We start from the raw sequence: 68,224 nt of genomic DNA on the forward strand, positions 1-68,224 counted from the left end.
ACTCTGATTTCTCTCTCAAGCCCATGCCTTTAAACAAACCATGCACAAACTGAAACACATTTGTGTAAGAATATGCTATGTGAGGGATTAAACATTTTCTTTAGATCATGTTTTGATTATATTTTCATATTTTAATTTCAGTCTTGCAGTCTTGCAAACACTTTATCTCAGACTGACACATTGATTTAAATGTGACCAAAATGAATGTGCCAAAGCATTGACATCAGGGTAAAATTATATTTGACAAAATGATTGACTATCAACAATAATGTCTTTACAATGTTGCCTTAAAGTGATGCTACAGAGGTTTGTATAATTTCAGCCAGTAGATTTGAAAGTAGAGGTCATGAGCCAAAGCGGGTCCCCGAGAATTGTGCAAAATTGGTGTACAACCAGGACTCTAAAGTCAGCCATTTTGGTCGCAGATGCTCCTCAAAATCCGTTCATCATTTGAGAAAATCTAAATGCATATTCCCATCTGATTGAGATAAAATGGCTGGCATGCAGTTGCAGCTTGGACGTTTCATCTGTAAAATGTGAAGAATTATCATTCACTATAGACAGTGATGGGCTAATATGGTTATTATACACAGCTATAATGCTGATACAAATCTCTGTCATTGAAAGTCATTTGTGGAATATTTGGTTTCCACATTGTGTAAAAAGCACTAGGCCCAAATATAGGCTATATCTCAATTATCTCAAAATATTTTCTGGTATTCCTTAAATTTGTGTTTTGCTACTATCTTTTAGAAGTTAGGAGCACCAGTGCTACCAATAAAAACTGTACATTTTGTGTACAACTTCATCCATTTCGTATGATATGTTCCCACTAAGCACTTGTTTTGGTGCAGTCCCGACCGACTTTGATTCCAAAGTCCAGGGTCGTTGATTTTTGATCCGGTCCAGACCTGCTTTTATTTGGCCAAAACATAGACATCCATGTTTCACAAGTTTGGACAGCATAGCACAATAGAATACATTAGAGCACAGCAGAGTACCTACAGTACATTACAGTACACAGTACATTAAATAAAAGTATAGTATTGTACAGTAGAGTACAATACAGTAGAGCACACTAGAGTACAGTAAAGTGTGGTGTACTGTGTTGTACCCTACTCTACTTTATTCTAATGTAGGCTACTCTACTGAACTGTACTGTACTGCACTGAATTAAACTATACTTTACTGTAATGACTGAATTAAACTATACTTTACTGTAATGTACTCTACTGAACTGTACTGTACTGCACTGAATTAAACTATACTTTACTGTAATGTACTCTACTGAACTAAACTGTACTGTTTGGGACCGTACTGTACTGTACTCTACTGAACTAAACTGTACTGTTTGGGACCGTGTACTGTACTGAACTAAACTGTACTGTTTGGGACCGTACTGTACTGTACTCTACTAAAAACTGTACTGTTTGGGACCGTACTGTACTGTACTCTACTGAACTAAACTGTACTGTTTGGGACCGTACTGTACTGTACTCTACTGAACTAAACTGTACTGTTTGGGACCGTACTGTACTGTACTCTACTGAACTCCAAACTGTACTGTTTGGGAAACTGTACTGTTTGGGACCGTACTGTACTGTAAACTCTACTGAACTAAACTGTACTGTTTGGGACCGTACTGTACTGTACTCTACTGAACTAAACTGTACTGTTTGGGACCGTACTGTACTGTACTCTACTGAACTAAACTGTACTGTTTGGGACCGTACTGTACTGTACTGTAAACTGTACTGTTTGGGACTACTGAACTAAACTGTACTGTTTGGGACCGTACTCTACTGAACTAAACTGTACTCTACTGAACTAAAACTGTACTGTTTGGGACCGTACTGTACTGTACTCTACTGAACTAAACTGTACTGTTTGGGACCGTGTACTGTACTGTAAACTGTACTGTTTGGGACTACTGAACTAAACTGTACTGTTTGGGACCGTACTGTACTGTACTCTACTGAACTAAACTGTACTAAACTGTACTGTAAACTGTACTGTTTGGGACCGTACTGTACTGTACTCTACTGAACTAAACTGTACTGTTTGGGACCGTACTGTACTGTACTCTACTGAACTAAACTGTACTGTTTGGGACCGTACTGTACCTGTACTGTACTGTTTGGGACCGTACTGTACTGTACTACTGTACTGTTTGGGACTGTACTGTACTGAACTAAACTGTACTGTTTGGGACCGTACTGTACTGTACTCTACTGAACTAAACTGTACTGTTTGGGACCGTACTGTACTGTACTCTACTGAACTAAACTGTACTGTTTGGGACTACTGAGCTAAACTGTGTACTCTACTGTTTGGGACCGACTGTACTGTACTCTACTGAACTAAACTGTACTGTTTGGGACCGTCTACTGTACTCTACTGAACTAAACTGTACTGTTTGGGACCGTACTGTACTGTACTCTACTGAACTAAACTGTACTGTTTGGGACCGTACTGTACTGTACTCTACTGAACTAAACTGTACTGTTTGGGACCGTACTGTACTGTACTCTACTGAACTAAACTGTACTGTTTGGGACCGTACTGTACTGTACTCTACTGAACTAAACTGTACTGTTTGGGACCGTACTGTACTGTACTCTACTGAACTAAACTGTACTGTTTGGGACCGTACTGTACTGTACTCTACTGAACTAAACTGTACTGTTTGGGACTACTGACTGTACTAAACTAAACTGTACTGTTTGGGACCGTACTGTACTGTACTCTACTGAACTAAACTGTACTGTTTGGGACCGTACTGTACTGTACTCTACTGAACTAAACTGTACTGTTTGGGACCGTACTGTACTGTACTCTACTGAACTAAACTGTACTGTTTGTACTGTACTCTACTGAACTAAACTGGACCGTACTGTACTGTACTCTACTGAACTAAACTGTACTGTTTGGGACCGTACTGTACTGTACTCTACTGAACTAAACTGGGACCGTACTGTTTGGGACCGTACTGTACTGTACTCTACTGAACTAAACTGTACTGTTTGGGACCGTACTGTACTGTACTCTACTGAACTAAACTGTACTGTTTGGGACCGTAAACTGTACTGTACTCTACTGAAATAAACTGTACTGTTTGGGACCGTACTGTACTGTACTCTACTGAACTAAACTGTACTGTTTGGGACCTGAACTAAACTGTACTGTTTGGGACCGTACTGTACTCTACTGAACTAAACTGTACTGTTTGGGACCGTACTGTACTGTACTCTACTGAACTAAACTGTACTGTTTGGGACCGTACTGTACTGTACTCTACTGAAATAAACTGTACTGTTTGGGACCGTACTGTACTGTACTCTACTGAACTAAACTGTACTGTTTGGGACCGTACTGTACTGTACTCTACTGAACTAAACTGTACTGTTTGGGACCGTACTGTACTGTACTCTACTGAACTAAACTGTACTGTTTGGGACCGTACTGTACTGTACTCTACTGAACTAAACTGTACTGTTTGGGACCGTACTGTACTGTACTCTACTGAACTAAACTGTACTGTTTGGGACCGTACTGTACTGTACTCTACTGAGCTAAACTGTACTGTTTGGGACTGTACTGTACTGTACTCTACTGAACTAAACTGTACTGTTTGGGACCGTACTGTACTGTACTCTACTGAACTAAACTGTACTGTTTGGGACCGTACTGTACTGTACTCTACTGAACTAAACTGTACTGTTTGGGACCGTACTGTACTGTACTCTACTGAACTAAACTGTACTGTTTGAGACCGTACTGTACTCTACTCTCTACTCTACTCTGCTGTATTAACTATGCCATGCTGTACTGTACTGTTCAAACTTGTGAAATATTGCCTCGACGTCTATGATTTGTTCAGATTTGGATCTGGTCAGCACCAACCAAATGTGTACTGTACTACTGAAATAAACTGTACTTGTTTGGGGTACTGTACTGTACTCTACTGAACTAAACTGTCCTGTTTGGGACCGTACTGTACTGTACTCTACTGAACTAAACTGTACTGTTTGGGACCGTACTGTACTGTACTCTACTGTGGAGCTCATTAGAATAATACCAAGCATTCTTTGCAACTGTTTGTTTTTCCATTTCAATTTTGGTCATTCAGCAGACGCTATTATCCTGAGCGAGGTACAGTCAGTGCATTGAACTAAACAATAAGTGGTCTGTTGGTTAATTCTGAAGGTTGGACTGTCAGTTGGAAAGATTCTGGTAAATTGGAGTAATACTAATTATTCTGTTGCGTTCTTCAGCTGGCTCCTCTTCCTATATAAAATAATTATTATTGTGATATAATACTTACTTCGTCTGGAAAAGACGTCTAAAATCATCTTGCTTACTGGGTTGTGTCCTGCAAATAAATAAATGCAATTTGTATCATGTGTTAGGAATTCCAATTCGTACAATATGTTACAAATTCGTAAGTGCTTAAGAACCCCTTCAATCCCTTTAAAGAGAAGACTATTCTAATTGCTATCAGAAACTGTACGTTATTGTGTTTTAACTGTACGTTATATCAGCTTTTCACTCTCAGCTTGACTCCCTTGCCCTCTCTGGGGAGGCTGTGACCGAAGTGCAGCAATTGAAGCTCCGTGGATTAAAACCTGTTTTCCCCAAGAACTGTCTCTGTCATCTTTTATTGTTTCCCTCTCTTCTGTAGGATGCATGCTATCAAAGGAACCACAGACCAAATCAGAGGCCGTCGGCACTCAGGGACAACCCTGTCTCTCATTTCAAACTCAGATTAAAGCCCCCTCCCCACTCCACGAGGATCAGGGGCCTCAGTAGCACCCTCCGCTCCGGGACCCATTGGTTTCAACTGTGTGGGAGCCGGACCGAGTCACACACCAAACGGCAACCAACCGCAACCACAACCGTCGCTATCCGCTGCACAGTCATTGGAAAAGCCTGCCTCGCCCGGGCCCCGTCCTCGTTAGCTAGCTCAAGGTTGAGTATGTTTTGTGTTTGGCCCCTTTGAAATGATAATACAAGATAGGGCCTTTGAACAGGAGTTATTATGTGTTTTGGAGAAAGGCCTGTATTTCTGGGATGGAATTTGGATGTTTCGCAGAGCGCTCGGAGATGCTTTAGTTTAGTCATAGTGTCAGCGTCGTGTGTATAGGTGGCAGGGAAGTCAGGCGCAGGAGAGTCAAAATGGAGTGTAAATGGAGTCTTTTAATACATGTCAACAGAACATGCTCCCTAACACTAAAAGTACAGACATGAAAAAACATGGGAACGAGGACACGTCGCGCACCAACACAACAAAATAACAACACTGACAATAAAACAATCTCTGACAAAGACATGAGGGGAAACAGAGGGTTAAATACATAACAGGTAATGAATGGGATTGAAACCTGGTGTGTGGGAAGACAAGACAAAACCAATGGAAAATGAAAAATGGATCAATGATGGCTAGAAGACCGGTGACGTCGAACGCCGAGCACCACCCGAACTAGGAGAGGCAACGACTTCGGCAGAAGTCGTGACACATAGCTCACAGTAAACGTCTCATAAGGCTCTGCTGTTTAGGGACGGTTTGGCACATTATTCCTGTGAAGAGGTGTGATGGGTCAGCCACTAGTTTATCTGGTGCAGTGTAGGCCTACAGTAGGCCTATGTGTGGTTGTGGCAACGCAACCTTCAGAATTTCTCCAGAATAATGGTCCACCGTTTCTCAAAAGTCAAATATGAATACCCCTGTCGAACCAAGTACGACATGTCAAACCATAGCTCATGGTTTACTAGATGTTAACAGGCTCTCACATTGCCTCTGGTGGACAAGTACTTGCCATGTTAATACATCAACTTGCCACCAAGTAACTTCAGCATTGTAAAAAGGCATGGACAGAGTGTAATCTACTGAATCTTGGGCTGGGTTGTGGATCTGTGCAAACAGCGGAGCCACAGAGCTCCAAGTTGATTCTGTGTCAATGTGGCGTGGCACCATTCATCCTACTTGTCTGTCTTCTCCTCTCGTCTCTGTAGATCTCAGTTAAGCTCCCTCAACTTTCGGATGAAATGGTATCATCATGAGCCACATGACTTGAATGTGGACCAGAGTGACATTTGACGTATGCGGTAAGAACGAGTGCATCGCCCCTCTGTGTCTTATTCATGTGGTCGAGGCAGGATTATGACTTGATCCAATGAGTTGAACTGGAGAAGTGAGGCTGGGGTCAAATCTGCCTTGAATTAAACCAGTGTTGTAGCAGAAATAATTCCATCACCTCCCCCAAGCCCAGTAATACAATTGGAGGAAAGTGTGTGCTTGTGTTGGCCTGCCGGAGCCCCTGATCAAGCCAGAGGTCGGTGTCCATTACAGAGAGCAGGGTCTCTGCTGATGGTTCAAACACAGCCCACGGCTCCAGCTTCAAAAGGCTCTGCTCACCGCACCCACTTATAGCCAACGGCGCATGTCAGTTAGTGTGGTCCACACTATTCATCAGTTATGGCCAGCTCTGGGGCCATCCAGCACCCACAGCCCATAGTGAGTCGTCATTAGTCCGGAGTCAGGCCCCTCCCCTCCGGTAAATTCTCAAGCATTGGCTTTTGTAGGAGGTGTGGTGTAAAACCACAAACCCTTAAGAACTGTCACACCAACAACAACCCAGCCCTCCCAGCCCTTTATCCCAAGTTCTAAAACGTTCACCGCAACACAGATAACTCTTTTTAAAACTCTTTCCAAATCTGTTGGGAAATTTGGCCTGGACGTCTTTTTAAGATGGCTCAGTTTTGCCTCCTGCTCCTCCTTCTTATGTAATTGCCTCTTGTCCATCCACACCCCTCTTCCCTCCTGTGGTAGCGCTCTCACACACATAAAACATCTCACAGTAGGACCAAGTACTGTACACTCCTCCTGACAGAGATGCAGACCATCTCTCTCTCTCTCTCTCTCTCTCTCTCTCAAGGGGCTTTATTGGGAAGCATGTTTACATTGCCGAAGCACGTGAAATAGATAATAAACTAAAGTGATAATAAACAAAAACTCTCCCCAGCTCCATCTCTCTCCACATCTGGCTCGGGTCCAAGGCAGGCCAGCGATGTGTGAGGGGATGAAAGGTGACTCTCATATTGGCTGGCTGCACCAGTCCACTTCCACCCAGTCATGCTTCTCCCATCCTAAACATCAGCCCAGCTGTTGGTGCGTGCATGTGTGTGTGTCCTACTGGATCGTGCTAGCTCCCCCTAACCTCGGCAGATGTGCGTGATTGTAGGCCTTGTAGGTCTCTTCTTTGTCCTGACACTTACATTGATTTGCGTGAAAGCATGCACTAATTGTACTCCTCTAAGGAAATTAGTGCTGTCCTTGCTTTCAATTGTGCATTATAATACATGTTGTTAGTAACTACAGAATATGTATTGCATGCTTTACCAATCATAGCAATGTCAAATGGTCTGGATAACTGAATTAAAGTTCTATGTTGACTGTTCTATGTGGTTATTGACAGAGGTAGTCTTACCCCTTCAAAGGTAAAACATGTCAAAAGCCATAATAGTAAATCATGTGTTTGGCATGACATATCACCTCATGAAGCAATAAACTGACACTACCATTCAACGTCAACTACTTTAATATTGCCAGCCAGCTATAAACATCTTCAAACCCTTCAATGTGCAGTTACAATGGACACATCTTCCTTGCATTATTATTTGCTAACTTGGCCGAAGCTTCCATCTTGGCTTTATGAGTTGTCCCATCAACCCACACACGGACAGGGCAAATGTTAGCTCCTCACAGTGCTCCATAAACAATTGCAGACACACACACGCTCACGCTACAGGGAGGAACATGAAAACAGCACTAATAGGAAAAAGATGAGTGGACTTAGAGTCTGTGCCGTGGAGAACACTTGGTGAGGAGAGAGGAGAGCAGGCAGGCAGGCCGCTGGACCTAACTTTTTAGGCCTTGCTCTGTTGGAAGGGGAACAGCATGGGCCGTGATATAATTATTACAGTATGCCTCGCAATATGCAAAGCAAAATAATATATGACGCAACGTAACTATCAACCTTGAATTTCCAAGTTGGCATATCACTTGCTACCCACCCAGAAGGCGAGCCACCATCAAAAGGCCTTTCTAATATCCAGACACACCATATCACCACATTATTAGCCCATATTTTTAATAACAATTTCTGTCTACCTTTCTCAAAACGTATTTTTGTTCATTCTGGTTGGCACGTGTAGTATTTGTTATTTCCTCTGTGATTACCTCCAGGGATAAAACAGTCTCTTTTTATATGGTCCAGATTCATTCAGCCAATGTCTTTGTAGCCTGCTGTATTTTTATTCAGATGTTCTTCTCAACAAACCACAAAGAGACCATACAGTATTTGATGTGTATTAGAGGGTATGCTGTGGTTGTAATCAGTCCTGTCCGGTTGATATTTTGAGCAGTTTACGGTGAGTGCTGTGTAAGCTAGCAAAGGGAGAGGCCTTGTCTGCGGTGGAGGAAAAAGTGTGTCATCCTGTTTATTTTCCTTTGGTTTGCGTGATGATAACAAAAAAATATTGCGGTGTCCACGAATCACAGCGAGCTGCCCCCACTTCAATGAGGGACCACAAGGTCTTTAGAACAACATTTTTGCTCTGAGGGAAAGGTTCAGAAGTTACAGCCGTTGTGTTAATGATGGGTCACTAGTGATTCCATGAGCTGTTTGTTCAGATTTTTCTTTGGTTATGCATACAGGCACAAATCAACTCTGCATCCTTTGCTGTCCTGATGGGGCTTCAGCGTCTGAGGACCAACCCTGGGCCACAACTGTCTACACAGACGAGATACAGCCTCCCTCTGATTTAGGCCTAACGGCATGGTTGCCTCAACTCACATTGTCTGCGTATGGAAATCCATCTCCCTACTTTCCACCCCTCTCTCATCCCTTCTTATTCTTTCTTCGTATCTCCCTCTATCATTACTCACTGTCCTCTCACTGATGCTTATCCAATAAGACAGGACAATATTTGGACAGGTGTTCCTTTTTATATGCATTATCTTTAAGGGGTCTACTGGACGAGTGCACCACGTCATTTCATTGCAGTTTCATAAGGAATGAACTGGCATCATACCCTGGTTCACTGTAGACCGCCATACTGTAGTCCGCACTGTACTGTATGCGTAATTCTTAACAATAAAAAACTGTTTAGCACCAATTTTCCTTTACTTTTAAACTTTCTTTTTTTCCCTGTTTCAGACAACTGTGGAGGCCACATCTGGAAGACAGATGTAATCCCTGAGCATGTTCTCTCTCTCTTTCTCGCTCTCTTTCTCTCGCTTGTGCACACATATTCACGCTCTCCTCTTTCTCGCTCTCTCCCCACTCTCTCTTTCTCGTTCCTTTCCTCCCTCTCTTCTCGGGAAACATGAGAGCTGGACTAATTCCCTCCCTCCCCCGGCGGACCACCCACATTCGGAAACGCCTAGCTGTTCCACAGGCAGGGTCTCTGTCAGCTTAGAGAGAGAGAGAGAACCTTAAAGAGAGAGATGTAAAGATGGGTTTGACTGATGGTTTTAACAGAGTATCAATTACATCAATGTCAAACCCGTAACCTGCCCTTGCATAAAGAGAAAAGAGGAAGCTTTGAGAGCAGTGCTTCAGTGTTTTCCAAAGTCAGAGGCACTTTCACTTAGGACTCCACACCACTATTATTAACGCCCTCTATACGCTCCAGCAATTGTCCTCAGCTAACACACACTGCTGCAGATGGCCCGTCTATAGCGGAGGTCTCCGTTATCTATCATGCATCATGTGAAAGTCTTATTTTCGAGATGTAGCCTGTACTCAACTCCTAAATATAGTGCTTGAACGTTTTGGCCAATAAATGGCTAAATTCAGTCTGAGGGAAATGTGTAATTGTATGCTTTAAAAGTATCAACTGTGTGACATATACAGGACACAACAAATTGCCTTAGAGATAATTGTATTTTTATTTCCTTAAGTTAGCAGTAAGGTATTCATTTTCAGTTGAGCTCAAATATTTGTGTAACATCAATGTTTTGGTCAACGTCGCCACCAAGTGGATCATGTATGTAACTTGCCCTTTACTTGTAGTCTTTAGTAGACCCTACCATACCTTCTATAATAATTGGTTTTGAAAATATGACCAGTCAAAATAGGCATGCCAGCAGTGAAACAACAAATATTAGAACAAGTATCGTGATGACTGTACATTAGTCAAATACATGCCAATTGTGTTAATGCTCAATAAAACAAGTGCAGTGAAATGAAAGGGAAACTAAAATTGTTCTACTTTATATTCACCATTTCCAGCACCACCCCAACATCAACATGTGAAAATGGTGCCTTCCTATGTTTTGTAGTAAAAAATAAAGAGGAAGATGATTATGACTAATTGTGAGTAGGCATTATTAAAAATAGCAAATGGTTGATGTCATCATTGGAAAATACTTATCTTTCTCAATATTTTTTACTACAAAACATAGAAATGCATCATTTTCACATATGTTGATGTTGAGGTGGTGCTGGAGATGATGAATATGAAGTTGAAGAATTGTGAAATGTCCCTTCAATGTTAATAACTGGAGATATGTATCCCATTGACATTATTTATTTTTCTCTGTCTTCGGTGTCTTCCTTCTCCCCACTTCAGTGGCTACTGAGCCCACAGTGGCCCCCAGCATCCGCCCAACAGGCCCACCTACAAACAGGCCAACGAAAGCCCCCAGCAGAGACTCCATCCTCAGCATCTTGGGCAGCCTCCTCAGCCACCCTGTCAACCCCTGCCACAAGGACGAGAGAAATGATGGAGAGGAGGAGGCAGGAGAAAGAGAGGTAATACCCTCGGTGTCTATGTTCAGGTTGTGCACACTCCTCTCTGCCTCCTCCCTAACTCTTGCCATCTCTACATCATCTAACTCTTGCTCTGGAGGGGAGGCTGAGGAGGGCACCTCTTCATTTAGCACCTCTCCCCCTCTTCTCTGCCACACTAACTCTGCCTGCTTCTCTCTCACCCTGGCCTCAGCCTCCTGGTAGAGGGGGCAGCTGTAGAACTCCACCCCGCTCTCTTTTACAGTCTGTTCAACCTTCTCCAGCAGCTCTTCCACACTCTTCCTCTCATCCTTCTCTCCTCTACTCCTCCTCTCCAGAGAGTGATAGCGGTCTCCACACATCACCACCAGCTCCATTAGGTCTTTGCGTCTGGTGGCGATGTACTCGTCCAGCTGTTGTCCCAGAACCATCTGGTCTGTGTGGGTGAAGAGGACCAGGGTGTGTCCACTGACTGCAGTGGGGCCAAAAACCTTCTCCAGGGCCTCCAGGGCCCGCAGCTCCATGTCAGCTGGCCGGTCCACAGGGACACACAGCAGGAAGGCATGAGGCCCCGGGGCCGACAGGGCCACACAAGAGGAGACATGGTGCCTCACCTCCTCCGGGGGGCGCTCTGAGCAGAACCAGTCTTGGGCGACTACCACTGATACCTGCAGGCAAAAACAGTGTGTAATGTTAGAACCTCTGGTTGACATTTAAGTCATTTGATCAGTGTGTAGGCTACTGTCCTTGTAAAGAATCAACAAAGTATCTTACCCATCTCCCTGCTATGGTTCCTCTGTGCTTCTCACATTCCTGAGTGACAGCTGGCTCACTGGCAGTCTGGGTAAGGAAAGCCTGGCGGCCCAGTATGGCGTTTCCAGCTGCACTCTGTCCTGCTCTTGTCCGGCCAAGCAGAACCAGCCTCAGCTCTGCATTGGGACAAGGCGAGGAGATGGAGTGTTCTTAGAAAGGGAGGATTCAGTAGCCGCACACATCACGAGCTTCGGTCATCTGATCTCTGCTTTCATTTTCCGTTTACATTAGTACTGTTCAATAAGAAAATACTTTGGTATCTCTGAAAGTTCTGCCAAAATATGTATTGTAACAATGAAGACATTGTACATATTTTTCCTGTGAGATAAAAAAAACTAAAATCACAAAACATCTCACAGAATATACCAGTGTTTCCCACACTCGGTCCTGCCCCAAACCCTGGGCGCACGTTGTTGTTTTTGTCCTAACACTACACAGCTGATTCAAATAACCAACTCATCAAGCTTTTATTATTTGAATCGTCTGTATAGTGTTAGTGAAAACCCACAAAACGTGTCCCAGGACCGAGTGTAGGAAACCCTGGGCTATGAAATGTAGAATACGATAAACACGTTTCATCGAATTTCAAAATACAGACATCAGCTCAATCGCAGTGCGGAGATAGCCTCCCTCACATTCTAAAAACTGACAGGCCGAGAAGTGCGTTTACAGTGCACAAGCGAGTATGAAGCAGTCATAAACGAACGCGAAGTCAACACTTCCTGAAACGTTCGTGAATAATTGGCAGGCTCCACGTACCTGTTTGTGGGGGACCTGATGCCATCTCTTGCTTGTGGGATATTGCCAGATATTCTTGCCGTATTTAGTATGCACTCTAGTCAACTTCCTCGTTCCTACGTCTTGACTCACTAGAAGAGGGATCGGTCTGTGCCGTGTGCTTCTGCAGTCTTCAGGGCGTAGCGGTAGTCATTGCTCTTCAAGAACAACCTGTTTTAGCATGCTACGTTTTTGTAGGGTATTTTGACGCAGTGACAAAAAAAAGTAATGTAGGCTGACTTCTTCAAATACAAATTATGCAACATCATTATAACCAATATGTTCATGGCATACTTGCTCAAACTTCCAAAAATGTAATCTGTGTAGGCCGATGATCTGCCAGAATTTAAAAGGATGTGCAATATATTATGTCAGGGGTATTCAACCGCGGTACTGCAGGGGTCCAAGAAAATATAAATATTTGTATTTCAATGTTTTTATGAATATTTCTAGCAACAACAGAATAAACTAATTTTAAATGGCACCTGCAGTAGAAAGGAGAACACTTTATTGATCAACTCCCAATATTTAGCAATAATATTTAGCCAATTAGATTAGATTAGTTTATTAATCACAATGACAGGGTCTCAGATGTCATTTCAGGGTACAGTGAAATTCTTAAGCTTCACGCTCCAACAGTGCAGGTCAAAAATATACAAAATTACACTGTCTTTGGTATTATTATGCAAAACACCCCAGCCATCCTACAATCTAAACTTGATAACCTCAATCTCACACAAATGATCAATGAACCTACCAGGCACCATCCCAAAGCTGTAAACACAGGCACCCTCAGTTATCATCAACCAACTTGCACTCTAAATACACCTCTGCTGTTTTCAACCAAGATCTCAGCGATCACTGTCTCATTGCCTGCATCCGTAATGGGTCAGGGTCAAACGACCTCCACTCATCACTGTCAAACGCTCCCTGAAACACTTCAGCGAGTAGGCCTTTCCAATTTACCTGGCGGGGTATCCTGGAAGGATATTGATCTCATCCCGTCAGTAGAGGACGCCTGGTTATTTTTTTAAATGCCTTCCTCACCATCTTAAATAAGCATGCCCCATTCAAGAAATTTAGAACCAGGAACAGATATAGCCCTTGGTTCTCTCCAGACTGGACTGCCCTTAACCAACACAAAAACATCCTATGGCGTTCTCCATTAGCATCGAACAGCCCCCGTGATATGCAACTTTTCAGGGAAGCTAGAAACCAATATACACAGGCAGTTAGAAAAACCAAGGGTAGCTTTTTCAAGCAGAAATTTGCTTCCTGCAACACAAACTCAAAAAAGTTCTGGGACACTGTAAAGTCCATGGAGAATAAGAACACCTCCTCCCAGCAGCCCACTGCACTGAGGATAGGAAACACTGTCACCACCGATAAATCCACTATAATTGAGAATTTCAATAAGCATTTTTCTACGGCTGGCCATGCTTTCCAACTGGCTACCCATACCCTGGTCAACAGCACTGCACCCCCCACAGCAACTCGCCCAAGCCTTCCCCATTTCTCCTTCTCCCAAATCCAGTCAGCTGATGTTCTGAAAGAGCTGCAAAATCTGGCCCCCTACAAATCAGCCGGGCTAGACAATCTGGACCCTTTCTTTCTAAAATTATCTGCCGAAATGTTTGCAACCCCTATTACTAGCCTGTTCAACCTCTCTTTCGAGTCGTCTGAGATTCCCAAAGATTGGAAAGCAGCTGCGGTCATCCCCCTCTTCAAAGGGGGGGACACTCTTGACCCAAACTGCTACAGACCTATATCTATCCTACCCTGACTTTCTAAGGTCTTCGAAAGCCAAGTCAACAAACAGATTACCGACCATTTCGAATCCCACCATACCTTCTCCACTATGCAATCTGGTTTCAGAGCTGGTCATGGGTGCACCTCAGCCACACTCAAAGTACTAAACGATATCTTAACCGCCATCGATAAGAAACAATACTGTGCAGCCGTATTCATTGACCTGGCCAAGCCTTTCGACTCTGTCAATCACCACATCCTCATCGGCAGACTCGATAGCCTTGGTTTCTCAAATGATTGCCTCGCCTGATTCATCAACTACTTCTCTGATAGAGTTCAGTGTGTCAAATCGGAGGGCCTGTTGTCCGGGCCTCTGGCAGTCTCTATGGGGGTGCCACAGGGTTAAATTCTTGGACCGACTCTCTTCTCTGTATACATCAATGATGTCGCTCTTGCTGCTGGTGAGTGTCTGATCCACCTCTACGCAGACGACACCATTCTGTATACTTCTGGCCCTTCTTTGGGCACTGTGTTAACAACCCTCCAGACAAACCTTCTTTCAACTCTCCTTCCATGGCCTCCAATTGCTCTTAAATACAAGTAAAACTAAATGCATGCTCTTCAACCGATCGCTGCCTGCACCTGCCCGCCCGTCCAACATCACTACTCTGGACGGTTCTGACTTAGAATATGTGGACAACTACAAATATCTAGGTTAGACTGCAAACTCTCTTTCCAGACTCACATCAAACATCTCCAATCCAAAGTTAAATCTAGAATTGGCTTCCTATTTCGCAACAAAGCATCCTTCACTCATGCTGCCAAACATACCCTTGTAAAACTGACCATCCTACCTATCCTCGACTTTGGCAATGTCATTTACAAAATAGCCTCTAATACCCTATTCAATAAATTGGATGCAGTCTATCACAGTGCCATCCGTTTTGTCACCAAAGCCCCATATACTACCCACCACTGCGACCTGTACGCTCTCGTTGGCTGGCCCTCGCTTCATACTCGTCGCCAAACCCACTGGCTCCAGGTCATCTACAAGACCCTGCTAGGTAAAGTCCCCCCTTAGCTCAGCTCGCTGGTCACCATAGCAGCACCCACCTGTAGCACGCGCACCAGCAGGTATATCTCTCTGGTCACCCCCAAAACCAATTCTTCCTTTGGCCGCCTCTCCTTCCAGTTCTCTGCTGCCAATGACTGGAACGAACTACAAAAATCTCCCCCACTAGCTTTAAGCACCAGCTGTCAGAGCAGCTCACAGATTACTGCACCTGTACATAGCCCATCGATAATTTAGCCCAAACAACTACCTCTCCCCCTACTGTATTTATTTATTTTGATCCTTTGCACCCCATTATTTCTATCTCTACTTTGCACATTCTTCCACTGCAAATCTACCATTCCAGTGTTTTACTTGCTATATTGTATTTACTTTGCCACCATGGTCTTTTTTTGCCTTTACCTCCCATATCTCACCTCATTTGCTCACATTGTATATATACTTATTTTTCTACTGTATTATTGACTGTATGTTTGTTTTACTCCATGTGTAGTTCTGTGTTGTTGTATCTGTCGAACTGCTTTGCTTTATCTTGGCCAGGTCGCAATTGTAAATGAGAACTTGTTCTCAACTTGCCTACCTGGTTAAATAAAGGTGAAATAAAAATACATAAAAAACACTCACTGGAGTGTCTGACATAGGCTTTGAAAAGCAGCTGCAAATAGGTTGTTGTTGTTTTGACATACATGTTTGACAACACATGACTAACCATTGTTTAACTAGTTAAACAGCTGCTCTTAGAGAAAATGTGTTACCTTTCTACATAATAGGCTATGCTAGAGTTTATGTGGGGAGGTCAAAATAATGAAAAACGAATGATCAAATCTATTAATTTTAAAATTATGATTACTTAATTCACCTAATGATAAGACAAAACGTGATATTTTTAGGGGGCTAATGTAGAATGGGAGTCCCTGGAAAATCGGTTTGACTGGGAGGGGGTCCCTGGGCAAGAACATGTTGAAGACCCTTGTGTTATGTCGATACTGATTATTTGTCGCCACTTTCGTATACACATACCGTGATTGGTCGCCACAAATGGTTTGTTTACATTTCTACGTTGTGGCTAGATGAAGTAGACCTACACCACCCTCTAGTGGTCGCGTCGGGGCAACAGTTGTTGACAACGTAGCGTTGTAACTGAGCCCTTTTCCGAACGCCTCGATCATACCAACAGTTGAAACGCAAAATGGTACGCGGCATCATATGGATGTGTGCAACAGTTCAACATTCACCTTCTGCTACCATTTCTGTCAAGTCGTCTATGCCTATAGTTCGATAAATCCAACGTATGCACCACACAGAATGCATTGCAACTGTCTCTGCAACGCAATGTTGCAAGTAAAACGCAGCGTTCCATCGGAAATGTACTTCTGATGTACCAAAATTGCTGCACTGTCAGTGTGATCGAGGCCTAACCTTGACCTCGTTCTTCTAAACTGCTTCATCATTTCACCCAACCTGCGACAAATCATCAGTATCACCAAACATTCTCTCAATTTCTAAAACGTATGAACACAAAATTAATTATGCAGTTGACCAAATTATGCTAGATTTTACTTCTTGGTTAACAGAGAATCCAAAGCACTTCATTAGGGAAGGTTTTGCATTCCTCCCTGGCTGGGGCATTGAGGCATGTGGAAGCACAGACAGACATAGAGTTCTAGTTCTATTCTGTAGAAAAGAGCACATCATCCTCAATCTGACAAGGATCCTGAGGATTCACGAGCAGCTGCTGCAGTTCATGTACAATTCCCTTTACTCACTTAAAAATAGCCATTTCAGTTGAAGGTATAACTGGCCTTAAAATGTCAATTATCTTGATACACTACAATGGTTTGTTACAATATATACAAGCCTTATTCATTCATTGGTTTGTGTTTAGGAGTCAGAACAACAGATGTAGTTGAAAGAAGGTGGTGGTGGTACATACCAGTCATATAAGTCTGCTATGCTCAGTCTGCATGTTGACACTGTCATTTTTATTGTCAACATTTCCATACTGTATACTCAGAGGAAGAAATGTATTAATGAAAATGTGGCTTACAGCTTTGTGCTTCAAAAGCTACAAATACCACAACAGTAGTTTGATTGCAGTTGCTTCAAAATGTTTCTACCGTATACAAATTTCATTCTACAATCAATATCTAAACCTTAATACTCAGTAAAATAGCTTATATACAAAAGAGCAAGTCATTATGCAATTAAGTGGTAAAACAAACATGAATAATTGTCAAAATATATTATTTTCATGGTACGTTGATGGAAGAGGAACAATGGTGGACTTGGGCCCTGGTTTGTACTTTTGGGTAAAAACTAGCCTCTGGAGATACTGTATACACACATAAAACACACACGCCCGCACACATTCCCACACCCACAAGAACATACAGTTAAATCTGAAGATGCTAACAGATATGCCAGAGGTAAAGAGAAGAGTGTTCATTAAAATAGGTTTCAGTAAAAAAGAAGAAGAAATGAACTAATTTTAAAATACATTTTAAAAACTTGTTGAAACTATTAATATCCACGTTTTCCAATGTCTTGCTGCATAAATAATAGTCTGCATCCCAAGCCACGCTTTTATAATGGGCACTCTCACTCCAAACGTTTTACTTCATGGCGAGGACACTCAGTAGACGGGAAAAGAATGTTTATGTTGGCTTCACAGCCCTGGCATGATGTAGGCAATGTTGTCCAATGTGTTGGACTGAAAGAGAGATAAAAGAAGGAGAGAAATGTTTCAGGCTGGCCTTATGCAACACACTTGCTATCACACAATGTGCTGTCACTACAGCCACATATTTTTACTTTACAGCCCAAGTGGGAGATGAAACCTTTCAGAACAACATTTCAAATAGATGGCAAGGTGTGAGTGATTTACCAAGACTTGGCGGGGACATCCGTTGAGCTGGGGGATCTGTGCTGTGAGGCAGGTCAGGGGTCCAAGGGCACACAAGATGGAGTCCAGCAGTACAGAGAGACTGCCTGACACCGCCACCATGCCCTGAGTGAGGTGAGAGCAGAGGCAGTTAGTCTAGTGGTCACACACACAAATCTTTGTTCAGTCTTTACTCATATGAACGTGATAATGAGACATTTCTGTTGTAGGTGAAGAGAGTACATTTGGACACAACAGCTAAGTTAAAAGATACAAGGAATAGGTGGTTGGTGTGTGTGTACCTCTGTCTCCTGTAATCGGTGGCCGATGAGGGACAGGGACTCTCCCAGTAGTTGCAGGTGGGCGGCCGCATCGATGGGGTCGACATCAGGGACCCGTGCTGGTGACAGGGACACACCCACAGACACCCGGTTGGGGGACACCAGCCCTGCTCCCAGCCCCATGCCCTTCATAGAGCCTGAGATGCATACAAATACAACACACGCCGTGACCAACTGACCATGAGTATCCTGTGGGCTACTGAGAGAGATAAAGCAGCATAGAGAAAGGACAGGACTACTGATTGACTTGGTATCCCTGTCTAAGCTGATAGAGCTGCAAGGCCAATGTGGCTGCAGATGGGCTCTTACTAGGGATGCACCGATATCACATTTTTGGCCGATACAGATATTGGATATTTCTCATACCCCCCAAAAAACAATAGCAATATTTAACATTTTAGCAGCCTTTTAAGCATTCTAGTACAGTTAAATAGTTAACGCACACACATGGATGCAGCGGTATAAGGCACTGCATCTCAGTGCAAGAGGCATCACTACAGTCCCTGGTTCGAATCCAGGCTGTATCACATCTGGCCGTGATTGGGAGTCCCATAGGGCAGCACACAATTGGCCCAGCGTCGTTACATTTCACGTAAACCCTGTTTGTCTGCATCAAAGTAGCAGTCCTTGTACCTAGCATTAAGCATGGTGGTGACACAGTAAAGAGGCTCAGAGAGAATGCCACTGAATCGCTTGTTCACAGCCTAAGTTATAACCCCACGGTCGGTGTGGGCAGTTTTGTTGAGCAGATGTTTCAATGCCATGACAGAGGGTATCTGCTGCAGACGCAGTTGATTAGCTTATTTATCCAGTCAGTTGTTTGAATGGCACTAGGTGTGTGTTCATGTTTTCAAGTTTCAAACATGTTCTCAAGTGCCATTGAAATGGCAGCAGCGGTATGAGAACGAGCACATTCTTGAGCATGCAATACCGCTTTCCTCAGTAGGAAATCCTCGTTGACACACTGTGCTGTCAGACTCAGCATGCTCATGGATGGGGCTGACATCGCTGGTCCAAATGTCAGTCGTGACACACATAGCAAGTAGCATAATGAATTCCATTATCTTGGCCTTAATGGATTTTGCCTTTGAGTTGTCTCGCTGAAATGTTATTACTCTTTCAAATGACTGCTCAACTTGAACTTGTTTAGTTGTTGGAAGTGCGCTTAGTAGTTTTCTGCTTTTGTTCTGTGTTGCGCTGTATTTTTGTGGTGTCATTAAGTCATCTACTTATATATGTATGCACGTCAGCTTTGACATCGGCATTAAACTAGACATCGGGCCAATGCCGATGTTGGCATTTTTAGCTAATATCGCTCGATTCCGATATGCTCACCGATTTATCGTGCATCCCGAGCTCTTACCTTTGCTTTTGACTCCATCTGTGGAGCTCTTGCGTTTGACTGTGGTGGCCTCAGCTTTGTTCTGCTTGTGCTGCAGGTACTGAGCTTTCTGCTTCCACACCTATGTGTATATAGAAGCAATTTAGGCCATGGACCATGACTCATAGCATAGTGCTGGCAGGCCATTCTTAAATTGATTTCAAATGTTTATCAGAATTATCAATCAAATCTCTTTTTAAATTGTTAATTTCAAGTGAAACTTACCAGTTTGTCTTTTTCTGGGAGCTGTTTCCACACCTCTGCCAACTTTTTGCTCAGCTCCCCAAACACTGCAAACAGTAAAGTATTTCTTTAGGTTTTGTATAGCATATGTACCACAATCATTAATAGTTACAATGTAATTCTAAAAAGGGATAACTCTGCCCACCTAGTCCCGGCTGCTCTGCATTGATGTTGACCCTGTACTCTTTACAGAACACCTGGTACGCTGTTGTGTTCTTCTTCTTGGGCTGAGAAAAAGGAGCAGCAGGAGATGAGCAGAGTATCTATATATAAAGCATTTCACTACACCCGCAATAACATCTGCTAAATCTGTGTATGTGACCAATCAGATTTGATATTTACTGTACATATATATACTGTACAAAATGTAGGAAACACTGTCTAAAAGCCTAAACTACCAATCTGTTTTGGTTATTACCTTATCTTTCTCCTTCTCGTGCTTTTCCCTTTCCCTCTCCTCCTTCTTTTTCTTCTTCTCCATCATTGCTACTTCATTACTTTGATGATGGTGAGTAAGGATGGGAGTAGGGATCGGGGCCCCCATGGCATACATTCCACCAGCTGCAGAGTGATTGGCCGAGCCATGGGTGTGGGTGTGGCCTCTCGATGGGTCCCCTGGAGAAAGCATACAAGGAGCACATTTTAGAATGCATAATAAAAGTAACTGTTGAAGTAACCAATGTTAAACGTCTTTCTGCAATACGACTAAGGCAGACTAGCAACAGCGTTCCAAAAGTTCACCTCCTGATCCTTTGCTGTGCTTCTTCTCTCTCCCGCCTTTGTCTTTCTCTCTGTCCTTCTCTTTCTCCTTTTTCTTCTTGCTTTTCTTGCTCTTCTTCTTTTTCTTTGACAGATGCTTGTACGAGTCATCTATCACCAGCTCTCCTGCCTCCAGTTCGCCCCCAGAGGAGGAGCTGTCTCCCCCCATACCACCACCGTAGTGCCCTGACACACAAGAGAGAGAGGACATAGGGTTCATGCAGGAATCAACACAAATACAGGAAAAGTGGTTAAGGGCACATACAAATGAGTTTCTAATAATGTCTCTCATAGCGATAAATCTAGCCAAAGGCCCTCTTACCCTCCACCTCCACTTCTTTCCCCACAACAGGCAGTGGATCCCGGCTCTGCTGCATCTTCTTGGGGACTTTAGAGAGCTGTTTCCGGTCTCTGTCCTTGTCCTTTTTTATCCCCCCTTTTGAGGATGAGGAGGAGTGGGGAGGGAAGGGAAAGCCCTCTCCTTCGGCCTTCTCCTTAGGCGAGACCATGAGCTTCATCCTCAGCCCATCCGGCTCACGTATGTTCAGGAGATCTCCTTTAGGGGTACCGGTACCACCATGGAACAGAGACGACGACTTGGAGGAGTGCTTTTTGGAAGAGGAGGATGAGGACATAGGGCGGGAATGAGAGGAGTGGCTGCCTTTGCTTCCTCCGGTGCTCCCATCACGTTTGCGGTCTTTGGAGGAGTGGGAAGAAGAGAAGGAGGGATAGGAGGGCTTCTTGTGCAGGTGTGGGCTCGGGTCTGAGCCGGTGGCCATAGGGGAGGTGATGGCCTGTAGGAGCCCCATGGCTGTGTCTGTGGGATGGGAGGAAGACGAGGAGGACAGGGAAGGGGAGTGGTCTGACGACTTTCGCTTCTTCTTGTGGGGAGGTGGGCCTGAGCCTTGCTGGTCTGGTAAAGAACATCGTGAAGGGAGAGTGAGAACATAATGAATCAGTTCAGCATAAAATTCATGCAAATAATTCAGTATTTTTTATTGACAGAGCAGAATTCCTTCCTCTCTTACCTCTGTAATAGTAGTCTTCACTGTGCTTTTTCTTCTTCTTGTGGGAGTCCCGTCCCAATAAGAAAAGTTCTGAGTCCTAAATGAAAAAGTCAGAATTTGACTAAATTTACAACCAACAGAAACTACAAGGCACTACATTGTGAAACCAGTGTTCTGCTGTTACCTTGGGCCGTTTCTTGGAGGACTTGCGGACCTGTGCAGCAATCTCCTCCTCCTCTCTAAGCAGGTCCTTGTATGATCTCCTCTTCTCTCTCTGACTGCGACCAGCCACAAGGCCCACTTCCCCTTCCATCCCTACCTCTGAGAAAGAGAGAGTTGTAATGCACACTGGGAACATCAGGCATTGCATGACAATTGGAATGATGATGACTTTTAATAACTCAATTATTGACAGATTTCTTCAAAATAACATAAGAGGCACAAGAGGAAAGAACTGGCACAAATTACCAACTACTCCTTTCTTCTTGATCTCCTCAAAAGCCATGATCTCTCTTTTTTCCTCAACAGGGTTGCCCGTCTCTCTGTGTCACTAACAAAAGCAAGATATTAGAACACAGTCATAGGGATATGGAGGAAACATCAGCCACTGACTCAGCCAATATAACACATACATGCAACTTGTGACTTGGAGCAGTTTTACTGCAAAATACAGGTTATTTACATTTCACTGTGAACTGAAGGATGTCAAAAATAAGAGACAGACAACAATAAAGACGTATTTTAACACCAAATTGATCAAACTGAGTAAACCCCTTCAAAAAGCAAGAACTGCCTTGTTACAACTCGCCACCACATATGGGTGATGAGAGAGGACATTCAATTGCTGTCTCTTCTTAAACTTTGGATAACCGTCTACACTGATAAATAGCATGCTTGAGCCTATAGTAATAATAGATACATTACAAAACTGAAGTGTGTTTAGGCAATTGAAGGATAAATTCCCGCCTACTTTCGAAAAAACACACAAACACACCCCCTTTCATTAGCTGAGAGTCCCTAACTCCTAACATTTGCAGCCTCTTCTAACTCGTATTGCTGATTATGTGCTGGGTTATCCGGAAGGTACTGCAATAGCAGTCCGTGGCTTCTGGTGGAGCTAGGCCTATGTCAGTCTAAACGGACAAATAAATAAATGTTCATGCATTTGGTTCATAAATTCTGTTTTAGCATGCTGAGGTGAGAATATGTGAATTTTACTGTCGCAAAGAGAGAAGAAATGTATAATTATATGTAATTTTACTACCTCTCCGGATTCACCAATTTACGCGGTTCCAGTCGCCATCTTTGATATCAGTCAACAACGATGCGTGTCGACAGGGGGAGGGACTTGATTGGAATGTAACGAATCACAACAATGAAATCGTGTACGTTATTGTAGTGCACAATGTCAATTGGCTGGAAATATACATTGCGTCTATTAATTTCAAGATATTGTAGCCAATATGTAACTATTACTTTTCATTTACTAATTATATGAATGGATAATGATAACTGCATTAACTGACAATGCATATAGATGTTACACAATATTTTTCTTATAAAGCAGAGGCAACAAATATTTCCAAATATTTTATTAATCCATTAACTCAGATTGTTACAACCATTTACAACAATGACCAAGATTCATTTTTACAGTAAACATTCATGTACAACACATGCAAAGCAACAGAAAAAAAGGCCCGTACACAAAGATGTTGAGAGGAAGACCAACACAACAATCAAGGGTAATGAGTTCATAAAGATTTTTATTATTTACGTTATCACAGTAGTATTAACATTACCCCGCCGTAAACAGAAGAATGTATCCGCAAAGAGAGCCCCCTCTACCTATCCCCCAAATTCTGCTTCTGTAGACTGAGTGATGTGAAGCTGGCCAGCAAGTCAGTTACCTCATCAACCTGAAATAGAAGAGAAGCCATAATTGTCACCTATGAAGGCTCATTCAGTCCTGTAACAAGTAATCAGAATGATACCAAAAAACATGTGTGTGTGAGAGAGAGTGAGTTAAACACAAATGTGTCTTACCTGTTCTTTGGTGCGTGTGTGCTGCAGCTGTGTTGAGATATGATCCAGTCTCTCTCTGGCCTCACTCTGTCCCATCACATTCAGGTACTCCCTCAGCATCTGAATGATCTACAGAGCCATGGAGAGAGAGCATTTCAGACTGCACAAATAAATGTTGGTATACTAATGTTTACATAGTGCTGTTGTAATAACCCCTTACTACCTGTGTGACCTCCCCTCTAAGAGTTTCTATACTCCTTGAGTCTCCTTCCTGCAGGATGTTGAGTTTGGAGCGTGCTAGGTGCAGGGGGGTCCTTCCTGCTCGGTCTAGGGCATCCACACGTGCTCCTGAACAGAAACACAACATTAACAAGTTATCATTAGCAGGTGTACAGTATATATGTCCATGTGTGTCCATACAGTATGGCTTCTCACCTCCTCTCAGCAATGTGGTGATTACAGGCACGTGGTTGGTACAGGCCGCTGCATAGACATAGACAGGTGCAGAAGTGGAAAGAATGTGGAAAATATAAATTTGTCAGATATTGAAAAGTTCAATCAAAATAAATTGTTCATCTTTTACTTTTCTGCCATTGAGACCTAAAGTAGCAATGTTGTACACCCATGAACTGAATGCCATACTTTCAGTACCATGTGTTGTTCTTACCCAGATGGAGAGGGGTGTTCCCAAGGCCATCCCGCTGGTTAGGGTCAGCGCCGTAGCTCAGAAGAAGTTGCACTGGAAGGAAGGGGACAAGTTAATCATTTGTTCACAGTAATGCTGCTGTGATTATTATCAGTTCATAACAATGTCATTACTGTTGAGTAATGAATCAGGAGCCCCTTGCTCTTCTCACTTTGACTTACCGATGCTCTCGTTGCCATTACAGGAGGAGAAGTGGAGGGCTGTTCTTCCTTTGTCATCCGCTGCACAAGGGTCTATGTCTTCTAGAAGAAGCCTGCGCACTGGATAAAAAAAGAGACAGAAACATTAAACACCTGAAAGGGATACCATATATTACTTGGTCTTGTTGAGTCTCACAATAGTTGATGTTCCAATAGTTCTCTTCAGTGCCTACCCGTATCAATGTCGTTGCCATTGGCAGCGTCTCGAAACCTCTTCACCGCTAGAGAGAATGAACAAACAAGCCAAAGGTTAGGTAAACATCCGGTAGAATGCTAAACTCGGTCCTTTGAGTGTTGACATGCCTATCACCATCTGATGTATTAGGCTAGTATAATGCATACTGATGATACTTTTGTCAAAGTTCAGGAGCCATAGGCAGATGCCTTGCATGACATCCCGTCCCTCCACAGCATTCATACAGCTTTACACTATTCATACAGCTTTACACTATTCATACAGCTTTACACCTCATGACTGGGTGTGGATTTCACGGCTCTCTCCATCAACATAATATTTTTATCCAATGCTGAGTGTGTGGAGTTTCTGTACCATAAATATCTTTTCCAATGGGCCCCACATTTCGCCGGGCTCTCCCTTGTCGCCTCGCTCTACACCCTGTCACCTTCCCGGATTTGCTGCTCGCCACACCCGCCCCTGACCCAACTCGACTGGGTTCCCATAGCAAGTGGAGGTATCGAAGTTCTTGTTCAGCGGTCTGTCCCGTACGACTTAATCTCACAGTGCCCTCTCCAAAGCCAGTTATCCCAAATCCTTCAGCAGCACCTCCATCCATCCTCTCATCTTTTATCTTTAGTTCACCCTCTTTCTCATCCGCTTCTTTTGGTCCAGTTCCCACCGTGCATTCACCCTCGGAGCTTGAACGTTCCTCGTCAGAAGCTGTTGCAACAATTGGACTCCACCCGTCCATGTGGAATATTTATTTTGGGGATTCTCTCTTCAAAATGATCCTCGTTCGCAAGCCAATACTAGGAGCTACGAAAATAGTCATTTATGTTGATGAACTGACTTGCGACTTTGAATACGTCGTTTATTTACTCCGTTGAAATCGCTGGCTCTAGAACATCAATACAGAATCTATTTTACGCATATTTACCATTGTGGCTCATATGTTCATGCTTTCAATTCCAGATGCGTCCCTGTTACAAGAACCAAAATGTCTCCTGTTTCATTATTTAAATTCTCACGAGAACAAGCAGTAAAAGGCGCTCCTATTGTAAGAGGAACGTTGACAAGGACTATTACCAATCAGAGCCTACGTTGTTCGTTCTCTCGAAACAAAGCACCCACCCCCGTGCAAAAGAAGCCAATGAGCAAGCGGGACACGCGGGATGTGTGATGCAGTATTCCATTTCGGGTTAGTTCTACGTGAACTCCTTGGGACCATAACCTTAACCAAACATGGAAACATCTGAGCTTTATGTTATCTCTCTTTAATGTCTTACATCTGTTGCAACAGAAAATAAAGTAAGCAGATAAATAACAGTAGTAGGCCTACACAAATAGTATAAAAAATAAATAATGCATAATTCACAGATCACCATGTAATGAAAACCCAACATCACCCATACTGTTTGTACACACATCCAAATCTAACGTTTCATAATATAAAACATTCCACAATTTAGTGTAATATATAAATATGATTTAAGGAATAAAATGGAATAAGCAGTCAACTCTGAGGAATCAGCATGGTTGTTCAACCAAAATATTTGGAATATACAGTCAAAGTTTGGACACACCTGCTCATTGAAGGGTTTTTCTTTATTTTACTATTTTCTACATTGTAGAATAATATTGTAGACATCAAAACTATGAAATAACACATATGGAGTCATGTAGTAACCAAAAAAGTGTTTCAAATATAAAAATAGATTTTAGATTCTTCAAAGTAGCCACCCTTTGCCTTGATGACAGCCTTGCACACTCTTGGCATTCTCTCAACCAGCTTCCCGAGGTAGCCACCTGGAATGCTTTTCCAACAGTCTTGAAGGAGTTCCCACATATGCTGAGCACTTGCTGGCTGCTTTTCCTTCACTCTGCGGTCTTACTCATCCCAAACCATCTCAATTGGATTGTGGAGGCCAAGTCATCTGATGCATTACTCCATCAGGCTCCTTCTTGGTCAAATAGCCCTTACACAGCCTGGAGGTGTGTTTTTGGTCATTGTCCTGTTGAAAAACAAATGATGGTCCCACTAAGCGCAAACCAGATGGGATGGCGTATCGCTGCAGAATGCTGTGGTAGCCATGCTAGTAAGTGAATTGAATTCTTGAATTCAAAATCAATCACAGACAGTGTCACCAGCAAAGCACCCCCACACCATCATACCTCCTCCTCCATGGTGGGAACCACACATGCAGAGATCACCCGTTCACCTACTCTGCGTCTCACTAAGACACAGCAGTTGGAACCAAAAATCTAAAATTTGGACTCATCAGACCAAAGGACAGATTTCCACTGGTCTAATGTCCATTGCTCATGTTTCTTGGTCCAAGCAAGTCTCTTATTCCTATTGGTGTCCTTTAGTAGTAGTTTCTTTGCATCAATTCAACAATGGCCTGATTCACGCAGTCTCCTCTGAACAGTTGACGTTGAGATGTGTCTGTTACTTGAACTCTGTGAAGCATTTATTTCGGCTGCAATCTGAGGTGCAGTTAATTGCGATTTCTGAGGATGGTAAACTCTAATTAACTTATCCTCTGCAAAGAAATTCCTCAAATTAACTTTTAACAAGGCACACCTGTTAATTGAAATGCATACCGGTGACTACCTCATGAAGCTGGTTGAGAGAATGCCAAGTGTGCAAAGCTGTCATCAAGGCAAAGGGTGGCTACTTTGAAGAATCTCAAATTTAGAATATATTTAGATTTGTTTAAAACTTTTTTGGTTATTACATGATTCCATGTGTTATTTCATAGTTTTGATGTCTTCACTATTATTCTACAATTTAGAAAATAGTAAAAATAAAGAAAAAATGAGTAGGTGTGTCCAAACTTTTGACTGGTACTGTATATACACCTGCTCTTTCCATGACACACTTATTGGTGTCACTTGTTAAACCCACTTTAATCAGTGTAGATGAAGGGGCGGAGGATTTTTAAGCATTGAGACAAGGATTGTGTATGTGTGCCATTCAGAGGGTGAATGGGCAAGACAAAAGATTTAAGTGCCTTTGAACAGGGTATGGTAGTAGGTGCCAGACACACTAGTTTGTGTCAATAACTGCAACACTGCTGGGTTTTTCACACTCAACAGTTTCCTGTGTGTTTCAAGAATGGTCCACCACCCAAAATATATCTAGCCAGCTTGACACAACTGCGGGAAGCATTGGAGTTAACATGGGCCCGCATCCCTGTGGAACACTTTCGACACCTTGTAGAGTCCATGCCCCCGAAAAATTGAGGCTGCCCTGGGGGCAAAAGAGGGAGGGGAGGGGGGTGCAACTCAATATTAGGAAGGTGTTCTTAATGTGTTGTAGACTCTGTATATACTGTATATATTCATGGACATTATAATGAGAGGTAGAGAATGTCTTGGGACATCAAAACTGTCATAGGCTTAGTTTTGGGATCCTTGGGTAAACAATCAGAAGTCGAGGTTTATTGCAGAGGACACTGAGGCTCCAGCTCGTGTAAGGTAATCAGGGAACGCTGGGTCTGTGTCTGTGGATGCAGAGTCCTGTCCTCCAAGCGTTAGCCCAGCTTCATGGGCATGCTGCCACAGCTGACGATTCCTAACAAGCCCATGCTTCCTCAGGTATCCCTGACGACAAAACAAGGGTGGCTTTCGATTGGTAAGGGAAAAGCGGAAACATGACTCTGTGGGGAAAAGAAACAAGTTCAGTTTTACACATGGTAAAACAGTAATCAAGTAATAAAATGTCTCAACTGAGTGGGCAGAACCGTAATAAAACAGTAATAACACAGATCCTTTATGAAAGTATGTTACAAGTGAACAAACAAATCGTGTGTGATATAAATAGATGAGTAGGAGGTACTGTATATGGAAATATAAAGGACATATCCTAAGGGCATATCTACCCTAGTATAATAAGTTGTTGTAATGAGGGATCAGGTAAGGACATGCTCTACCTGCATAGAAGGCCCTGAGGTCAGTGTGGAGACAGTGTTCCAGGAAGCGCCGCAGTGGCTGGCTGTGGGAGATGGGCCCATCCCACTCAGTCAAGAAGTCCTCGATCATGTGATGCACTGCCTTGGGCCGTGGCAGTGGCCAGCCAACAGGACGGTGTCTCATGTCCCTCTCTGTTTAGGATGGCAGACAAATGAAAGAATAACATGTATTTGTTTTTACATACATGCGTAGGTTTGAGTGCTGACGTCATACCACAAAGATGCCTTGTACTATACACAGATATACTCTTCATTTGAATGTCATTACTTAACTTAGTCTTCAACACAACCATAAGGTCAAACTGTTTTGTACTTTTCATAAAGATTCTAACATTCTCAGACTCACCAGTGGGAAGTTTGTCGTAGTAATATATAACAGGGTGGAGGAAGTTGGACCTCCAGGCACGGGTCCACTCTGACTCTGCCCTGCCAGGGCCCAGTGAGTCTGTGCGGTTCAGCCCGTACTGTAAAACCAGAACCAGCAGCCCATGCTTGGAGAGCTGGTGGCCAGACAGAGAAGAGAACTGGGGCAGGGCCTGGAGGGGAAACTCCTCCAGGTACTCACAGTGAGAGCTGACAGGAATGAAGAAGATTATTCAAAATTAAAATGGTTCACAAATGGATGAATTTAGGATGCGTTTACACAGGCATCCCAATTCGGACCTTTTTTTTACACTAATTGGTATTTTTACCAATCACATTAGATATTTTCACATCAGATTGTTTTCAGGGCTGCTCAGATTGGTCAAAATACAGATATAAAAATATCCAATTTGTCTGCCTGTGTAAACACAGCCTTAGTGATCATAAATTGGGATACCTATAGGCAATCAATCAATGAGAGATTCATTGGTAGAGAAAGATACATTTCCATGAGGGACAATAATCATGACAAAAAATGTGCACAGTGGTTCAGCACTACTTACCCTCTTAGTAAAATGATGTCTCCAAGTACGCCAAACATTTGGTATGGTCCGGATGCCTCATTGACCCTCCTCAACAGCCAGGACTGCAGCTGACTGATTGAAAGTTTGATTGATGGCCAGGAGTTTCTATGGTAACGCAGCTCAAGGACTCTATGTACAGCACGCACTATGGTGGAACACATAACAAAGTTACAACAACAAATAGTCAAAAAACACACATTTTGTCTATAAAAACATTACTTTATTGACAAATTTGTAATTTCAAAGTTATTCCCCCCTTTACAGGCAGTTACTAACTAAGTCAAATTGACTCTGTCTACGTTGTAATACCAGCAGTTTGAATGGTTACCTGTGTATCGGAAGCCATGGACGAACCCCCCCGCAGAAGAGCGATAGTCTCTTGAGTGGGCAGCCGTCCCCAGAACAAAAAGGTCTGGGGTTCCCCGCCCCTCGTACCAGGCTGTCACCCCTGGCAACCGCCCCCTGGCACCCTCACTGCTTGGTGGGCGGGCAGAGCTGGAGAGATTAACGGTATCATTAGGACAGGCTGACATTATCTGACTGAAATAGCATGGCTTTTCCAATGAAAATGATGAAACAGAAGATCCACCACTTCCATAGAAAACAATAACTTTAACAGAACTCTTTTTGCATTATGTAAAGAAATGCCACTGTCTAGTATTCATTTACATACCCATCAAAGATGCTGAAGTTGAACCGGAACCCCAGGCAGCGGATCACACGATCATATGGCTGGCGGAGAGAGAAGTTGTCATTGTGGTACACAGGCAGGTTTGTCGCTGTGACCTTTGAACTGTTCTTCCCATCCGAACTGTCCAGAAGCTCAGATAGAGTAAGGAACAGCTTGCCACGCTTTTCCTTCCCACTGGATCTGCACTTCTTCTTTCTGCCTGAGCGCTTCTTTTCATCCTCTCCATTTCTGACGATAGCAATGTCCTCAAGGCCTCCCTCCACCAGCCCATCAAGGGACTTTAGCTGGTACGTGTCTAGCAGCTCATTATTCACAGCTCTGTGGAAGAGAGGAAATAGGTCACTTTTATATGAACAGATTATGCTAAAGGGTATAGCAACATACTCTGATCTAAAACACTGCTGCAGGAGTACTAAATCAGTCAAACAAAAGAAAGAACAATTGGTAGGAGAGGACAATATGGGAGTCAAAACCTGATGATGCCTCTCAGTACCTGAGGTCTCCGACGTAGTGTGTCTGCCAGGCTAGGCGGACCGGGCTCGGGCTGTAGAGATGGATCCTGCTGGCCCGACCCAGGATGCTCTGAGCTGTTTCAAATGCTGAGTTCCCTTTACCCAGGATCAGCACGGCCTGGTCCTTATACTCCTCTGGGTCCACAGGGATGGACTCATAGCCCTCCACCAGGTCTGAGCCCTCAAACTGGACCTTCTGAGGATCCCACAGTCCTGTGGACACCAGGAGGACTCTGTGGGTCAGAGAGAAAGAGAGCGAATCATCTCTTTAATGGTATGCATAGAGGAGAATGTTTCCATATTTCCATCCTTTTACATTAGATATGTGTATAGATATAACACAGTACCTGCATGTATAGTCCAGTCCATGCTGGTCAGTCAGTATGTATCCCCTGCCTCTAGGTGATTCAGACTCCGAGGCCCTGATCTTCCCGATGTCCACCCCATACTGGACCTTCAGCCCCAGCTCCTTCACATACATGGAGAGGTAGCGGGGGAATGAGTCTGCGTCTGGGTAGAGCTCCCGGCTGACTCGCTGAAGCAGCAGGTCGGGCCTGTCACTCAGGAGGGAGTTCCAATCGTGACGAAGGTTGAACTCGCGGTTCCGCCTTCCTGTGTAGATCTTGTTGATGCTGATGAGTTTCCTGTGTCGAGGGTATCTTTAAAGGGAGAAAAAAAACATCCATGAGATACAACACATGTTCATGTACATGGTGTAGATCAGGACATATTTCTATGAGCAGGGCAATAGAGAAAGTTGCATCATTGTTGCACTGTTACAAAATACTTTGCTGAGTTGGAAAATTGATTCAGCAAGTGCAATACCCGATATAGTCGACACCCATTACTACAGAGGCACTCACATATTGAAGAAGCTCCCTGGCCCCGAGTTCCTCTCCAAGATTATGTAATCTCTTTGACTCTTGGAGAGAAAGTGACCCATCTGAAGGCCAGCAGGCCCGGCACCAAGCACACAGTAGTCATGGTGACGGGTGCTGTTGTGACTGTGGTAGTCATCAGGAAAACATTGGACCAAGGCGACCAGGAGGGCTAGGAGAAGGATAGGGGAATCCATGACCTATGAACGAGTAAAAGGTAATGAAGGCATTTATTAGTGGGAGAGTGAGTTTAGTGAAGGTCATTGCAATACCCTGGTGACAATAATCAACGGCAAATTTAAGTTTTGAAAGCTGCAATCTGAAAATATCAACTGAGCAGCAACCATATTATTGCCAAAGTCATGCAACTCTTTTCCGTGGCTTTACCAACATAAGAAGGTCAATTGAAAGGAAATATCAGATAGCATTGTTCAAGTGAGTGGTAGAACAGAGAAAGTACGACAATAGCGGGCCTTCATGGGGTGTATCCCCGTGCTTGCCTTGAAAATCTGGCCCGACATCATAACTCGACATGAGGGGATGCAGCTGTACTGGTTGAGAAGCGCTCCACGAGCACAAAATACACAGCATATCTATTAAAGTAGGATGTTTTACCTTTCACTGCAGTGGTTCCCTCTCATCTAATCCCATATAATTTTGCATTTGGTCTGTAAATAAAACTCTCCAACAACCTATAGTCGGGATTTCATAACGGAGCAACATCCCTTGCTTGATACGACACTCCAGCATACCACAGTATTCTGACCAATAAACGCTGCTCTATTCTGGCCAATAAGAACTTGTGTGTAAAATAGAGGGTGTGATAAAACTTAAAGTGATGGACAAGAAATGTTCCATACTTTTGATACAAAAGTATCAAGTCGCAAAAGTAACACATTTGACCTTCTTTATTACAATGTTATAAACTTTGTAATGTTGCAATTTTTTAAAGATTTTGCGATAATTGTAGTAGTTTGATATTTTGTTAGTGAAATACATACTAATCATCATCAAATGTCAATTAAGTAAAACATAGCATGCATATTATTATAATATCATAAACACAATTAAACTATTCATAAAATTCTCATGCCTAGAAATTGCTCTTATGTTTGCCTTCTGCAACTGCAACATACATTTCTGTTGAGTCATGGTATCCCCCTTCTCTATTTTGTTGAGACCTGTTGAATCAGGTTATCTATAGATTGGTAATAGATCAATAGATAAATAATAGACAAATGTATGGTAAATCATACAAATTGAATGTTGAACACAAGAGTTTACAATGTAATCCCCTGAAATGCATTTTGCACCTGCAGTTAGTCTTTTGTGGCTGAAACTTTGTACCAACACAAAGTTCAATGAACACAATGGGAAAGAGAATTTGATTAAATTGGATTCATTTAACCATTGAGTCCTGCCTGCAGTTAAATCAGCATATTGAATCACTCTAGTTATTCAGTCGTGAAGAGGGCACAACAAAGCCTATTCCCCCTCAGGAAACTAAAAAGATTTGGCATGGGTCCTCAGATCCTCAAAAGGTTCTACAGCTGCAACACTGGTTGCATCACTGCCTGGTATGGCAACTGCTGGGCCTCCAACCGCAAGGCATTACAGAGGGTAGTGCGTACGGCCCTGTACATCACTGGGGCTAAGCTGCCTGCCATCCAGGACCTTTACACCAGGCGGTGTCAGAGGAAGGCCCTAAAAATTGTCAAAGACCCCAAGCCACCCGAAGTCTAGGACAAAAAGGCTTCTCAACAGTTTTTACCCCCAAGCCATAAGACTTTTGAACAGGTAATCACATGTCTACCCAGACTATTTGCATTGTGTGCCCACCCCAACTACTCTTTTACATTGCTGTTACTCTCTGTTCGTCATATATAAGCATAGTCACTTTAACTATACATTCATGTACATACTACCTCAATTAGCCCGACCAACCAGTGCCCCAGCACATTGGCTAACCGGGCTATCTGCATTGTGTCCCGCCAACCCCTCTTTTATGCTACTGCTACTCTGTTCATCATATTTGCATAGTAACTTTAACCATATCCACATACTACCTCAATCAGCCCGACTAACTGGTGCCTGTATATAGCCTCGCTACTGTATAGCCTCGCTACTGTTATTTTTCACTGTCTTTTTACTGTTGTTTTTATTTCTTTACTTACCTATTGTTCACCTAATACCTTAATTTGTATTTTTTAGAAACTGCACTGTTGGTTAGAGCCTGTTAGTAAGCACTTCACTGTAAGGTCTACTACACCTGTTGTATTCGGTGCACGTGACAAATAAACTTTGATTTGATTTGATTCATCTTCAGAAAACTAAAAGGTACATACACTGAGAGCACAAAACATTAGAAACATGACATTCCAGGTGAAAGCTATGATCGCTTATTGATATTACCTGTTAAATCCACTTCAATCCATGTAGATGAAGGGGAGGAGACAGGTTAAAGAAGGATTTTCAAGCCTTGAGACAATTGAGACATTAATTGTTTATGTATGCCATTCAGAGGGTGAATGGGAAAGATACAAGTTTTAAGTGCCTTTGAACAGGTTATGGTAGTAAGTGCCAGGCGCACTGGTTTGAGTGTGTCAAGAACTGCAACGCTGCTGGGTTTTTCACACTCAACAGTTTCCTGTGTGTATCAAGAAGGGTCCTCCACCCAAAGGACATCCAGCCAACTTGACACAAATGTGGAAAGCATTGTAATCAACATGGGCCAGAATCCCTGTGGAACGCTTTCAACACCTTTGTAGAATTGAGGCTGTTCTGAGGGCGAAAGGGGGTGCAACTCAATATTAGAAAGGTGTTCCTAATATTTTGAACACTCAGTGTTTATAACTTTGTTCTCACCTGTAGTCAACATACTCTCCCTCAATAGCAGAAGGAACACATTCACTTCCTGTAGTTCATGTGACTCTGTGTTTAATGATTTCTACCATTCCATCTGCTCACTCATGCTCTCCCCTCACTGGTAAATCTGCCCTGTCATGTTAAGCTTCAGGATAAGGGAACTGAGTCAACACTCACTTCCCATTTGATTTAGCTGACAAGCATTGGGAAAGAAGGATAGGGAGTCAAATATAAAGGCAGGGACACAGCTCAAAGAGGACACAGCAACTCTAAACTTGTTTGAGAAGGAGGCAGCTTTTGTTTACCAGCTGTATAACAAGATATCAACAAGGAAATACCCCCAGGTAAATTATCAACTCTTTCACTGACTTGTTTTTTAATAAACTGTAACAGTTGGTCAGATTTAGGTAATAATGTTATAATCACCATGTACACAATCCTGGATTACAGACATGCAGACAGTCAACTCGGGACAGAAAGTTGATATGCAGAATCCTGGCAGGTACAGTCATTTTGTAATGAATGGTCGATATGTTTACTAGATTATTGTATTTCAGACCAGGTCAGGGCTAATATATGGTAAAGTAAAGGTATTGAACATACAGAACACAATTACTAACTGCAAACTCTGTGCTCACATTGACTGTACTCAGGTAAATCAGGATGTCCTCCTAATGTTCTCCATCTCTCCTCAGGGATTTGTCAGAACAGATAAAAGCAGCGACTAAAGAGATCCATGTCAGGGCAGAAAACACCCAACTGATGCTGAGCTATCAGAAGGGACAGATAACTCTTCTGCAGTACAAGGTGAGAAAAGGCCATCTGAGAGTATATTAAAAACCACTTGCCAAAATAATTTACAGTGGTTTTCATATTATGAACGGCCTAGAATGCCTTTTGTTTAACTTTCTACATAGTCATGGAAAATGAGCACTCACTGTGTACTAAGTATTCATCTGTAACCCCTCTATTCCATGGCAGCTTCTTCTGTGTTCCCTCTACGAGATCTACAAAGCACTGGAAGAGGAGATGGACAGGAATGCTTCCCACCCAGGTGTCGCACCAATATACTTCCCCCAGGAACTGGCCCGACTGGAGAAACTAGAGAGAGATCTGGAACACTTCTTTGGACAGGAGTGGCAAAAGAGAGTCATCATTCCTGCTGCAACACACAGATATACACAGAGACTTCGCAAGGTACAGGCTATAGATATACCAACATGCAGGGTAGGCACACTATCTTAATTGTGTACTTGCTTAGTAATAACAATTTATTTGTTTCCCCCCTCAGATTGGTGAAGGCAATCCTAAATTGCTGGTGGCCCACGCCTATACCCGTTACCTAGGTGACCTGTCAGGAGGACAAGTTTTAGGGAAGATTACCCAGAAGTCAATTGGGTTAAGCAGCAGAGAGGGATTGTCGTTTTTCTCCTTCCCTGGAGTGTCAAGCCCTAACCGCTTCAAGCAGCTGTACAGGAGCAGAATGAACAGCATTGAGCTGACCAAAGAGGAGAGGGAGGGGGTGCTGGAGGAGGCTATAATGACCTTCGACCTCAACATCCAGGTGAGTGAAAGAGAAGAGGGTGGAAGCAAACTGGGTAAGAATATAGGTTATGGGAACTAATACAGTAATGAAAAATCACTATGAAAAGTTCTACAGCTGTACAATTGAGAGCATCTTGACTGGCTGCATCACTGCTTGGTATGGCAACTGCACTGCCCTTGATCACATGGCGCTACAGAAGTTGGTGCGGACAGCCCAGTACGTCACTGAGGCCGAGTTCCCTGCTATTCAGGACCTCTATATCAGGCGGTGTCAAAGGAGGGCCTGGAAAATCGTTGAAGACTCCAGCCTCCCAAGTCATATACAGTTCTCTCTGCTTCTGCACTGCAAGTGGTACCGGTGCATCAAGTCTGCCATCAACAGGCTCCTGAACAGGTTCTATCCCCAAGCCATAAGACTGCTAAATAGCTAACTAAATAGCTACACAGAGTTGACCCTTGTATTTTATTTTTGCACTATCTGTATGCACACTCCAACAGACACAAACACTCACTCCATAATTTGCTCACACACAAATAATATGCACATACATTTATACTGACTCTACACAGACACACTCACATACTATCATCATACACACTGCCGCTACTCTGTTTATCATATATCCCTATGCCTATCTACCGATATCACTCCAGTATCCATGCACATTTTAAATATGGTTCTGGAACTGACTGTCCCTGTATATAGTATGCTTTCTCATGTTTTTGTTCTACTTTATTTTTAGTATTACATTTTTATTTTATTACTGCACTGTTGGGTTTAGAGCTTACAAGAAAGGCATTTTTTCACTGTACTTGTGCACGTGACATTAAAACTAGCTAAACATGACTGTGAAGAGGAAGTGAAACTGGGAAGGTCTAGTGAACGATGCAGTGTAAACACGTTACTGGGTGCCATCGCATATTGCTGATGATTGTGTACGTCTTGTTCAATGAAGACATCCAGGGTCATTTCTCGTACAGGTCTTTGATGATCTACAGAAAATGTTAAGTGTCACAAAGGAAGCTTACGGTAAGTACAAGCTCATATGCTGATTGGAAATGTGTGATCTTCCTTTTGTGTTATAGAAAGGTATTACTTTGCTTTTGCAGGGGACCAAGAAAAGGCCGAGACGCTATCATCCTCTTTGTCCATCATGCAGTTGTCACTGGGTATTTGTGTTGCTTTAGCAACAGTCGGAATGGGTATCTATGTATTCTAAAGCCTTGAAATAGGTCCTTAACTATGTATTTTTATGTAGTTGACAGAATCACTTCACTAGTCATAACCACCTAAGGGTGTGCACTTACAGTACTTTGTCACGAAAAACACCTAAGGCAATCTTAAAATGAAAATTGACATGTATTAATTGCAATATCTTTGTATTTAGTATGTATCCTTAAAGATTATGCACACCATTTCAACATAACAAATGTCTAAGTAAAGAAGTTCGCTATTTATTTTCAAAACAAAATACCTTACACAATGATTCTACGTTAACAATCTTTAAGGCATTCTCACATCAATTTTCTTACCCCAAACAATTCAACAACAATACAGTTCATCCAAATTGCCTCCATAACATAATTTGTTTAGTCTAAAAAGAATAGACACCAAAATACGTATGAGAGAAATAGAACAGTAAATAACTTGTTGGCTTAACTTGGCAAAGCAACACATGAAAAGGTAGACATAAGTGGCTCTGTGGTCTAAGATGAAGAAAACGTATCGACGTGACTTCATGAAGACGTCCACTGGCTTGTGAGGAAGAGTGAATTGAGGAGACGCCTGTCCCTTCTACTATTTACAAAGCCCAACGTGACTTAATCTTTGTGCGTATAAATCTTTTTGAGAGACTACTTGACTCTGTAGAGCACCTTCCTCTGCATGCGGTGCTGAAGCTCTCCCCTCCTCATCATCAGGTGAAGGACCTTGTAGATGGCCTGCTCTGGATACTTCTGTATATGGGAGAGGGTAGAGAGAGATTCTAGTCGGTGGACAGGTAAACAGGCTACAGGGCAACACGTGGGACAACTGAGGACAGCACTGAATCATATACACAAATGCCAAACATTCCAATGCCCAAAGTACTTTAATGTATTTCACCAAGTGGTTCCATCTCTGTTCAACACAGTATACGTTCAAAGTAGACTAGTGTAACTGACCTGCTTGGTGAAGTCCTGGACGATGCTGTGCTCGGACACCTGGGAGCCAATGGCAAAGCGTCTCTTCAGCTGCTTCTCAACACGGGAAATCATCTCCTGGTCCTCCTGAGTGGTGAAGCCCTCCACACCCGAGAGGCTCCCAGACAGCGCAGCGTCCAGTGTGGACACCTGGAAGAGCCGCAGGGCCTCATCCACCTCCTCCTCTCCAGCCACGGCCTGCAGCTTCATCTTGGCCAGGGACTCAGAGATGCGCACCACCGCCTCCAGCTGCCTGCAGTGGACCATGGAGAACAAAGCATTATGACACTGAAGATGGACAGTATCCTGACTGGTAATGACGTTGGCATGTGAAGTATCATATAGGTACCGGACAGTGATGGGGATGGAGGCTCTCCTGTCACTCTCCCTCTCATGTTCCCTCGCTCCACTCCTCATCACCACATATCTGTTCTTCAGCTTTTCAGCTGCCGCCGCAGACAGACGTGGGCCGCATTTCCTGTCAGGGCACATTTGACCGTTACAAACCAAACCCGTTCATGTGTACATACTAGCGTGTAGTATTGTTTCTCTGCGAGTAGAGTTCATGTGTACATACTAGCGTGTAGTATTGTTTCTCTGCGAGTAGAGTTCATGAACTCAATCTAAACAGAATCTAACATACACAGAAGAAATCTGCAGAAATAAAGGATTTTTCAAGACTCACGTTCTGGCATAGGCAATGTACTTCTTCAGTGTGGCCAGTGTGATCTCTCCCTCCACACCCTCAGTCTGAGTATGAGCACTGAGATGGACGTTCATCACGTGGCGGGCCAGAGTCTGAGAGAGAAAAGAAGATCAATAGTGTTAACACTGTGCTAGCCTGGGCAGTGTTCAGTATCCCTGTGCATAAACCTTCCCCTCCACACACACACACACACACACACACACACACACACACACACACGCACACACACTAAAGTGTGTTCCCTCACCATGTCTCTCTGATGGTCGTGGATGTCCTTGATGATAAAGATCATGTCAAAACGGGACAAGATGGTAGGCATGAAGTCGATGTTGTCCTCTCCCTTGGTGTCGTCCCAACGGCCAAACACAGAGTTAGCAGCGGCCAGCACCGAGCAGCGGGAGTTCAGGGTGGTGGTGATGCCAGCCTTGGCAATGGAGATGGTCTGTTGCTCCATGGCTTCATGGATGGCTACTCGGTCATCCTCTCTCATCTGAAAAGAAAGAGACACACAGTTAAGCGTCTGCAAACAAACCAGTCAAGTATTGAGCAATTGACGTACTTCTGTCCATGTTTCCTTACCTTGTCAAACTCATCGATGCACACCACCCCACCGTCAGCCAGCACCATGGCTCCTCCCTCCATGATGAAGCCACGGGAGACGGGGTCCCTCAGGACAGAGGCCGTCAGACCAGCAGCACTGCTGCCTTTACCTGAGGTATACACCTGACAGAGGAAGAGAGAGAGAGAGAAGATACGGGTTAGCGCATTCGATAAGGGTCACTAGCATGCGGATTAATTCAATTGTCAGCAAATGAAACTTCTGGAATCCATCCTTGTAATTCTGATCTAAATCTATTGCTAAATAAATATATATATTTTTCAATTAATCTTGGAATATACACACACACATATATGAATTAATATAATCATTCATCAAGCCCATCCTTACCCCAATGGGAGAGCACCTCTCCACAAACTTGAGCAGCTGAGACTTAGCAGTACCGGGGTCTCCCAGCATTAGCAAGTTGATGTCTCCTCTACGGGTCAGTCCGTCAGGCAGCCTGAGACAGGAAAGGTCATTACACATACACACTGGAGAGAAATGCATGCACATCAAAAATCTATTACAATTCTACATGCCATTTCCAATGTTTATGACTTACCTCTTCCTGGAGCCGCCGAACAGCAGGCAGGCGATGGCCTTTTTCAGGTCATCACTGCCGTAGATGGAAGGAGCGAGGGAACGGGAGAGAGAGCCGTAGACGTCGGGGGAGGAGGCCAACGCTCTCAGCTCCTCTTCTTCCTGTGGGGAGACTGACCCCGTGGCCCCACGACCTGAGAGAAAAAGATAGCATTATATTGATAACTCTATCCCACATAGGACATAATGTTGGATAAGTAATCTAACCTCTAGTAGCCTTATCGCGCCTACCTGCTCCCTCTGTGTCCTGCTGAATGCCCACCACACGGAGGTAGGAGGAGCGGATGCCCACGCCTGCACTTTTATCTCTGCCCTTGCCCTTAGCTTGGGCCACCTTCTTGATTGAGTAGATCCCCATGATGGTCACTCTGTTCCCAGGGACCACACGGTCACACAGGTACCTGAGGGGAGGCAGAACATGAGCTGTAATGTGGTATGTACTCGTCGGTCTCACTTTGCACTGTGTGTATATATATCGGCATGTGTTAATTGTATTTAATTGAGAATATTGAGGCACACAGACAATGCTGTGTGTGTGTTACCTGTCACAGTAGAGCTGCAGGTGGCGGGGCATCTCTCCATGTGGCACAGCATCTGGAGACTCCTGCAAACGGAGGGTCTGGAAGTCCACACAGACACAACGGTCTGGAATTATGAAGTAGGGATCTATAGGACACCTCACCCTGCCTGCCTGCTCACTGAGAGAGATGTTTAAGAATGAAATCACACACAATGATAAAGCAGATGATTTTACACACAATGACTTTATGCATTTTGTCCATGCACTGGAGTGTGCACACAAACACTCAACAACTCAGAGGGTTGCACTCACGTGTTGCACTTTCGGGGAAGAGCGTAGCCCTGCAGGCCTGGGGGCAGGGAGATGTTACTGATGACAGAGCGACAGCCACGACACTGCAAACACACTCTGGTGGCCTTGGCCCTCACAGCCGTGGCAGAGATGACGATCCCAGGGACCTTCACCAGCCTGGACACCTGCTCCGACTACCAGAGAGAAAGAGATGGGGAGTTCAGAGTCATGGCATTTTACATGGATGGGAAATTGAGGGAATCTTTCATGCCACCTTCTACATGAACCAACTGAAAGCTGAAAGGCCCAGCATTGTATCCTCAGAGAGTCTCTTACCTTGAGGTTGCGGATGGAGGCAGGATGGGAGTCACTCTTCAGCATGACCTGGATTTCCTGCACTGTCTCCTCTCCCAGGGGCCTGGGACGGGTCACCTCGTCAGCCACCTCCTGGGCAGCCTCCTCCAGCTGCCAATCATAATGTCAGGGCTCAGTTTAAAGGGATAATTTTCAGATATAATTATTTGCCAAATAGAATATAAGATCATGTATGATACGATCAGCAACAGAATATATAGGAATCCATCTAATCCATTAATTATTCAGCCTGCAATTTCTGCAATTAAAACTCCTCAAATTATTTGTCGGTTATTAGTCTAGCCAATCTTCTCACCAGCGGCAGGTTCTCAGTGGGCAGCTTGTACAGGCAGTCTGACAGGTCCTCGTCAAAGCTGGCCAGGTCTTCCATCTCCACCTCCACCCAGTACTCCCCCAGGGTGTAGTGTCTCTTAAGGTCATCTCTACACAGCAGAACACATGTCAACAATCCAATATTAACAATAAGATAAAGATCTTAAAACAGAAAGCGAATATAATCATAAGGAAAATAAAAACGAACTACAAACTCAATCACAGGACCTTGAAGAGTCAAACTGTATTCCTTCAAGACCATTGTGGTGATCAGTGGTAGTTAGTTAGCTAACGTTACAAGTAACTGGCTAACTGTTAGCTAACTGGCTAGCTAACTTAACGTTGAGTATCTGTGGAACATCACACCAACCGGCGGTAGCCATCGACAATGACATCGTGGCACTTAATGCATTCTCGATCTTACCTGTATTTATAGGTGAAACCGGTGCGATCGGTCCCAACTCTGAACTGCCGAAGAAATTCACGGAATCGTTTCTTGATCTGGCTCCGTTTAACTCCACCTTCATCCCCTAGTCCATCTCCACCACCGAAGCTGTCACTGTAATAAACTCCCGGGTCGTCGAAACCAGACATAATGCACCGATTATATCTACAAAGTGCTGAAAATTAAGTATGCGTGCGCAAAGTGCAATAATCCTAAAAGCAAAACAGTTTTTGGCGATTGACGCCAATGATCTTCTGTGGACAATGAATTCCACGCAAACTCTTTCGCGGCAAAAAATATCGTCACTTACCAGTGACGTCGAGCAGTGACGCTTTGCCATTGGGAGATATGATCGACTAGTGATAATGATTGGCTGAATACATTGCAGGAGGCGTATCCTGATTGTAGAAGGGTGGGACTTGCAAGAGTTTGTGGCGGGAAAAGAACGGGGGTAAAAAAATAAAAAAATAAACATACGACCAAGCCAGGGACATTACATTGTGGTGGCTCTACAACTGAAGCGACAACCCTGTTCGTTGCGTTTACAAAGTTACTGTTGATGCAAGCACACGTTTTATTGCTCGAAATAAAAACAATACTTTAAAATATCTTCTAGCTTACCCAGTATTACAACCATATCTAGCTAGCTCCATTGGAAAATACCAACGTTTGTTAACAAAAGTATTTTATTCATTCAATTGCAACACAAAACACACAAATAGCCCACAATTGAGCTTCATCTGTAATACATTACCCTGTATGTAATACATTATCATTGTCGCACTGTCATTCATAGGCCTCCTGTGTAACCTGTAACCGCAGTCCAAACTCTGCAAGCTCCTTGTCTTTTTACCTTTCTTATTCGCAGCAAAATGATCCACGAGTTCTTCTATTTAAGGTAGAACTCCATGCTTCCTGCCTGTCTGTATGAAAGCATCCACAGCGTGGTCAATGTCCTGGTCAGTGTGGGCCGCTGAGATCTGAACCCGGATTCTGGCTTTGCCCTTTGGTACCACTGGGTAGGAGAACCCAATCACATACACTCCTGTGGGAGACAGAATAATGGGTACTTGTTGTAGATAGACATAACACTGAATACTACAGTTCCTCAAGAAAGGGCAGATTGGAGACCTGATTCAAATTAATATTTTTTTCCAGCCCTTGTATTCAAGCAGTGTAGTTTGCAGCTAATAACCTATTAGGTCTCTGATTGTTGTCAGCTCCCATTTTGTGAGACAAAATTGTTGAATACAAAATATCATGAGTATCTCTGTCTCCCTCTACAGGTTGATGTGTCCACTCATTTGTAATCCCACAGAAATCGTTTTGATCAAGGTTTTCAAAAATAGTTCAGTTCTATAAAATGAGTGGACAAAAAAAATCCTTAGACTATTTCAAACCAATATACAGACTGTGTTGTAATTCTTGATAATGCTTGAAATGTGCTTGTGCTCCATTCATATTCAGCCTGAACAGTTGCCTCACCTAGTTTCAGCATGTCATCAGCCATCAGAGAGGCTAGTCTGGCATCCTCCAGCATCACAGGACAGATGGGGTGGTCAGAGCCTGAAATGGTGAACTCAGCCTCGGTCATTTTGTTTCTGAAGCTACGAGAGGGGGAGTGAATAAAGACATTACAGAAATAGCCATCGTTCCTTATACAGTATCAATGCCTTCAACTGTCATGGTTGCCAACTGGGTTCTCTGGGAAACATGTAGTGCTCTTGAAACTGTAAACATGTGTGGAAGGACACCAGTGGAGGCTGCTAAGCAGAGGACAGCTCATAATAATGTCTGGAACGGAGCAGTAGTCTAACCTACTGTTCACTAATACCGCTCCAGCCATTACCACAAGCCCATCCTCCCCAATTAAGGTGCCACCATCCTCCTATGAAGGACACAGTACAGATAGGAGATGAAACAAGCAAAAGTGTTTCATGCAGAATAAACACAAATCTTGTCACTTTTTCAGCACATGGGATTCGTCAATCTCAAGGTCATTGTTTCTGTCCAAAAATTATGCAGAAAAATTCATCCATGCTTTTGTCACTTCTAGGTTAAACTACTGCAATGCTCTACTAGAATCTTGAAAATAACCCATTTTTAAAATCATATTACTCCAGTGCTAGCCTCTCTAGACTGGCTTCCTGTTAAGCCAAGGGCTGATTTCAAGGTTTTACTGCTAACCTACAAAGCATTACACAGGCTTACTCCTACCTATCTTTCCGATTTGGTCCTGCCATACATACCTACACGTACGCTACGGTCACAAGACGTAGGCCTCCTTACTGTCCCTAGAATTTCTAAGCAAATAGCTGGAGGCAAGGCTTTTTCCTATAGCGCTCCATTTTTATGGAATGGTCTGCCTACCCATGTGAGAGACACACAGTCGGTCTCAACCTTTATATCTTTATTGAAGACTCATCTCTTCAGTAGGTCCTATGATTGAGTGTAGTCTGACCCAGGAGTGTGAAGGTGAACAGAAAGTCACTGGAGCAACAAACCGCCCTTGCTGTCTCTGCCTGGCCGGTTCCCCTCTCTCCACTGGGATTCTCTGCCTCTAACCCTATTACAGGGGCTGAGTCACTGGCTTACTGGTACTCTTCCATGCCGTCCCTAGGAGGGGTATGTCATTTGAGTGGGTTGAGTCACTGACGTGATCTGCCTGTCCAGGCTGCCCCCCCCCTCCGCCATGGCGGAGATCCTTGTGGGCTATACTCAGCCTTGTCTCAGGATAGTAAGTTGGTAGTTGAAGATATCCCTCTAGTGTTGTGGGGGCTGTGCTTTGGAAAAGTGGGTGGGGTTATATCCTGCCTGTTTGGCCCTGTCCGGGGGTATCGTCAGATGGGGCCAGTGTCTCCCGACCCCTCCAATCTCAACCTCCAGTATTTATGCAGCAGAAATGTGTATGTCGGGGGGCATGGGTCAGTCTGTTATATCTGGAGTATTTCTCCTGTCTTATCCGGTGTCCTATGTGAATTTAAGTATGCTCTCTCTAATTCTCTCTCAGAGGACCTAAGCCCTAGGACCATGCCTCAGGACTACCTGGCATGATGACTCCTTGTTGTCCCGAGTCCACCTTGCTGTTCTGCTGCTCCAGTTTCAACTATTCTGCCTGCAGCTTTGGAACTCTGACCTGTTCACCGGACATACTATCTGTCCCAGTGATAGAGGAAATTAGAGTTGAAATGATTAATTATGTATACATTATTGATTAGAACCATTTATTCTAATACTATTATGTTATATGAAAAGTATGAGTTTTTGGTTAAGATGTTACTGAAAATGTAAGCAGAACGAATTAATTGTCTGTGCCTCTTGGGAAGTTTAAGGGGTAGAGATGCTATAGCTTTTCAGACAGATAAGAAATGTTTGGGTGGTGTTCCATTAGTGGAGAAAATTATATCTTTTAGACAGTTTGGAATGTAGTTATATGGGGGGAGTAGAGGGAGAGTCCAGACCTAAAAACAATGGGCTCTTGTGAGAATCGGAGAGAGGGTGGGAAACTGATGATGTCATTTGCAGTTTATAACCTGTGGAAATATGTGTATGTGGTTAGTACTCATCAAGAATAAATGCTGAACTTGTTTTTAAGACTGGTCTCTTGCTAATTCATGCAAATGATAAACTTACAACTTATCATGAAATAGATAAGAGTGTGAATTTGGTTTTGGCTGCAAAACAATAAGGAATTTAGAAATTCCTCTATCACCCAGACCTGCTGTTTTCAACTCTCTAGAGACAGCAGGAGCGGTAGAGATGCTCTGAATGATCAGCTATGAAAAGCCAACTGACATTTACTCCTGAGGTGCTGACCTGCACCCTCGACAACCACTGTGATTATTATTATTTGACCCTGCTGGTCATCTATGAACATTTGAACATCTTGGCCATGTTCTGTTGTAATCTCCACCCGGCCCAGCCAGAAGAGGACTGGCCACCCCTCAGCCTGGTTCCTCTCTAGGTTTCTTCCTTTTTTTTGGAACTTCTAGGGAGTTTTTCCTAGCCACTGTGCTTCTACAGCTGCATTGCTTGCTGTTTGGGGTTTTAGGCTGGGTTTCTGTACAGCACTTTGTGACATCAGCTGATGTGTTCAGCTGATGTGCTCATACGTGTTTTTCCACAAAGACCAACACAAAAAGGCTTGTTTTTGTCCGTGCTCCTATGTTAACCATTCCATAAGCTTAGATGGTTTCTACCACATTCACCAAAACAGAGGCCCTGGTCCCCTCCCCGATTCCCACCTCATGGTATGGTCCCCGACACTCTGAGCAATCTCATTGGAAGCGAGGAGCAGCTCGACAGCCCGAGGAGCCCCCCCCTCCCAGGCCCAACCATGGTTGTGCCCCTGCCCAGTCATGTGATATCCATAGATTAGGGCCTAATTACATTTATTTCATGAATTGTAACTCAGTAAAATTATTGAAATGGTCAATTATGTTTTAGTTCAGATACCATGCAGAATAGATTTACAGATCAAAATGCAGTATTTCAGAGAACCAAACATTGGCCTAGTTTATGCTTCACAACGCATTTCGTTTTTAGGCACGTTCGTTTTTAAAACGTTGAACTTGGGATATCAATTCCTTGCATCAGGAAAAAACAGTTCAACTTCCCCTTGCCACAGCTGTTTGGAGCTCCTCTCAGCCCTTCGCTGTTCCGTGTAAAAGTTATGGTATCCCGGTTTCTTCAGACAACTTTTAAAGTTGATATGACAAAAGCATTAACACTCCTGTAAGTACTTGACAGATTCAACATGCTTTTTTAAATGACATTTGAAATTGCAAAACATTTGTGTTATTCAATCACAGAAATCAGTCATATTTGCAGAACCATGAAATCAGCCCACACGCTGAGCACCCATCTCTCAGAGTGAATAAAAACAAACCATCTTTAAGACTTCACCTGTGTTTAATGTTACAGTAATTCATCATGACATTGTGTAACATTTGATAAACTTCAAGTACTCCAGAAACAATTACGTTTGTATTGCTCTTCCTAAAAAAAGTGTCCTGTATTACAAATGGGATTCATCATGAGCATCACATAATTCATTTCCCCTAATTATAGCTTATTGCAATCTACTAACATTGTGTTTATCATACCTGCATTTTCTGGAAAGCACACCATTCAATGTTTTTCTGAAAATATTGGGCATATTCCATTCTCTTCTAAGAAATGTAACAGGAATTAAACTCAATCATTGTGCAAATGTTTGTATCCGCAGCCATACCAGAGGAGGCTGGTGGTAGGAGCTATAGGAGGATGGGCTCATTATAATGTCTAGAATGGAATAATGGAACAGTACCAAACATAAGGAAACCACATGTTTGACTCCATTCCACTGAATTCCATTCCAGCCATTATAATAAGCCAATCCTCCTATAGCTCCTCCCACCAGCCTCCTCTGCTGGATATCCATATACAGTGGCACGGGACGACTTAAGTTCTTATCATAAAGCACTCTTTTAGTGTAAGTTAAAAACACTTGGTCCAAGTTAATTTAGCCTTAACATAAAAATATACATTAAACATACTAGATAAAGACCTTAACCCAGGAGAGTTGAACATAAAGTAGTTCACCTGTGTGTCAGTAGCACAACCCAATTGTCAGGAGTTGTTGTTCCCACCAGTCATTTACTCACTGTATGTGCCAATCATACATTCATCCAGTTCAGTCCTCTCACACTATTTGGGAAAATGGCATTGGTTGTGTGACAGGTTGCAGCTTGGCCTATGACTCAGAGTAGTTGTTGTCGTCACGAGAAGAAGCTTTCAGGGACGGGAGTCGCTCCGCTGCTCTCGCTCTTTCTGCCAGAAACCTGTCAAACTCTAAAAGGAGGAAGAAGGAGCCTTAGGCGGGCTTTTTTGGTCTCAAAAAGGATTACTCAGGACTTTGTAATAGTAAAAGGAAGCAAACTAAACTGTTGTTGAATCTACATAGCGATACCCAGAGTGGATGAGGAATTAAGAAATAGAAGCTCACCCTCACTTGTCACACCCTCTGAATCAGCCATGTCGTCCTCCTGTGACACACATGAAAGCCATGACTGTTATGGTCACGTCAACAGTCACATGTCCAAACAAAATTGAATATGTTCAAAAATTCAGGAATGTTACATTTGCTGGGTTAAAGCACCATGCAGGCATTTTCAATTACTGTATACTATGTATAGTCCATAAAACCAAATTAGAGAGGGGTGCAAGGACTGGCACTGGTATAACATGGAACCAAGTTGGATTCTGCTTGTATACCATGACATTGAGTGAAAGCTAACAGTGACCCACCTCGTCCACATCCAGCCACTTCTCAATGTCATCCATCACAGACGTCTGACTCACAGGGATCTGGGGTTATTTAGGCAAGAGGTTACTGTCAGGATGTACTGTAAGCCACTGTTTTCTTGTGACCGCCAGACTCTAGAGTACCATTACCTTTACATTTTTCTTGGGCAATATACAAATAACCACCATTCAAGCATGCTGACCCCTAGTATTCTGATTGAAACCAGTTTATTTTAGACGGGGAAACAAGGGATCCATCCACCACCAAAGTTATGGCAGGGAAAACAACAGAGTGGGAGTAAATTAGCAAACATAGTAATAATTTAGAGTCATGATTTAAAAGGGATACATGGGGAGTTTTGCAATGAGGCCATTTTGGACACAAATGGTGTTAACGAGTTCATCCGACTCTGGGGAAGTAGATAAAGGGCCTCATTGCCAAAATCCAGAAGAATCCCTTTAGGATGTGCCAATACACACCATCTATCAGTTTCAGAAATGAACACTTATAAAACATGAATGCAAAAATCAAAGTAAGAAAAAAATAATCAGATCAGGCACACCAGAAAAAAGATCATACAACCATCTCAGTACAAAACGGAAAGGAAACAATCATTAATTAAATACACACTAAACATGCTTGAATGCAAAACATCCCAGCATAAGCCCCAGGGGTAGAATGCAAAAGGAATGGCACTGTGCCAGCCAATCAGACCCACCATTCCCTTTTCCATCATCCAATCAAACTGTGTCGTGGAGCTCAGGGGGGTGGAGTCTGGGCTGTCACCCTTTACACAGATCAATATTTATTTATGAACAAAGATACTGGTAGACATGCATGCCATAAAACAAAACCATTGGGTTATGAACAAGGAGACAAAACAGAGACACAGACAGACAATCTTATAGCACTAACAAAAGTGCCAATTTTGCACGTGAAATTGTGGCAGGACACAAGAGAACATTGTTTCAACATATAAAAAAGCAGGGTAGACCTACACATGAACTAAGACAAAGGGTTATTGTACATATTAGTGACACTCCACAGGGCATAAGGACTCCATGGACACAACCAATGCCCTTTCTAAACAAACATCCTTTCAAATCTGTCCTGGGTTAAATAATTCTGGGGTTACTGACCGTTCCAGTGTTCTGTAATCTGGTGTTCTGTGCTTGAGCCAGACTGTCGGCAACACCTTCATTCCGATCACTAAAACACACATTTCACTGCTTAGAAAATGATGCAGTTTACAGTGTACATACAGTAGTAGAATAATAGCCATCTCCACAAGTAACCATTGGCCAAAGTACAAACAACTTTATTGGAAAACCAAATACAGAGGAGAAATGTTCCTTCAACATTTGTATTGCAAATGTTGACACAGTTTTCTCACTAGCCATGTAAGCTTGCAGTTCATGCCAGACTCCATTCATAATCCTTATTGACAGAATGAATGGCACAAATATTTTGAGCCAGCCAGGTTCACTTCCAGTCTAGACTAGTGCACCAGCTTAGCTGGAGCAGGACTCATAACCTAAACAAGCCAGGGACTGACAAGACAACCACAGCACTAGTCCATTTGTTATACAGTACTAAGCCATGAGAAAGTCTTGACACCTGCTTTAGTAAGATCCCTCTCACTCTTCCTATGAGTCTGAACAATCCATTCTACCATGAAAGCAAAACATGAACTTTTGTTGGAGCTGTCTATTACCTCGGTCTCGGTTGTGTCTGTGAGATGCTCCTGTTCTGTGCAAATTCATCGAATTCCCTCATACCTATGTGGAAAACAGGGTTAAGAGAATGAATTGTACTATAGAGACACATTGAGAACCTCTATCAGAGGAACACTGTAGTTACTTACGGAGTCCTGTCATCTGACTAGACACCGTCTCCACTGTTGATCGGCTGAGCTGGCTGTGGGGGGGAGCTGTAACAACAGGCTTGATTGCTGCACTGAGGTCAATAAGGTTGACGTAGGTCGGGCTCTAGGTGATTGAGAAAATTGTGAAGTTGAACAGTACATATCTCATCCAAACATGTATTTGTGATAAGGGTAAAGGACCACAGATCTTTAAGAAAAAACACTTACCTGCAGTGTAGCTCTTTGTCTCTGAAACCTGGAAAGGAAATAATGAAAATCATACTGCTATCACAGCAGGAATTATTGACTGTATCTGATGTTGATCATTTAGGACAATACCTCTGGTAGCGAGTGAATGTGGCATTGATTTCATCGTTGGCAACCAGCAGCTCCTCTGTCAGTGTCTCCTCACTGAGTCTTGGGACCAGCTCCATTATCTTATCCTGCATGTCTTTACATGCTGCATACAACTCCTACTGACAGAGAGAGAGAGCAGGAGATACAGAGAGTCAGCGAAAAGACAGCAATGGACAAAAGAGAGATGGATACAAACAGATGACATGTGTCACAGCCATGGATGGACAGCCATAGAGAGAGCCCAGCGAGCGAACCAACTAACCTGAAGCAGTTCTGTGTCTGAATGCTTAGCTGTTGCTGGATCCAGTTGAGACATCATATCTGACATCACTGTCAGGTTACCTCGAACCACTCCCAGGTCGGTCTTCAACTTTTTAACCTGGAATGGGAGTCAATGGCATCAGCACTCATATGCTAAATTGTGTGGGGTGGGGTTGGCATAATACTGTAAAGCATCAACTTTTATTATACATTCTGAATGTGAAACAGGTAACTGAAACATCCACAGTGCACAAGGTAATTGGATTTTAAAGTAATGCCCTGGAGTGAATTCAGCCTGCATGCAAAAGATTGTGTTACTAAAAGAAAAGCTGTGCCATTTTAGAGGGCCCTGTTTGACGGGAGCATTCCAATCACCTGATAAGGTGTGAAGGTGAGGGGTCTCTGCTCGCTCTGTTGGGATGCAGGAAGCTGTGGTGATATGGGGACAGGCCTGGGGGATGAGGGTGCAGCAGATACAGTGACAGGCCCGTTATCAGGCACAGTCTGGTGGACAGAGCACAGGGACCAACTGAGTTAGAGAATAGTGTTAAGGAGTAGGGAGTTAAAACAGCTTTAGAGAGCATTAGCAGAAAGTTGTGATCTGTATTTGTCAGTGAGGAAATGCATGCATTTTCACCAGTCATTGTTTGAAGGTATACCCTATTTGGAGTGTGAATGGGGGAGTATCCGTCCAGTTCAGTCATGGGAAACTCCAGTCCTTTCCGTCTCAGGTCCTCGTACACAGAGACCACGCCCGTCAGAGCTGGTGAGCTGCGGAATGCGTCTGCCCATGCCTGAACAATAGACAAACACACATCATAAACCGCACACACCCGACAATAGTTAGCAGTCAATTCCAACACAGCTCTGTGACTTACTGAAGGTATGAGTACCAATGCCATCTCTCACCTGTATAAGGCTGAGCACCCTGTCATGCAGGACCAGAGGGGGATTGTTCTTGGGTAAGATGGACCTGACAAGAACCCCCTCAACAAACTCCCTGGTTGAGACTAGCACATGGAACCTGTGGCCACAGTTCTTCACACACGCTTCCAGCACCTGAAAACCAACATGGCATGAGAGAGATGGAGAGAGAAAGAAAGTTAGGTTACAAGTTCATGAAGAAAAGGAAAAAGTATGGTGAATGAGAGAGGTAAATGTGACACTCACAGTCAATGCCAGCATGACCTCTCTGAAGTTCTTGTTTCCAACAATCCTCTTCTTTATTGCTTTGTATGAATCTCTAGGCCTGTAATCATTGTAGGTAAACAATCAACTTCAGACAACAAAAGCAGAATACAGTAAGCTGTCAAAGGATTTTTTTTTCCATTATGTCAGAGGATACACACCCCTCCTCTGTCTCGTTGATGATGTCACAGATGTCCATGTTGAGAGCCCAGTCCTCCGACTGGAGTCTGGAGCTGGTTGCATATTCTGAGAACAAAAACAATTGAGACATTGCACTTTATTTTGCATAAAATTATCTGGAAGACATAGTCACTGTGAAACGGTCTCTGCCTCATAACACAACTCTCAATAGTTGTTTATTAGCTTACTTTGATGATGCCTCTACTCATCCATGCCAGTTAAATCCCTATTTGTTTGTCAAACTCATTCTTTCTCCATCTAACTGACTGGTTCATGTGACCAGCATTATGTTCCTTGGCAGACATTTATTTAAACAGATTAAAATGTTCTGTCTTCATTACTCTGAAAGGGAGGGGATAGAAACAGGACTTAGCTCAGTTTAGAAAGTAGAACAACCTCTCCTACTTGTACTGTCTCATTGTGGTCATATATATTAAAATAGGCAGATTGTTTTTCCATCTATAATTATGTCACGGGGGGAGTTTAAGCTTATAAGATAAAACAGGCCACTTGTAAACTACATAAAAACAAGTTGGCAAGCAGATTAATTATTAATCAGCAACGTTACGTCTACAGTATATATGTTATTCCATTATGTCTTAAAGGCCCAGTGCAGTCAAAACATGTGATTTTACTGTGTTTGATAAATATTTTCACACTATTAGGTGGAAATAATACTGTGAAATTGTGAAAACGATAATGTTCTTTTAGTGTAAGAGATGTTGGAAAAGTCTACCTGTAATTGTTACCTGTTTAGGTGGATTTTGGCCTACCTTGTAAATGTGTTAATATATTAATAAGAAAGAGTACCAAACCTCAGCTAGTTTTCATCTCCCACTCACAGTCCTAGCAAAATTATTGCTTGAGAAATTGCTCTTTGCTAAGAAGTACATTGTTTATTTTTGACCATTTCAATTTAAAAAACATTCACAGTAAGGTACTTAAATGGTTTGATATAGAGATAAAAATGGCTGCATTGGAACGTTTTTTTTATTTTTTATAATTTTTTAAATTGTATTTATTTTAATTAACAACAGATCAATACATAAAGCACATGAGGGAACACAAGCATACATAGATTACAAACAATGGAAAATCAAGCTAGGGGGTACAATATCACATTACAATTACACAAGGACCTAAGGGACATGCATATACTTACAATTCTAACAGATGTTTTTGTTAGTAGAGCATTTAACCGCCTTAAAATACAGTTCAATTTCTTTTTGTAGGATACGAAAATGTGGTTTTCTGTTTGTAAATGTACATTTGTGTATATGAAATTTGGCCAAAAGAATAATGAAATGAATTACATAAAAATGTTTCAACTTATTTCTATTGTATGTAAAGAATCCAAACAGTACATCTCTCCACAATAGTGTAAAATATTCATAAATGTGTTCAATTATAAATCTACTGATGTCTTGCCACAGTTTTCTTACATGCATACAATGCCAAAAAAGATGCAACACTGTTTCTGGGTGGTCATTACAAAAGGAGCAATTTGAGTTGATGTTTTTTACTTAAACTTCTTCATATAGTGGTTGGCAGGATAATATTTATTAATAATTTTAAAGGAAACTTCCTTAATTTGGTTAACAACACACAATAATGTGTGTGGCAACATCCATTTTTTTCCCCAACAGATATTATCAATAAATCCATTCCAATAAGGCATGACATAAGGTAATAGATACAACATCCTGCTGAAACAAGGTTCGTATCGCTCTGTTGTTGAATGGACCAAAAGAGAAACAAATCTTTCCTACTGATGAGTAAACAGGGTCAATACACGTTCCTGAATAACATAGCAACACCTGAGGGAATGGCATCTAAAACAATTGCAAAATCTTTAGGTGTTACAGGGACCTTGTAAAGTGATAAAGAATTCTTTATAACTGAGTAAAAAAAACTCTGCAAGAAAAATTGTGTTTATAAATGACAAGACCCATGACAAGAAAAGCTGCCGATGAAAAGTAGAACGTTTCACTGGAACTTTGTCAATATTATAATTGCAAAATAACATGAAGTTAAGGCCATCAAAAGTAGAGAAGAAATGATGAGGAGTAAAATTCCAGATAGAAGTGGGTCTTCTTAGGAATTGTTTTATCCAATTGATCTTAAAAGTATTATTTAAAGTAGTAAAGTCCAGAGAATTCAGTCCACCATTCTCACAAGTGTTCATTACAGCAGTTTTCCTAATGTAATGGGTACGGTTTCTCCAAAGAAAGTTGAAAAGTATCAGGTCTATCTCCTTGCTTATTTTACTGTCAAGATATAAAGATAGAGCACCATATGTTAGTCTAGAGATACCTTCAGCCTTGGTTATTGGGACTCTACCTTTTAAAGATAAGTCCCTCTGTAGCCATTGATTTAGCTTCTTCTGGGGTTTTTTAATAAGAGGGTTAAAATTTAGTAAGCCTCTAGACTTCTGATCCTTTGTAATGGTTATGCCTAAATATGTAAGTTATTGTTTTACTGGAATACCATAATATGAAAGTGTCACACAATCTTTGACAGCTATGAGTTCACATTTATTAATGTTAAGATATAGACCAGATGCTTTGGAAAAGGATTGTATCACATTGATCGATATGGGAATTAGGTTAGCGTCTTTCAGAAAAAGTGTAGAATCATCAGCACCAGGCTTATAATAATTTCTTTACCAGCTATGGAAATACCTTGTACAGGACTATTATTTAATGAATTTGCAAGAAGTTGGGTGATTAATAAAAAGAGGTACGGAGAGATAGGACAACCTTGCCTAATTCCTCTCTTTAACTCAAATCTAGGTGAGGTGCCATATTTCAATTTGATAGAGCTGATACCATTTGCATAGAGAGTCTTAATAGCCTTACAGAAAAACATCCCCAAAGCCAAGTCTCTCAAGGGAGTGGAAGAGAAACTGATGCTCTACTGTGTCAAATGCTTTATAAAAATAAAAAAATCATATGAAGCTATCCTCAGTTATTAGGTCTCAGTAGTCAAGTATGTCTAATACTAGTCTGACATTGTAATTCCATCAACACCTGGTGATTTATTGTTCTTTAGATGTTTGATAGACTCTAATCTCTTCAACTTTGATGGGTTCATCACACTGTTTAGATTCTATATCACTGATATAGAACTTAAAAAACTTTTTAAAAAACATCTGTGGATTCCTGACAATATGTAGAGCTATACAATTTTCTGTAAAAATTGCTCCAGTATTTAGCGATTAATTTTTGGTCATCTGTAATAATACCATCAATGTTTAACTTATGGATAGCGTTATTTGTGAAATGTCTCAAGTCTAAAGAAATAGGATTAATTCTGTTCTCCCTCCTTAATCCATTTTTTCCTAGATCTAATAAAGGCTCCTTCTGCTTTTAATTTATATATATTATCCAGTTTATTTTGTAACTCAATTAGTTCCATCTTCTCCTTCTCTGAGAGGTCGGCTGGGGACCTCTGAGAAAGGGAAGTTTCCTCAGCTCTTCTGGTCTTAGCAAGATTACTACCATATTTTCTAAGGTATTTGGACACCTCAAATTTAAAGAGCACCCAGTTCTTGCAATACGTTTTTCTTCACACACCCTTTCCCAAAAGTGTGAGAGCAGATCTTTAACCTCAAATTGAACTATATCTTAATTTAATAATGAGCTATTTAGCTTCCAGTAGAATGCTCTACCAAGGTTAGTATCAGGGGTAAATATTTTGATATCAATGTAAATAGCCCTATGGTCTGTGAGGGAAGTAGTACAAATATTTGAGGTGACACACTCACTATCAATACATTTGGATATAAGCCAAAAATATATTCTGGATTGTCTGGAACCTGTTTTGTTACTCCAAGTGAATGATCTGTCGGCCCAAATTCTGATTGGTTCGCCTACCTGGGGGACATCGATCAGTTGAATTATCTATTATCCCCTCCTATCAATAATAACAAATTGGGAAATTTAGATAACCAATGAAGTATATGTTTCTCTATAGATTCAAGCAACTCATCATTCTCATGTTTGGTGTTGTACCCGTAGAAGTTTACAGTAATGAGCATAATGTCATTGTAACTGATCACAAGACAAATAAAGTGACCAAAGGGGTCACATTCCAAGTGTAGAATATTACCGCCAAAGGTATTTTTCATTGTACTGACACCAGCAGAGTGTTCAGATCCATGGGAAAGCCAAATATCGTTGCCCCACTAACCTCCAGAAGTTGGCATGAGTGAGACTCTCGAAAAAAGCAAAAATCTGTTCAAAATTGTTTAGCAAATAAAAATAAGACCTTGAGCTTCACATTGTTTCGCAACCCCCTAGCATTAAGAGAAACTATAGACATAGACGAAACAACAAAGATGATATAAAAGTATAAACTGTAGTAGGATGAGTCAAAGACGTAGGAGCAGTGTACATAAACGACAAGGAACCGAGATCTGCACCATTTAAGTCAATTTAAAGTGAAAATAGCTTATTCCATAACCTTTGAGCTAGACGTTATCTGGCTTTGAAATTCAACTCAACTGAAAATTATGTTCAAGACCAAACCAAGGGTTCTTGTAGTAAGACAGACTAAAAACCCTCTTTAGTGTAATCAGGAACAAATCTGAGAAATAAAATAACAAATAATAATTTAAATAAAAGGGTACCTACTATTTTAAATGCATATGAAAACTGATAATAAAATAATTGAATAAAAAATGTTTTACATATAAACGTTCCTAAGACCTTTTTGGAAGTAAGTATTAATAACTAAATAGAGCAATAGCCATGTAAAGTCAGAGCAGACCTGTATTCCCTTTAAAACAGTATCTTAGTTACTGTATATATAAAAAATAAATACAGCTTTCAATCTTCTTCGTAAATTTGTAAACAAAAAATTAGGTCACGAAGGAAGGGAACAACTTTTTGCCACCCCACCCAGAGCTTGCCAAACGATTGGTCTATAGACCAACAACAATACCCACACTGGCCAATTAAATTGAGGATTAAAACACTGTAGACCCGCCTCTAGGGTATTATTGTGCGGTGCAAGTGTCAGTCAAGTCATAGCGTAATCTAAATATATTTTTGCACTGTCAATCTTGATCAATTAACTAACTATAAGCAAGCAATTATCACAGTTTCGTTTCTTATTAAATACATAACCAATAACGTCAATTTCCTTTTCCATAGCCTACGGATTATCTAGTGTCGTTTTATGGAGTGATAGTGTCTGTTTTCCAACAATAGCCTACCAATGTCTTGTAGCCTGTCATGCCCGATGCAACCATGTAAACTATCAACAAACTCACGCGCCAAACCACTATAAACCTACTTTATTAGTTAAAATGTAACAATTACCTATTCGCTGGCCCACCGGTGTAGTAAACGGGTTTCCTGTCAGAAACTCCATCCTTCTTTCTTTCTGCCAGTCAAACCAAAATCCAGAACTGCGCTTCCGTCGTTTCCACAGCACAGGAGTTACCGCAAAGAACTGAAGCAGCACACATTGAATTAAATTAGGTTACGTCATCTGTTAAAGTGAACGTTACATTCACTGAACATTATTGTGTACTAATTGGGAATTGCATAAAATGAGACCATATTAATATATGCAGATTAATAGGGTAGCCTACAATAGAGCCACCAGAACAGTTGCACAGAGAGGAACAAAATAAACACTATTTAGCTAAAGGCTAAACGATAAACCATCTTCACATTCTACCCCATCAAAATACGTGGACTATGAAGCTACACTACATGACCAAAGGTATGTGGACACCTGCTCGTCGAACATTTCATTTTTTTAAATCACAGGCATTAATATGGAGTTGGTCCCCCCTTTGCTGCTACAACAGCCTCCACTCTTCTGGGAAGGCTTTCCACTAGATGTTGGATCATTGCTGCTGGGACTTGCTTCCATTCAGGCACAAGAGCATTAGTAAGGTCAGGCACTGATGTTGGACAATTAGGCCTGGCTCGCAGTCGGTGTTCCAATTCATTCCAAAGGTATTTGATGGGGTTGAGATCAGGGCTCTGTGCAGGCCAGTCAAGTTCTTCCACACTGACCTTGACAAACCATTTCTGTATGGACCTCGCTTTGTGCACGGGGGCATTGTCATGCTGAAACAGGAAAGGGCCTTCCTCAAATTGTTGCCACAAAGTTGGAAGCACAGAATAGTCCAGGATGTCATTGTATCCTGTAGCGTTAAGATTTCCCTTCACTGGAACTAAGGGGCCTAGCCTGAACCATGAAAAACAGCCCCAGACCATTATTCCTCCACCACCAAATTTTACAATTGGCACTATGCATTGGGGCAGGTAACGTTCTACTGGCATCCGTCAAACCCAGATTAGTCCGTCGGACTGCCAGACGGTGAAGCGTGATTCATCACTCCAGAGAATGTGTTTTGACTTCTCCTGAGTCCATTGGTGGCAAACGCTTGGCATTGCGCATGATGATCTTAGGCTTATGTGCTGCTGCTTGGCAATGTAAACCATTTTCATGAAGCTCCCGACGAACAGTTCTTGTGCTGACATTGTTTCCATAGGCAGTTTGGAACGATGTAGTGAGTGTTGCAACCGAGAACAGACTATTTTTACACGTTACGCTTTTCAACACTCTGTGGTCCCGTTCTGTGAGCTTGTGTGGCCTACCACTTCGCGGCTGAGCCGTTGTTGCTCCTAGACATTTCCACTTCACAATAACAGCACTTACAGTTGACCTGGCAAGCTCTAAGCAGGGCAGAATTTTATCAAACTGACTTGTTGGAAAGGTGGCATCCGTTGACGGTGCCATGTCGAAAATCACTGAGCTCTTCAGTAAGGCCATTCTATTGCCAATGTTTGTGTATGGAGATTGCATGGCTGTGTGCTCAATTTTATACACCTGTCAGCAACGGGTGTGGCTGAAATATCCGAATCCACTAATTGTGTCATTGTTTTCTTGAGTCATGTAAACTTTAAAGTAACAATAGTGTTGGCTCTGTGCTTTACAGCTATTTCAACTAATTCAGTTTTCTGCCACCAGGTCGCACTGTTTCATTATAGATCATGTACATGTTAGGGTTATGGCAGATATGTTAGATTTACTAGTCAGTCTGTCACTAGTTATGTTATGGTATGGTTTCTATTTCACATAGGCTATTTCACTTTATTTACTGTGCACTATAAGGAGTTATAGACACGTCTATATTATTTATTACAGTAATTTTTTAGATAGTAATGAGAATATGTGCAACAAAAAAACTAATTATATGTACTGTGGATGCTATGACATTGTAATAGCATGTATTTATTGCAAAATTCCTAAAATATTGAATAGTTTGTGCATTTAAAGTAAATAACCTGTAAATTACATTCCTTAAATGTTGTATTCTTCCTCAAAGAGGCTGAGATATGCAGGAGAAAAGCCCAATAATTGACTTGTTTTGCCGCAAAGTTGAGTGACTCAGAATGACTCACGTGAGACGAAAATGAAAACACTTTAGAGGTGTTACTCTCACCGTCTCTGCCTTTACTGTTCTGTACCTCACAGATATGATTCCATTATATCACTAATAAAAATGTCATATCTTCCTGTGTGTGACTGATTTGGTTGCAGATGCTTTGAGGTTGTGAGAGTGTTTCAGAGCAGGTCACTACTGCATGTGTGAGTGTGAATATTGAACATGCAGAAGATAGTGTTTGAGAGATGGTCACTGTCTGAGGTCATCAGATGTGAGTTGCTGTGTTGCACCTGGAATAGTTGTTTTGTTCATTAATGGTCTCATGAGTCTGGGAGTAAAGAGAGAATCTGGGTAACCATCACTGTGCTCTTCTCTGCTGCTGGCCTGTCACACCCATGGGCTTTCTGACACAACTGGGTTCCACAGCTCAGAGACTGAAAAGGCACTGGCCATTCACTGTGACATTTTGCTCCACATACAGTATGTGTATTTCAATGGAATTCAATTGTCCATCTGATTCCAAGTGTTTTTCAACTGTACCAAAGGAGGTTGGTGTCACCTTAATTGGGGCGGACAGGCTCGTGGTAAGGACTCGAGCAGAATGAGTGGAATGGTATCAAATATATTAAATAGGTGGTTTCCATGTCTTTGATTCCATTCCATTTGCTGTCCAGCCATTATTATGAGTCGTCCTCCCCTCAGCAGCCTCCACTGATCTGTACCCATGAAATTAACGCTAACAAAAACTATCTGGATGATTACAGAGAGAATGAACCATTATGGCCTATGTATACCATAATCATAATGCAATGGGGATTTCTTATTAGGACATGTTGGTATAAAAATGTTTAGGGAGTGATAAGCCCTTGAATCATGGTGGCCCATGCTATCTTATATTGAACAATGGGTGTGAGAAATGGTCTTTCTGGTAAGGATGGGTACCAGTGTGTTCCAATGCAAAGTCTTGGTGACCACTGCAGTGAACCAATAGCCAGCCTACATGGTCCTGTCCAATCCACAGCTGAAAGACAGTCGCTGGCACAGCGTGATTTCTTCTCTCAGAGGAAGCTCATGGGTTCAATACAGGGACTGCAAAATGCCAGTGGTCACCAAGATTGAGCCCAACTCTGAGTCAATAGACAGAAATGTCACATAAAATGATGTTGCATCATCACTGTCTGATCATCAATGTGATAAAGATGAATAGAAAATATAAACAGATCCCATGCAATTTGGAAGCAAGTCAATGTCTGGCCAATGTACTGTAATTTCTCCTATCTCCGGTTATTGAGCCAATTGTTTACAAGATCTTGCACATCACATATTGACCTGGGAACTGGGAACTGAGACATAATCGACAGTAACTTGATACATTGAAGATCGAATTGAAGACATTATTTTCAACCCTGAGTCAGATAACACAATTCCATAGGAGCTTTATTTTACAGCTCTGTCAACCAGTACTGATTCAATCTCTCATTGTCACACTTCAACAGTTTCCTAATCCTCCACTAATGAATTAAATTAAACCAGCCACAGTCACCGGAGATGCAGTCGAAAGACAGGCAGCAACATGCATGGTTGGAAAGGCCATCTCTTGCAACTTGTGTTCACCTATGCTTCCTAGGCAAATTTGTGAAACCACATGATTCAAATGCCCTTCATATATATTTGAGATGCCATTATGAACCTATACTCAATTTCTTTAATGTCACTAAATGCACAGTGCTTAAGTTATTACTGGATTAATGTTGTAAAGCATATGAATTTGATATGATGTTGACTTACATTCTAACACCTCTATTGTTAACTGAAACCACCTCACCTCAGCATGCTCTCTCTGACACCATGCTTTCAATTATAAAAAAGAATCATCTCACAGCCTTCATTTCTACATTTGTCAATAACAACAACATTACATTGAAAGGCAAGGTGACATGTTGCTAGGGAACAAAACTGTGAAGAGTGGTTGCATCCAGTTGGAGCAGGACGCATGTTAAGGCATGCTGGGTTATTCTTCTGGCCCTCTGTGAGAGGCCTGAGATATTCCTCCACTCCACCAACAGCTTCCAGTGGGCAGCCTCCTGATCCCTCCCAATGTGCCACCTCTCTTCATATCTGACATGCACACTAAGATCTCTTCTTTAGTTTCACTGGTGTAAATGTCAAAATCATTTGTCAAGGGAACAGAATACATACAGCAGGGGAGCATACAGCCCTGACTATGGGGTTGTATTTACAAGGAATTGATTTGTCTGAACCTGCTTTGAGCTTTTCGGTCATAACAACTCACAACCAGAGGGGAAGTCCAGGTGGGGAGAGGAGGGCAGGAGGAAGAAAGAAAAAGAGAAAAATGTGTTTGCCAGAAATGGTCCCTAATTGGTGAGGCGTGTTATCTTCTGTGCAGGGATTGTTTAATGTCTCGGCCCACGCCGCATATGAGAACGAGCTAGCTGAGAATCAGCAGCTTCCAATTAGGGTGGGTTGGAAGTAATGTGTCTGAATTCTCTCTGTGCAGCTGCTTGATTGTATGCTTTTTTGGCCTGCAAATGAAATGCAGTGGGGTGTCTTCACTGACGCAGTCTGGTAATTTGCAACCGGCTGTGCCTTTCTCTCAGCTTTCAGGTAAATGCCACAGAAATGATTGAGTCTTCAAGTATCTTCAATCCACAAAAATATCTCGCAAAACAATAATTACATCTAAAGCACCCATATCATTAGGTCCAGTAAACCAAACTCTTGAACAGCTACTGTATTGTCAATTGACAGTTTTCCATTCTGAAGCAGTGTGTATTATTATTTGTTAGGATCAACTTTCCTTTGCAGATGGTCCCCCAGTGGTGGACTTGCTATGGAGTGAAGGATTTCAGAGAAAGAAAAAGCCAGTGGATCACAATCCATCTCCCCCTGAGTCCCTTGGATGAGTCATCTGTGTGTGCAGCACAGGGGGGCTGAGGTGAGGAGGAACGTGCTCTGGGGCAAAAATACAGTTGGTTCTCACTAGTGTAGATTAACACCATCGCTCCCATCATGGGCTGTTGTCATGACAGTTGCACACGCATGTGGCAGAATGCTCTTTGTAATAGGTTAGATGTTAAAGCCAAAACCCCACACATTACATTTGCTTTGTGGTGACAGTTTAATAACGCTCCTGTCACAGGAGGTTGGTGGCACCTTAACGGGGGAGAACGGGCTCGTGGTACTAACTGGAGCTGGATCAGTGGAATCATATCAAATACATGGTTTCCATTTGCTCCATTCCGGCCATTATTATGAGCCGTCCTCCCCTCAGCAGCCTCCACTGGCTCCTGAGTCTTTGTTTCCCATGCTCTCGACCCCCACCCATGTCTCTGAGATGTGAGCGTGGAAGAGAAGGAAGAAAACTGCCTGATTATCACACTCACTATATATTATTATAACACAAAGCATTTGTTAGCGCAGTGATTCGTAGAGATGAGTACGAAAAGCACAAGATTCAATTAAGGTAAAGATGTACATGATCTTGAAATAAATCAATTTAGCTCCTTATAACCAGCTTACAATATCCGTGCACAAGCTTTTACCTGGCTTGGTGGTAAAACAGTCCAGATTTAAACAGTTATTTAATAAAAATGGTTTAAGAATGGAGAATATACCTACATTGCAACTCTTTAATTAGACAAGCACGCTAAACCGATACAATATGTACAACCAGAAGTTCTGACATTCTAAGCCACAAAACATAATAACAAGTAGCCTAATCACAATCAACTCCCATGTCAGTTTGGATTAAACCATTGTAGAGAATGAAACAAACATACAGAGCATTGTGAATGAGCTGTTACATTGAGCAGACTGCGCACATTGATAAATGTCAGGTTAAAGAGTGTTTTGTAATAGAATAAGCAGCAGACAGTGTATTTCAAGGCATATTATCTCATTAAAAGGGGAGAAATTCTGAGTTCCATTATGCTTGGAAAGTTGTCCTTGATATTCTTGAGATATTTGTCAAAGCCACGTTCACAGTACATGGTTTCACTATTACACATTTACCTCTGTCAAAGAATTACAAGTATCGCAAATTGGCAACAGCAATTCCCGTCAGACCAATCAGCGTAATAGAAGGTAATGGGGGAAAAAAATAGCAAAACATAGCATTTGAAACTGAAATTGAAACAATATTACAATTGTGAAAGCAGAGAGCTGAATGTAATTCTGGTGACTTCCCCAGGAATCAGACACAGCTAATGACAGGGTAGGTACCACAGTAAAGCAGCTAGTCCAGAGGGGAGATACCATGGAAGCCAAGCAAGCAGTGACCTTTGGCAAGGTTAAGCAGTGTCATAGTTAGCCGTGACTATGTAAAATGTCACCAAGAGACAGAGTGAGGTTTGCTAGTCATAGCTGTGTAGACAATGCCCATGGGAATGAAGTGTCAAGCTCTAATGCATTAAATGATAATTGTAGTCATAGCAACACATAACTGTCTAATTACTTTAATTGGACAGGGTCCGTTTGAATAAGATAATTGCTATTAAACTGGTACTCAATGACTCTCCCGCTGCAGAGCTTTTAAACGTTGTTACTCACTGTTTCAAATCACACTACAGGTTTTAGACAGCTTTTTCATCATTTGTAGATCCGCAAATATACACCAACCATCCAAGGGTGGCCAGATAGAAAATGTGGGTCAGCTCCTGGGTCAGCTCCTGGAAATGACTACAGATAAAAAGAATGTATCAGAATGGAAATGTTCTGTTGTCATTTTCACTCTGTCCAAAGGATAGTACCTCAGGGTGGCGCAGTGGTTAAGGATGCTGTACTGCAGCGCCAGCTGTGCCACCAGAGACTCTGGGTTCGCGCCCAGGCTCTGTCTTAACCGGCTGTGACCTGGAGGTCCGTGGGGCGACGCACAATTGGCCTAGTGTCGCCTGGGTTAGGGAGGGTTTGGCCGGTGGGGATATCCTTGTCTCATCGCGTACCAGCGACTCCTGTGGTGGGCTGGGCACAGTGCGTGCTAACCAAGGTTGCACGGTGTTTCCTCCGACACATTGGTGCGGCTGGCTTCCGGGTTGGATGCGCGCTGTGTTAAGAAGTAGTGTATCGGAGGACGCATGACTTTCAACCTTCGTCTCTCCCGAGCCCATACGGGAGTTGTAGAGATGAGACAAGATAGTAGCTACTAAAACAATTGGATACCACGAAATTGGGGAGAAAGGGGTTACATTTTTTTTAATGGTTACAGACATACTTATTTTGAGAAGATGTGTGTGGAGTCAAGTTGGCCTTTATCAGTAAATGATCAGCAAGGTCATTCCATGAAAAGAGTGCCTTTTCTTCCTTCCCTTTGATATTATAAGTAGAAATTGAATTTGTTGAATTTTAAAAGCCTGTTTTATCAAAATTCTAAAATTATTATTTTTTATATAAATAAAGACTTAGAAAAGTGCCAAAAAAAAAAAATCTGCACTTTGACATGTCCCTCCGTGCACAATCTGTGACTTATTTGAAGATTTTCATGGGGCGGCAGGTAGCCTTGTGGTTAGAGCGTTGGGCCAGTAACCGAAAGGTTGCTAGATCGAATCCCAGAGTTGACAAGGTAAAAAGCTGTCATTCTGCCCCTGAACAAGGCAGTTAATTCACTAGTATAGGCCATCATTGTAAATAAGATTTTGTTATTAACTGACTTGTCTAGTTAAATAAAAGGGTTAAATTAAAAAGACAAAAAAAAAACACAACCCCCAAAATTCACCATCATTGTAAAGCCCTAGTTATTCTGTTGCTTTGACAAAGTAATTTCTGAAGATTGTTATTTAGTGATTAATTTACATCTGTCCCTCATTAAGGTCAACCCTGTTATGTGAACTGAACTCTCGTTTCAATATGAAGTTGTACATGTGCTCTTTATGACAGAATGCAAAAAAAATGAAATCTAAAGGTTTTTTTTTTTAATACCAAGTTACACTTCTCAAAATGCACTAAATTGGTGCAATGACCCAGCAATAGATTAATTGATGGGAACACAGTCCCAACCGTCACTGTACATATGTTTAGGGTTATAGTCGAAGTATGAGAGCTCTGTCTGCCCACTCAACACAAATAACCCCATCCAGAAACCAACAACGTGTCTCAGTCTCTCCACAGGGCAGGGAGTCTACATGACAGAGCATGTGAAGCCGCAGCACTCCTTCAGAAGGGTGAGACCGGTTTTGGTGACGAAGGGAGTGGACGAAGTCTGCTGGGCTTTGGAGGTCATCCTTCTGTCCTCTGTGATGTCTGGGAAAAAAAGAGATATCATTATCATCCTCATCAGCATTGTTAATGTTGTTATCATATTTTAACTTGGTTCATTCAATGCGTCTTGGACTAACTGCACAAAAGGAATCTTCATATTAGAGCCTTGACTAACAGCACTATGGTAACACATTTGCAAATACCTTTTTTCTTCAAGGTCTTGGGAAATTTAGACTGCAAGAAATCAGCCATTTCTTTGTCCTCCTCTCTCTCCCTGTTGAAGGAGATTTAGTGGTATGAGCACAGTTAACAAAAAGGTACAATCTTCCTATATCTTTCACAGCCACTGTTGCCATAAAACACAGTCATACACAAGCATGCACACACAAAATAAATAAATAACCAACTGGATAGTAACAAAGAGGCATACACGAACAGCTCCGACATTTGTTCATATGTGTGAACTCACTTTAAGAATATATCATTCTCTTCATGATTTTCTACTGTCAACATCACTTTACTGTAAATTATTAAGTATCTGCTTCCCACGTATCCCCCACCTTTCCGAGAGCTGTCAAGTGTCACTCAGACTTGTAGTCAGAGAAGCAGGGATGCCTGACATGCAAGACAGCTAATTTAGCGCTGTAAACAAATGCAATGTGGAAGGGGCTTGCTTCCTCTGTGTGACTCACTGTCATTTACACTAAATATACACTGAGCAACAACACTCAGCCCAGCCTCTAGAGAGAATACAATACCCAATAAACTACAGAAGTGAAAAATACCCTTTTAAATTCACCTCAACAGATCGATCGCATGGGTTTAATTCACATTGACATGGAAGAATGTTCCCCAACTGGCTCAGATACAGTATGACTCAGAGGTGACAACAACTGAGTCACGAATATTAATGGTCACGAGATGCTACTTCGGCAACATGGATAGTTACAGTAGCCCTTTCCTTTAAGAACATGGCCCAACACTCCTTGCCTTTAAGAACATGGCACTCACCTGAGCCTCTCAAACTCTACGTCATCCACCAGGAAGTCCCTGGTCTCCACCAGCTTGTGGATCTGCTGCAGCAACTCCTCCTCCCTCTGCCGGTCCTCGTTGGATTTGTCTGTGTCTGGAGTCATACAGACAGTATAGTCATGGAGTGGTCATACAGCAGTCACAGATAGTTCATATAGTAATCATAGATGTTAGGAATCATTAAGCATTCATACAGCTCCAGTACAAAGATTAAGAACCAGGCAAATTAATCTTAGGCTGATGGATCAATAACCACCAGATAGATGACTGTGCATGGTGTTCCTGTTATAATACTGAGAAAGTGGCGTGGATAGCATTACCACTGGATCTAACCTACCAAATGTGAGATAAACCAGAGAGAGGCTGGGGCTGAAACATTGAAATGATAAGCTGAGATAATGAGGACGTTGTGCTCCAAATCTTCTGCTTGTTTGTCCTGCAAATCGTTTATTATTGGCTTTCATAGAGCACTACCTGGACCATACGCCCTTTTGATGCAGATATTCCCTCATTTTCTGGCACAGCGTGTGTGTGCTCTCTATAATGTGAATTGAACACCTCACACAAAAAGATGCCATCTAGAGACCAAAAGGGTTCTTTGGCTGTCCTCATAGGAGAACCCTTTGTTTCCAGATAGAACCCTTTTGCGTTCCATGTAGAACCCTTTCCACAGAGGGATCTCCTTGGAACCAAAAAGGGATCTCCTTGGAACCAAAAAGGGATCTCCAATGAAGACAGCCGAAGAACCCTTTTGGAACCCTTTTTTTCCCCTAAGAGTGTATGGTAGCCTACCTGAAACAGACACCAGCTTCTGAAGTTCTTTTTTCAGCCGTGTGATTTCATTGCAAAGCTGAATGTCGTCCATCCTGAGGGGGAAAAAAAAATAGAGGAATCTATTTCATTCTCAATCATAAACCACATTGATATACTTCAAAGGCAATCTCTCTTCACAGCCATTTAGTATGACCCAGGGGAAGAGAACCCAGGACGAGGTGAGAATCGGAACCTGTCACGTATCGACTGTCAGTACAGGGGCTGTTCTTCTCCCTGTACTACACTTAGTC

General features: G+C 42.4%; 8 protein-coding genes across 22 annotated transcripts in view; 1 reads left to right on the plus strand and 7 right to left on the minus strand.

The window, feature by feature from the left end:
• Positions 1-9,933: 9,933 nt before the first annotated feature.
• Positions 9,934-12,687, minus strand: LOC118384665 (GTPase IMAP family member 7-like). The gene is made up of 3 exons (XM_035771371.2): positions 12,366-12,687; positions 11,568-11,722; positions 9,934-11,461 (listed from the first exon to the last, which is right to left on the minus strand). The coding sequence occupies exons 1-3, from the start codon at positions 12,388-12,390 to the stop codon at positions 10,589-10,591; spliced, it is 1,053 nt and encodes a 350-aa protein (XP_035627264.2). The 5' UTR covers positions 12,391-12,687; the 3' UTR covers positions 9,934-10,588.
• Positions 12,688-17,159: 4,472 nt separating this feature from the next.
• On the minus strand, positions 17,160-23,200 carry LOC118384666 (HMG box-containing protein 4-like). Its single transcript, XM_035771372.2, has 13 exons — positions 23,081-23,200; positions 22,285-22,366; positions 22,001-22,137; positions 21,838-21,913; positions 21,132-21,722; positions 20,792-20,995; positions 20,469-20,665; positions 20,196-20,277; positions 20,033-20,097; positions 19,790-19,889; positions 18,388-18,563; positions 18,089-18,211; positions 17,160-17,914 (listed from the first exon to the last, which is right to left on the minus strand). The coding sequence occupies exons 2-13, from the start codon at positions 22,319-22,321 to the stop codon at positions 17,870-17,872; spliced, it is 1,833 nt and encodes a 610-aa protein (XP_035627265.2). The 5' UTR covers positions 22,322-22,366; positions 23,081-23,200; the 3' UTR covers positions 17,160-17,869.
• Positions 23,201-23,393: 193 nt separating this feature from the next.
• On the minus strand, positions 23,394-25,926 carry LOC118384667 (ankyrin repeat domain-containing protein 54). Its single transcript, XM_035771373.2, has 8 exons — positions 25,298-25,926; positions 24,921-24,968; positions 24,709-24,807; positions 24,509-24,580; positions 24,277-24,324; positions 24,065-24,189; positions 23,863-23,970; positions 23,394-23,735 (listed from the first exon to the last, which is right to left on the minus strand). The coding sequence occupies exons 1-8, from the start codon at positions 25,674-25,676 to the stop codon at positions 23,661-23,663; spliced, it is 954 nt and encodes a 317-aa protein (XP_035627266.1). The 5' UTR covers positions 25,677-25,926; the 3' UTR covers positions 23,394-23,660.
• Positions 25,927-26,178: 252 nt separating this feature from the next.
• LOC118384668 (FAD-dependent oxidoreductase domain-containing protein 2-like) lies at positions 26,179-32,702 on the minus strand. The gene is made up of 10 exons (XM_035771375.2): positions 32,543-32,702; positions 31,913-32,127; positions 31,397-31,708; positions 31,031-31,282; positions 30,520-30,855; positions 30,175-30,341; positions 29,826-29,991; positions 29,246-29,472; positions 28,861-29,031; positions 26,179-28,587 (listed from the first exon to the last, which is right to left on the minus strand). Exons 2-10 carry the CDS (start codon positions 32,122-32,124, stop codon positions 28,355-28,357), a joined length of 2,076 nt encoding a protein of 691 aa, XP_035627268.1. The 5' UTR covers positions 32,125-32,127; positions 32,543-32,702; the 3' UTR covers positions 26,179-28,354.
• A 1,950-nt stretch (positions 32,703-34,652) lies between these two features.
• Positions 34,653-45,962, plus strand: LOC118384670 (heme oxygenase-like). Of its 9 annotated transcripts, XR_008136590.1 has the most exons (8): positions 34,653-35,136; positions 35,243-35,294; positions 35,488-35,599; positions 35,774-35,989; positions 36,084-36,356; positions 36,445-37,367; positions 43,267-43,387; positions 45,379-45,962. XR_008136590.1 is itself a non-coding variant. In XM_035771378.2 (6 exons), exons 2-6 carry the CDS (start codon positions 35,245-35,247, stop codon positions 36,766-36,768), a joined length of 975 nt encoding a protein of 324 aa, XP_035627271.1. In that variant the 5' UTR covers positions 34,653-35,136; positions 35,243-35,244; the 3' UTR covers positions 36,769-37,589. The 9 variants fall into 9 exon arrangements, 4 of the variants coding, with proteins under 4 accessions (XP_035627271.1, XP_035627272.1, XP_035627273.1 ...); XR_004825860.2 differs by having other exon boundaries at positions 43,267-45,962; XR_004825861.2 differs by having other exon boundaries at positions 43,271-45,962.
• Positions 37,773-42,778, minus strand: LOC118384669 (DNA replication licensing factor mcm5-like). The gene is made up of 14 exons (XM_035771377.2): positions 42,348-42,778; positions 41,907-42,033; positions 41,573-41,701; positions 41,258-41,430; positions 40,968-41,123; positions 40,657-40,826; positions 40,388-40,559; positions 40,174-40,285; positions 39,804-39,947; positions 39,472-39,714; positions 39,204-39,316; positions 38,868-38,996; positions 38,501-38,771; positions 37,773-38,293 (listed from the first exon to the last, which is right to left on the minus strand). Exons 1-14 carry the CDS (start codon positions 42,515-42,517, stop codon positions 38,192-38,194), a joined length of 2,211 nt encoding a protein of 736 aa, XP_035627270.2. The 5' UTR covers positions 42,518-42,778; the 3' UTR covers positions 37,773-38,191.
• Positions 45,963-47,260: 1,298 nt separating the features above from the next.
• On the minus strand, positions 47,261-57,994 carry LOC118384672 (target of Myb1 membrane trafficking protein-like). 3 transcript variants are annotated; one of them, XM_035771385.2, is made up of 15 exons: positions 57,829-57,994; positions 52,486-52,570; positions 52,307-52,385; positions 52,046-52,195; positions 51,796-51,930; positions 51,512-51,640; positions 51,138-51,254; positions 50,858-50,991; positions 50,747-50,774; positions 50,519-50,642; positions 50,369-50,432; positions 49,794-49,863; positions 48,657-48,716; positions 48,355-48,394; positions 47,261-48,200 (listed from the first exon to the last, which is right to left on the minus strand). In XM_035771385.2, exons 1-15 carry the CDS (start codon positions 57,878-57,880, stop codon positions 48,103-48,105), a joined length of 1,365 nt encoding a protein of 454 aa, XP_035627278.2. In that variant the 5' UTR covers positions 57,881-57,994; the 3' UTR covers positions 47,261-48,102. The 3 variants fall into 3 exon arrangements, with proteins under 3 accessions (XP_035627278.2, XP_052374930.1, XP_035627279.2); XM_052518970.1 differs by lacking the exons at positions 47,261-48,200; positions 48,355-48,394; positions 48,657-48,716 and adding an exon at positions 48,723-49,441; XM_035771386.2 differs by lacking the exons at positions 47,261-48,200; positions 48,355-48,394; positions 48,657-48,716; positions 51,512-51,640 and adding an exon at positions 48,723-49,441.
• Positions 57,995-63,529: 5,535 nt separating this feature from the next.
• Positions 63,530-68,224, minus strand: part of LOC118384673 (bMERB domain-containing protein 1-like) — a 14,104-nt gene continuing 9,409 nt past the window's right edge. For 4 of the 5 annotated variants that reach the window (XM_035771388.2, XM_035771387.2, XM_035771389.2 and 1 more), the window contains exons 3-6: positions 67,953-68,026; positions 67,140-67,254; positions 66,332-66,402; positions 63,530-66,170 (exon numbers count right to left, since the gene is read on the minus strand). In XM_035771388.2, the coding sequence (XP_035627281.2) occupies positions 66,049-66,170; positions 66,332-66,402; positions 67,140-67,254; positions 67,953-68,026 (382 nt within the window). In that variant the 3' untranslated portion in view covers positions 63,530-66,048. The remainder of the gene's footprint in view (positions 66,171-66,331; positions 66,403-67,139; positions 67,255-67,952; positions 68,027-68,224) is intronic. The other variant, XM_035771390.2, reaches the window with a different exon arrangement.

The sequence above is a fragment of the Oncorhynchus keta genome, chromosome 5 (genome assembly GCF_023373465.1).
Source record: "Oncorhynchus keta strain PuntledgeMale-10-30-2019 chromosome 5, Oket_V2, whole genome shotgun sequence".
NCBI classification, from domain to species: domain Eukaryota; kingdom Metazoa; phylum Chordata; class Actinopteri; order Salmoniformes; family Salmonidae; genus Oncorhynchus; species Oncorhynchus keta.

What these genes read in the sequence shown, in the direction of transcription:
- LOC118384668 (XM_035771375.2), bottom strand. Translation starts at nt 32,124, where the DNA reads ATGGATTCCCCTATCCTTCTCCTAGCCCTCCTGGTCGCCTTGGTCCAA. An exon ending in CACTACGTCGGAGACCTCAG is followed by an intron (nt 30,856 to 31,030) that starts GTACTGAGAGGC and finishes TCTCTTCCACAG; the next exon opens with AGCTGTGAATAATGAGCTGC. An exon ending in CCATGGCTTCCGATACACAG is followed by an intron (nt 29,992 to 30,174) that starts GTAACCATTCAA and finishes GTTCCACCATAG; the next exon opens with TGCGTGCTGTACATAGAGTC.
- LOC118384665 (XM_035771371.2), bottom strand. Translation starts at nt 12,390, where the DNA reads ATGGCATCAGGTCCCCCACAAACAG. An exon ending in ATCAGGTCCCCCACAAACAG is followed by an intron (nt 11,723 to 12,365) that starts GTACGTGGAGCC and finishes GTCCCAATGCAG; the next exon opens with AGCTGAGGCTGGTTCTGCTT. An exon ending in GAACCATAGCAGGGAGATGG is followed by an intron (nt 11,462 to 11,567) that starts GTAAGATACTTT and finishes TTTTGCCTGCAG; the next exon opens with GTATCAGTGGTAGTCGCCCA.
- LOC118384669 (XM_035771377.2), bottom strand. Translation starts at nt 42,517, where the DNA reads ATGTCTGGTTTCGACGACCCGGGAGTTTATTACAGTGACAGCTTCGGT. An exon ending in CCACTGAGAACCTGCCGCTG is followed by an intron (nt 41,702 to 41,906) that starts GTGAGAAGATTG and finishes TATGATTGGCAG; the next exon opens with CTGGAGGAGGCTGCCCAGGA. An exon ending in ACGACCATCAGAGAGACATG is followed by an intron (nt 39,317 to 39,471) that starts GTGAGGGAACAC and finishes TTTCTCTCTCAG; the next exon opens with ACTCTGGCCCGCCACGTGAT.
- LOC118384672 (XM_052518970.1), bottom strand. Translation starts at nt 57,880, where the DNA reads ATGGAGTTTCTGACAGGAAACCCGTTTACTACACCGGTGGGCCAGCGA. An exon ending in GACAAAGAGCTACACTGCAG is followed by an intron (nt 50,643 to 50,746) that starts GTAAGTGTTTTT and finishes TCAATCACCTAG; the next exon opens with AGCCCGACCTACGTCAACCT. An exon ending in TAGTCAGATGACAGGACTCC is followed by an intron (nt 50,433 to 50,518) that starts GTAAGTAACTAC and finishes TTTTCCACATAG; the next exon opens with GTATGAGGGAATTCGATGAA.
- LOC118384666 (XM_035771372.2), bottom strand. Translation starts at nt 22,321, where the DNA reads ATGGCTTTTGAGGAGATCAAGAAGAAAGGAGTAGTTG. An exon ending in TCCCAGAAAAAGACAAACTG is followed by an intron (nt 19,890 to 20,032) that starts GTAAGTTTCACT and finishes ATATACACATAG; the next exon opens with GTGTGGAAGCAGAAAGCTCA. An exon ending in GATGTCCCCGCCAAGTCTTG is followed by an intron (nt 17,915 to 18,088) that starts GTAAATCACTCA and finishes TCTCTCTTTCAG; the next exon opens with TCCAACACATTGGACAACAT.
- LOC118384667 (XM_035771373.2), bottom strand. Translation starts at nt 25,676, where the DNA reads ATGGACGGGTGGAGTCCAATTGTTGCAACAGCTTCTGACGAGGAACGT. An exon ending in CATTGGAAAAGATATTTATG is followed by an intron (nt 24,969 to 25,297) that starts GTACAGAAACTC and finishes CATTCTCTCTAG; the next exon opens with CGGTGAAGAGGTTTCGAGAC. An exon ending in TAATGGCAACGAGAGCATCG is followed by an intron (nt 24,581 to 24,708) that starts GTAAGTCAAAGT and finishes CCTTCCTTCCAG; the next exon opens with TGCAACTTCTTCTGAGCTAC.
- LOC118384670 (XM_035771378.2), top strand. Translation starts at nt 35,245, where the DNA reads ATGCAGACAGTCAACTCGGGACAGAAAGTTGATATGCAGAATCCTGGC. An exon ending in GATATGCAGAATCCTGGCAG is followed by an intron (nt 35,295 to 35,487) that starts GTACAGTCATTT and finishes ATCTCTCCTCAG; the next exon opens with GGATTTGTCAGAACAGATAA. An exon ending in CCTTCGACCTCAACATCCAG is followed by an intron (nt 36,357 to 36,444) that starts GTGAGTGAAAGA and finishes CACTATGAAAAG; the next exon opens with TTCTACAGCTGTACAATTGA.